The sequence below is a fragment of the Xenopus laevis genome, chromosome 2L (assembly GCF_017654675.1).
Source record: "Xenopus laevis strain J_2021 chromosome 2L, Xenopus_laevis_v10.1, whole genome shotgun sequence".
In the NCBI taxonomy this organism is placed as follows: domain Eukaryota; kingdom Metazoa; phylum Chordata; class Amphibia; order Anura; family Pipidae; genus Xenopus; species Xenopus laevis.
In genome coordinates, this window is record NC_054373.1 from 45,025,502 (window position 1) to 45,077,316 (window position 51,815).

The window sequence follows — 51,815 nt, forward strand, 5'->3', positions numbered from 1 at the left end:
TTCTTAGTTTTCCTGACAGCTTCCAAAGTTTTAATGCCCCTGCTATTATAGATAAATAAAGCCACCGGCTCTTTTGGGCGGCCCCGTCAGTCCAGATCCGCTCCTTGTACTTCCTCCTTAGCTCTCAGACCAGTAAAAGATATGCGCGCGCATGCGGGGCCAAAGTACATACTTAGGTCCAGGAGGTAAGGAGGAAGGGCAGGGAGCATGCAAGAGGGCAGGGAGCAAAAGGTATGTGTATGCATGGGAAGAGGGAGGGGAGGTGGTTTGCCGGAAGATTGACTTTGCGGCTGGGGGGCCCGGAGGACGGTGTCCATTGGAGAACCTTTAACAGCAGGCCAACTCTTCAAACTATTTTTCCTTCTCTGTTCACTCACTTTCTTTGTTTTCTTAATCACTCCTCCTTACATATTAGCATCTATGTTTTCTTCCATTTCTTCTTTGTAAATGTAAATCTGTATGTTCAGTGTACACACCCATTTACTGTGTTGGCGCTTTGCAAATATGTGATGATAATAATAACAACAATTTGTTTTGCATTATAATCCTAATAAACCCTATAATCCATACACTTGTCTTTACATGTATTTATTTATTTGCAAGAAGGTGTTGATTGAAGTGTGTATACAGTATATCTTAGAGTTAGTCCTTTCAGTTTTCTTTGGCCCTTATCTCTGGCTTTTTTCCTTCAGAATCACCAGTCAGTTAAAGTTTGGCTCTCTAAATAATCCTTATTGTGAACACCAAGACTTTATGACCTGCTGCTTCCTTTCTTTTACCCTCTGTGCAGGAATCCCAAAATGTATTAGGCAAAAGGATCCCCCTACCCCCTTTCGATTGTGTTTACCACCGACCTAATAAAAACACAGAGACTTGTTATGGTGGCAAAATCTGTGGAGGTCACATTTTTTATTTAACAATTTTATATTTAAAGGACTAGGTACACCCTGACCACCAGCTGCGGCTCCTATACTCGTGAAGAACATGGGACTGCTGCCCATACCGTAACCAAACGTTTTAAGGGAGCAGGGATCATGGGGCAGAGCGCCCTCTGTTGACCAACGAGTAGCCCATCCTCCTGCTCCCCCATCATGTGCAATACTGGCGCTAACCCAGCCTCTCGCATGACTCAGACAAGACCGTGCAGTCAAAGTCTGCTCCACACTCGTGACTTCCCAAGGATAGGCCTGCACTTCACTGAAAACCATCCATCTTCCTGGAGCCGCAGTTGTGTCATGGGAGTACCTATTTGACCAACACAGATAATGGTACCCCAGAGGAAGGCAAAAAACTCAGGTGCTTTCAGCCAATTAGCAGCCTGATGAAAAAATTCCTTCCTGACCCCCTTCAAGGCGATCGGTTGCGAGAACCCTGGAGCACCGTCTTTCGTATACTTCTTCCTATTGACCTGGGCTGGGAGGGTAGGAGAAAGAAAAAACAAAGTTATCTGTCTTGCTGCCACTTTGCCTCTCCTTAAGAACCCCTTCCTGGCTTACAGCCCCCTGGCCCGGCCCTCCAGCCCGCCCCCTTTTTTCCCGCCGAAAGTCCTGGGCCATTGTTCTACCCCCAGCAGGGGGGGAGGGCTGAGAGGGACCGAAACTACACGTTCTCATCTACAGGGGGGAAGGGACCCTGCCTAACTTCACATCAGCCTTATGCAGGCCTCGTTCCCCTAAGTTGTAGTTGAGCTACAAGGAAGCACACAACATGAGCATACCTCACAATATTTTAACCACGCTTATGTTACCCTTAAATACCACATCCATTTTACATAATTTGGCAGGTTATGGAAAGTCTGAACACATTTCTGGGGGTTTTAAGATGGCCATAAACACAAAGATTCAGTTGCATGAAATGAAGATTCATACAATTTTTTGATCGTGTGTATAGCATCCCGACATTTTTCGTTTCATGGCAATCGGTCGTTTTGTCATTCAACGGGTTAAAAGATTTATATCGGCTACCAATAATATCTTTGCAAGTACTGCCTATCTGATGATATCAATGAGAGTCACAACTATTTGTTGAACATAACTTTCAAACGGTTGCTGTCTGTCAATTAATGGCCAGAACATAGTCTGATTTGCTCTTTGTACAACTTTATTCATCTGAATGGTTAATCTGCTCGTCTATGGCCAGCTTTATGGTCAGTTTTTATGTGTCATTACTGTTTTGCTAATGAAGGTGAATTGCCCTTTAAACTGCAAGTCACAGTTTCCCCTAAAGACCTGCTTATCGTAAATTGTTACAATTGTCCCTTTGCGTATCTTGGATACTTACAAATGCATCTAATGTAGGTGTCAATTATTCCAAGCTCTCTGCCAAAAGGCCTCTTATTTAATTACATTTCAGAAACATTGTATCTTTTCTGGCCATTCAGCGTAGGAGATCAAAGAGAAACTCGGGACATTCAATCATAATCCGGGACTGCGGGCTGAGTTGTCAAAATCGGGACAGTCCCGCGTTTGAGTAATGTATATAGTGCTGTATTTTGATGCAAATCTTAAAAACACGCCACCCACACACTAGTGTGATTGTAAAAAACGTGATGTCACACTCACAGCACATCTGGTGGTGGTGTGTTTTTCCTTGTGTGCCTCCTTTTTTTTCCTTCAGAATGTCTAGTTTTAACCTGATTAGTTATACCCAAACAGAAACTATAGCAATGCACAGGTGCCTATAGTCAAAACAAAAGAAATAACAGAAATCCGTGTTTAACAAACCTGTTTAGCACAACACTGACATTTATCTTTCCAGTGGCTACTCAGACTTATATGAATAAACCACATCACATATCCCTGCTGACTCCCCATATAGGTTTTCATTGCTACATTAAGTTGACATGAGCAAACATCTATTTTTGGAGGACATTTGCACTGTGCTTCCCTCTCATAATATTGTGGTAAGACTAATCAATCAAGTGACTGAAAATGCAGTCATTGTATAAGGCATAAGAAGATGATAGCAATTTTGTTATGTTACAGTATCAACGGTATTTAATATACAGGTATGGGACCCATCATCTGGAAAACGTTATTCAGGCCATCTCCCATAAATTCCATTATACACTTTTTCTCTGTAATAATAAAACAGTACCTCATACTTGATCCACACTAAGATATAATTAATCCTTACTGGAGACAAAACTATCCTATTGAGTTTATTTAATGTTTAAATGATTTCTTATTAACTTAAAGTATAGGGATCCAAATTATGGAAAGACCTCTAATGCCAAAATCCCAGGTCTCGAGCATTCTGGATAACAGGTCCCATAACTGTACTTTGAATACTATATGCGTAGTTTAGGTGAAGAGTAAGTAGGTTTGATCCTTTTTCTAAATCACTTGCTTTCACTGGCAGCAGCAGCAGTAAGAAATATCCTATCAGAGAAGCCTTACTTGTTTACTGCAAACATGGATAGTAGGTACAACACCCTCAGGGAGTTTTACTTATGGAAACTAGGATGCGCTCAGAGCACCATGAGTCCTATGACACAGCATAAGCAGAGTTGTAACGAAACACCTTCTACCTACCACATATTCACATAAGTGTCTCTGAGCCATATGTCCTTTGAATTATTTCATTACCTCTGCTCTAAAACTGGAAAATGTGTGAGAGATAAGGATTTGTTTTTTACTTATAAGTTGCAGTATTTTTATTTTTGTATTAAAAACGAAAGTGCATTAGTACAGATTGTACTGTGTCACTGTAGATAGCTACAGATTTCTTGGGTAGATTGGTACTGCATTTTTAAAAGAAGATATAAATAACCACAAAAAAGTAACATTATGACAATTTCGGGTAAGTAATGTATGCATGTAGTGAAACAAGTATAACTGAAATAATATACTGTAATTACTACCCTGCACACGAAAATGCATCAAACAAACAATTATATTAAATATTGTTCCACAAAAGAAAGCACTGACAACCATCAGAGTCTGCTTATATGCATGTTGCCAGAAGAACTCAGTGGGATCTCATTGTCGTTTCTCAGGCCTAGGGTTTGCACTCTCATGGCTCAACTACAGTGTTGAGCATACACTTACCACTGACTGGGGCTCATTTATCAACACTGGGCAAATTTGCCCATGGGCAGTTACCCATAGCAACCAATCAGTGAATAGCTTTTTAAAGCCAGCTGCAAGTAGAACAATGAATGCAGCAATTTGATTGGTTGCCATGGGTTACTGCCCATGGGCAAATTTGCCCAGTGTTGATAAATGACCCCCAGTGTGTTCAAAAGGCTGATAAAGGCACAGATTTCAGTATATTATAGTCATGTATAGCCAAATGTGGTGTCTAAAATCAAGACTGGCTTTGCAACTGGTGTATCACATTTATGCAAAGAATAGAGATTGATATAGACAAGGCTTATACTGACAAGCAAGGAGTTCATTTTCTGAAGCCTTTATGAGTTATCAAGGTGTTTATAAGCACAACCTATTGCATATTGCTGCAATAGGTGCAAATGCACTAAATCATAGTTGGTGGTACCATTGATGGTACTATGCAGCAGATTTATAATCGTGTGAAATGAGACCTCGCTAGAATAAAATTGCACCACTCTCTATTAATTTCTAAGGTATTATTAGTGGTGTATTTATCAAACAGTGAACGCTAACTTTCACCCATTGATAAATACATCTCTCTTTAAAAGTCCTACAGAAATGAATAGAAAATGGTGGAATTTTACTGTGGTGAGCTCTCATTTCACACTATTATAAATCTGCCCATATATGTCATAGTGAGGTAAGACTGTGGGGCAAATTCACAAACAGGTGAAAATTCGCCAGCAACGGCTACGCCAGCATTAGTCACTTCGCCCTTTAGTAAATTTACCCCTGTATTTTTTAATATGTTAATAAATGATATTTATTATAAGTTATTACACTAGTTACTAATACCACAATACCACATACAGTACCACATCTCTCATCCACTTAATTCTGATTTTGCCCACTCCCATACCTATGTCTTATTCCCTTCCTTTTAGATTGCAAGCCCTCTTGCACAGGACCTTCCTCACCTTTTGTACCTGTTTTGTTTGTGATGTATTTAACTTCATAAGTTCTACGTATGTGATTTAGCTGTATAAACACATTTACTTTATAGTGCTGCGAAATATGTTGGGGCTCTATAAATACATGTTAATAATAATAGTATAAGGATCAAATACTGGTGAGATGAGGTGATATTTACAAAAGACCATAAGGGATTGATGCTCTTTTTGACCATTGCTACAATGCATTTTAAAATGTGGTTGACGTGACGTTAAGGCACTACTACTGCTCCAGTGGTAAATTAGGAAAGCAACTGCAGCCATTCTTCATACCCTTAAAATTACAGGAGAGCTCAGCTGATGCAGAATTATATGCCGTTACGGAGTTCCATTATATATACACCGTGCAATAGTTAAATCGTTTTCATATTGATAGCTGGAGCTGAATGACATTTTTTTCATCTATATTGTAATAGAGTTATTTCCACACCAGACAGCAAACATTTATCACAGAATAACATTTATAAATTGTGTCAGATATGTCTGGCTAGATATAAAAGAGGGCTCTGTTGTAAAGTGCAAAGGCTGGGGTCCTAAAGGTGGCATTATATAAAGGTGATGGGCAAACTGTTTTTCTCAGCATTCTACTGGCACCTATTTGCACTTTAACAATAGATGGAGGACTGCAGGTTGCCGGTTGGGCATCCTTTAATGGGGTGGTTCAAATGTTATAGAGTTGCTAATTTTAAGCAACTTTTCAATTGGTCTTCATTTTTTATTTATTTTTTCTAATTATTTGTCTTTTTCTTCTGACTCGTTTTAGCTTTCAAATGGGGGTCATATCTATCTATCTATCTATCTATCTATCTATCTATCTATCTATCTATCTATCTATCTATCTATCTATCTATCTATCTATCTATATATAGTAACATTTTGCAACCTCTATTATGCAGTGTACAACCTTTGTGCCGGTATCTACTTCCCTCCACACTTGAGTTTACTATGAGGCAAAAATACCCTGATTTCAAGCGCTGTAATAAACCTAATGTTATGTTAATAACTCAATGGCCCTTTGGGCGCCCTAATCTCCATTGGTTCCTTCCCCATCAGTCGCAGTCACAGAGTCTGCATCCTCTATAGCTAATGTTGTTATTAGCAGGTAGATGGCAAACTGTTGCTAGATTCCAGCACATATCAGAATTTATTCTTTATTAACCATAAATAATACAAGACTTGCAAAATACATCCGCTTTCTTACAAACGGATACAGTAGCAGTCACTTGTATTTATATTAGGCTGAGGCTGGCTTAGCCTGAACATTCTCTTCCGCCAGTAACAAACATGGAAGAATGCGGTTTTCGCTGACAGCCAATAAGAGAAGCATTCTGATAGGTACTATGTCCGGAAACGTCCCATGTGGAACAAACACATAGATCAGGAGGATACCGGGAGTTATTCGTTCCGCTGCTATAGAATTTGAATATTCTCAATGGCTCTGCTTCTGGTTCTTCCGCAATGATTCCGATATCGCTGGTTGTGGTGGTTCTCGGGGGATGGTGCGCAATTTACTTGGCTGACACCTTTCTGACGGTGAGGCATTTAAAGGCCGGACTGTTCCACGTATAATGAGAGGCGGGGAGGTATTCATGGTGTCACACGCGGGTTTATCAACTTTAGGGTGACAACAGTGCAAAAGGCTAAATACCTCCTCCTCATGGACAATTGTCATCACCGAAATGTGCTTCCTTGGGGGCAGACTGGCAGTTGACCCCATGAAGTCTATGGACAAGTATATAGTCTATGGACAAGTATATAATCAAGTATATAGTATATGGACAAGTATATAGTCAAGTGTATAGTCTATGGACAAGTATATAATCAAGTATATAGTTTATGGACAAGTATATAGTCAATTGTATAGTCTATGTACAAGTATATAGTCAAGTATGGACAAGTATATAATTAAGTATATAGTCTATGGACAAGTATATAGTCTATGAACAAGTATATAGTCTATGGACAAGTATATAATCAAGTAGATAGTTTATGGACAAGTATATAATCAAGTAGATAGTCTATGGACAAGTATATAATCAAGTATATAGTTTATGGACAAGTATATAGTCAAGTGTATAGTCTATGGACAAGTATATAGTCTATGAACAAGTATATAGTTTATGGACAAGTATATAGTCAAGTGTATAGTCTATGGACAAGTATATAATCAAGTATATAGTTTATGGACAAGTATATAATCAAGTATATAGTCTATGGACAAGTATATAGTCTATGGACAAGTGTTTCATGAACCTGCTGGCTGTTATTTTCCTACATCTGACTTATTTGGAAAATCTGGTAGTTGCAGTTTAGCAACATTAGGCAACTTCATTCTAGGGGACTGTACCTCACTCCTTCATATCCAAACACACATCGTGGCTATGGTGGGCCCCTGGCACTGGCAGAGATGGCTTTTATGTACTGACCTCATGCCATTAGGGTGATCATTTTTAACTTTAAAATGACAGTGTCCAGTTTAGGTCTTGCTTATTAGAACATGTGTACCTGAACCTTATCCATTCTGGTCCCTCCCAGTAATAAGGCCTTAGTTGTTGGGGCTGCATGTGTGCTCATACCTCCTCCATGATCTTTCAGGCCTCCTCCTGCGTGCATTCTTCCCCTTACACTAATGCTCTCTCTGAACCCAACTTTAAAAGTGCAATCTTATGGTAAGTGATCCGGGTAATGGTGGATGATGAAGACTAGGTGACAGATAATGGAGTAAGGAGCATGGAGGTCAGAGAAGTGCTGACAACTGATGCCTAAAACTAGGGAAGCACCAAATCCAGGATTCGGTTCAGGATTCGGCCTTTTTCAGCAGTGACTTTTTGTCACAAAACAAGGAAGTAAAATTGTTTTGCCCTTCCCACTCCTAATTTGCATATGCAAATTAGGGTTTGGATTCGGTTCGGTATTGGCCGAATCTTTCACAAAGAATTCAGGGGTTCGGCAAAATCCAAAATAGTGGATTCGGTGCATCCCTACCTAAAACAGAAGCAGAATGGATCGCAATGTATGCATAAAATCATAACTATTAACTACAGAGGAAGCAGACCGTGTCGCTGCAGGGGATTAAAATAAAGCCAGGATCATTATCACCATTATGGGGAGCCATAGGACACTGTATAAAATAAGCCAGGATCATTATCACCATTATGAATAGGACATGGGGGTTAGTTGACATCTCTCTGAGTTCCAGCAGCCTCCCCCACCCCTCAAAATTGTAGCAGTTCTGTTCAAACCTCACTTAATACACATTTTATTTTTGATGACTGTCTGCCAGGAATCTATTACATGAAATTTACGTTTTATGATTGGTTCTCTCTCTTTAGGATTTTTTTTGTTACATAATGTAGTTTGTCATATTTTCAGGTAATGTTTTAGCATATGTAACCCATTTTGTCCATTCCACTGTCCTTGTCCACCCTGTTGGGGGTATAATTCAGGGTGTCCTGCAATAAATATGGGAGGGGTGACAGGTCTGTAATTCATTGGATTTATCTTTTATTTGCATTGTATGTACATTTTATAGCACTGTCAATGTACAAACTCTAGTTGGACTGCATGCTCTTTGTGCTCAAGGTTAATAATGCAGAGCTCTGAGTAAGTATTTTTTTTCTAAAAAGGTAATATGATAGAGATTTTCCAGTTGATTGAAATAAGGGTTTGCTGTATCTGAACGAAGTTTATGATGATGGACCTGGGCAAATGTTCATTAATCAAAGCAGCCCTGGATGTCTTTAAAAAAATTCAGTAAAGCTCATTGCCAATTAATGTGGCTGCATTCTGCAGATTACTCTATTTCTTGGAATCCAAGCAGAATGTGTACTAAGCCATTCAGCGATGGATTATATAGTTAGGCCCATAAATATTTGGACAGAGACAACTTTTTTCTAATTTTGGTTCTGTACATTACCACAATGAATTTTCAATGAAACAACTCAGATGCAGTTGAACTGCAGACTTTCAGCTTTAATTCAGTGGGATGAACAAAAAGATTGCATAAAAATGGGAGGAACTAAAGCCTAAAGTTTCAGCTTGTCAATAGCAGCAATGATCCAGGACTTCAAACTTGTCACAGGGGGTCACAATCTTGGAAAGTGTCTGTGACACTCACATGTTCAGTGGGCTCTGAGCAGCTGTTGAGAAGCTAAGCTTAGGGGTCATCACAAATTATCCAGCAGAAAATTATGTTTGACTGTAATATAAGATGATTCTACAGGGCTGATTATTAAATTCTGATGCTAATTGCACTGGTGACGTAATAATTATCTGTATTCATTACTAATCAGCCTTATATGGTGACATTTATATTCTATGTGTACTGTATATTGTCCCTAAGCTCAGTAAGTGACAGCAGCACAGAGCATGTGCAGTGAGTCAGCAGAAAGAAGATGGGGAGCTACTGGGGCATCTTCAGAGGCACAAATCTTTACTACTAAAGGGTTCTGGTAGCCTTGGGCTGGTACAGAAGCCCAAAACATAATGTACAACATTTCTAGCTTCTTTAGTTAGGCTTTAGTTCTCCTTTAAACATTGGACAATGCACAGCACTACTTGTATGCAAAACATTAATATTTTAATAGTTAAATAACATAGCAGCTGTGTTTTTTATGTTTATGACACCTATAATAGCAGTAAAAATGCACTAACATCCTAGTCCTTTGTCTTTCAGTCATCTCAGTCACTGAAGAACTCCTATGAAGAATGGCTGGCGTCTCACGGGCTCAGTATTTTGCCATTTCATATACGCTGGCAAACCACACTTTTTAATCGCCTCTTCTATAAGTGGGGCCGTTGGAAGCCTAATTTCCTCTATATATGGTATGTTTTAATTCTGTTTTTGTGGAAAATATTTCCAGTTAAGTTGTGATTTTTGCAATGTAGAGGGCAGAAAATTTACAACTTTACAAATTTTATTATAAAAAAAATCATTTAATGCCTCTCCTAGCTACATGATTTAGTAGAACGGTATTTTCTTTACCCTGTATCTAAAAGTAAATTAAAGGTTTTCTTTAAATCAGGTGACCAGTAAATGCTACCTTCACTCTCCCTTTCTACTTGATCTGGTGCATACAATGTCACTTTTATCGCACTTTTTTGGATCATCAGTCCAAGCATACCCCAACAAAATGTATATTTTCTTTGTATGCGCTCCTTGAGCTATTCTATCTTTGATTTTCTACATGCAGAATTCTTTGTAAGCTAAATATAAATCTGCAGCTTTTCCTGAATACAAATCCCAGCATGTCTGAGCGCACTTAAAGGTGCAACCACCAAAAAAAAAAAAAACTGGAGCAAAGCATAAGGGCAATTGTAGTTGAATGTTAAATGCCTGTCTTGAAGCTTATCCGTCTCTACCCCCCCTCCATTTGACAAATTATGGAGGGGGGGTATAACTTTTTTAAATGATGTAGTATGTACGTCATTGAAGAAGTCTGCTAAATTTACACACTATAATCCCCATTATAAATCATGAAATATAAATCTGCAACTTCTAAATAGAATTATAAAGCAAATGGTTTGGGTGTATATAAATGTGCAATCACCAATTACCCCTAAAAAAAAGCAGTGCATAATGGCAATTCCAAATGAGAATTTGAAGGGGGAACCTCTTAGGGGGTTATTTAACAAAGTCTGAATTTATCTCACAATTTGCTTCGCGAGAAAAAATCAGATTTTCATGAATATTTCGACTTTTTCACAGTTTTTCATAATTTTCACCCGAAAACTCAGAAAACTAGGGAGGTTTTGCCCAAAACCCAGCGTACATCAAAAAATCACTGAGACTTCTCCCATTGACTTATATGCAACCTTGACAGGTATGAGATGCCGGATTTTCAGATAAAGACTTTTCCATCCTCTGGGTTTAATAAATTCTGAAAACATTTTAAAAAGTCTGATTTTTTTTTTATAAAAAAAAAATAACGAATTTTTTCGGGATTTTTGCATTCAGAATTTAGTAAATAACCCCCTTAGTGTACACCTTTCAGTTTATCAGTCCTTGTGATATACCCCTACAAAGAATATTAAATAATAAAAAAACTTACCTTCTAGTGATGCGCAGGTTAACTGTTTTTTTTAAACTGCACCCAAACCTAAACCACCAGCTCCCAACCTGTGCCCAACCTGACCCAGTGGATCAGCTGTTTCTATAAACCCGCTCACAACCAGCCCATCTGTGATGGCAATGGGTGGGAGTGTGACTATAAATACAGGCTAATGGAAGTGGAATTGGGTCATTGTAGGGTCTCGGGTGGAAGAAAACGTACAAAATACAGGGTATAACTGAAAATTTATGGGATGGTTCTGGATATTCTGCATGCAGTTTTTCTAACTAAGATACTTTTACCCCAAGACACCCCACAAAAACATACATTTTCAGGTTTTCATTTTGAGCTATCCTTTTTTTCTATATGCAGATTTCTGGACACAAGTCTTTGCAGAAGTATTTTGTGCAAATCCACACACTAAGCAGTCTAAAATACATAATGTAAATGTAATAAAAACATAATCAAAAAGGGGCCAAAATACCTGTTCCACTAATAACTTACATTGATTTTTTTAAAGGCAAGAACACATACTTAACAACACAAAGCAAAAAGGATAAGTAAACCTTTAAATTAAGTGACTGTAAAATTGATGATTGTGCTATTCTAAGCACTTTTGTAATGTACATTCATTATTTATTTTGTTTTTATACCAAGATATTAAGGGATATGTGTACTGTTAAAATTAATGAATTTTGTTACAAAAGTGCCACCTGCTGGTCAGTTTCCAACCATTCTGACCACCAAGTAGTCAAGGAAGTTGTCAGGAGAAAGAGGCTGCTCTGGTGTCCTTCTGCTTAGGAAATACAAATTAGAAACCTTTCTCACCTGTTTCTTAAGCAGAAGAACATTAGAGCAGCCTCTTTCTTTCTTCTGACAACTTTCTTGACTACTTGGTGGTCAGAATGGTCAGAAATCAACCAGCAGATGGTGTTATTGTAACTTAATTCATTATTTTGAAGGTTAACTTATCCCAGAATATCTGGCAGAGCTGAAAAAAGTATGTATTTTGTGCGTAAAAACAGGCAGATGGCCAGCAGGTTCAGGCAAGGCAAACAAGAACCATAGAAGCATTAGCAACTTAGGACTGTGCCTTTCTGTGCTTGCTGCTTATAGGGTTGCATACAGTTTTCTGTGTCTGTCATTTTATAATCTACTGCACTGCCACCATGGTGCTAGGCTCTTTGTGCCAGACTATTTTATGATCTATATTGTCCTGTTTATTTTCAGGTTTACATTAGGTATGGTGTTTGGAATCATCGCAATGTTTGGTTCCATGTTTCTTCTGGGTAAAACACTCGTGCAGACTCTGAATCAGATGATGGCTGAGAGCCCAGCCACCCAGAATGATCGCATGCTGCAAGTTGTGGTGAGACATTATACCTAATTAAAATTATTACGTTTGCCCAGTAGCAGTAACCCACAGCAACCAATATGATGCTTGCTTTTAAACAGATGACTAGTATATTCTACCCATTGATTGGGTGCTATGGGTTACTGCTCCTGGGCAAACTCTGTTTCAGAGCACAGAGACCTGCTACTAACCCACTAAATAGAGAGCTGCACTCTGTCTTAGATGAAGCGGGGGAGGCACATAGGCATCCACCTCCCATCCGCTAACTATCTCCATCAGTTAAGATGTGCAATTAGAAAGGTGCAGGCCTCAATGGGGCTATGTCTTTACTGCCTGCCCTAGGGACACTGGGGGGGTGCCTGTCATTATCACCCTTCAGTGATTACAACTCACGTTCTTCTTTGAGGGGTAATGTATTCTGGTAGGCTCAAGGGAGATCTGAATAATTGTCATTTTGCCTGTAGTAAATATCAAGAAAACGTTTCATTTTTTTTCCAGTGAAGACAAATCCCAGATAGTCCCTATACTGAAAATGGTTCCCGATAAGAAAACATAAGCAGTATATTGAATAGGTAGAGAAAGAGATGGCCTTGCCTAGACGGTCAAGCTCATATTACCTTACAGCTGGTGCCCAGGTTGATATATTGCATTTGTTGAGTAGTGTCTCTGATCCTGTATTTGGTTCTGTTGTCATGCCTACTGAAACAGGTGCCTGGTGTAAATCTGCCCATCAGCCAGCTGTCATATTTCTTCTCTGCGATCTTCATCAGTGGAGTTCTACATGAAATGGGACATGGAGTAGCAGCCGTAAGGTAACTGGATACTATTTTATTCAGTTCATTCTGTATCCACCAGTACTCAAACAGTGCTCTTTGTTTACATCAGTATTTAAGAATGTAAATGCTCCCTATATGTTTGTCTAATGGAAATAATTATGTATCAAAATGTATATTATCAATTTACTTTATTTCCATTAAGCTTCTATGAAAGTATCTCTGTCTCAGCTTCCAATTTTAGCTTTATCACTCACAGCAGACAAGCCACAAGCTAATTATCAGCTAAGTATAAATCACTAGTGTATTTGTTATCCCATTATGAGGGTAAAACTGATGGTCCAAATAGAGGTACAATGTCCCCGGTACATGGCTAATGTAACAGGGCATTCTACTCGGTAGTATTAAGAGGTAGTAGTGTTATAACATACATCCCAAGTGCAATGGACTGATAAAGTTTATCAAAACACTCATTTGTTACGCAATATCCGTTAACACAAATCATGTGGAGTATGTTCATCTTCCAATTGTAGCAGACACAATACACAAATCATCCAACACACAATATTAATATTTACACTGTTGCCAATACAGTGCAACATATATTAAGACCGCATCATGCAGACTCACCTATAACCTTATCAATTAAAAAAGCTAGCAAAGGTAGTGCCTTCTCTTTAGGTTAAAAGTACAGGTATGGGTTACGTTATCTGGAAACCCAGTATCCAGAAAGCGCTGAATAATGAAAAGCCTATCTCCCATAGACTCCATTTTATCCATATAATCTGAATTTTTAAAAATAAATTTTCTCTGAAAAAATAAAACAGTACCTTGTAATTGACCCAAACTAAGATATAATAAATCCTTATTGGAAACAAAACCAGCCTATTGGGTTTATTTAATGTTTACATGGTTTTCTTGTAGGCTTAGGGTATGAAGACCAAATTATAGAAAGATCTATCCGGAAAACCCCAGGTCCCAAGCATTCTGGATAACAGGTCCCATACCTGTACCTTCATAATAAACTTCAGGCATCTTTTCTTTGTGATAAGTGAGCTGGTCTGTTCTACCCAACTAGAGGTCAAGCAATCCAGAGGCACACAGAACTGATGCAAGCAAGGAACACCTTGCACATTTATTGCGATATAGCAGTGCAACGTTTAGGGGTCAGGCCCCTTTATCAAGTTGCCGGATTTGGGGTTGCCGGACCTCTACCATTGTGCACCAGACAGCACTAATATTATCTCACACAAGGGTGTGAGAGAGACAGATTTCTTTACCCAACTAGAGGCCCATTAATCACATATCAAACCCAAGGGGCCATGATCTCCATAATCTTTTGTATTATTTCAAAGAATATTATGTGACAGTGTAAGATTCTGTTGTATATTTGATCACTTGCCAACAGTGTTCAAACTGAATCCCAGCTGCCACCTACTTCATATACCTTTTAGGTTCTCTTCCTCCCAGGTTGTCTCTGTCCAGGCCCTCATAGATAGATAAAATAGAGTGGAAGGCCCGATAGCAGGATTAAACGGTAAGTGCTTTTATGTTTCGGACTGTAGTGCAGTTTTTCTGTTGCCTGAAACATTTTGCGTAAGCGATAAAAAAAACTTTTGCTGTTGATTTCTGCAATCGGGTCATCCTCCTCCTCTTTTTCATTTGCAACAGCATGGTTAAATTTGGACCCTAGAAGTAATAATGATTCTCTCATTTAAAATTTGAGGGTGGTATTGGATCTAAAAGTAATCCTGCATTGGTGTATTCTTTGTTACAATGTACTTGGCAATTGATATTCATCTATGTAATTTTCTTTTAAGAGAAACCGTGCGTTTTAATGGCTTTGGCATGTTTATCTTCATCGTGTACCCTGGAGCATTTGTTGATCTTTTCACGACTCACCTACAACTGGTTTCCCCTGTGCAACAGTTGCGGATATTTTGTGCAGGTAGATTATAATTCTCTCTACTTTATTTACTCAATATTTCTTTAAATAACTGATTTATGCATGTCTGAATAATATCCAAGAACCTGTATTCTGGAAATGCTTGAAAGTAAAGATTCCATACTTTAGTTAAGCTATTATTCGCCTCTTCTACGGGCCTTCTCCTCGAAAAGTCTTCCTGCCAGCTAGAATCTAAATCGCCGGCGGCATGGCACTCGGAGCGATTCGTTTTCCGAAGTCGCCCAAAGTTTCCTCGTGAGACGGCTTTGGAAACGAAGCCATCCTGCTGGCGATTTCGATTCTAGCCGACAGGAAGGCTTTTCGGAGAGATTAGCTGCCCTAGGAAGAGGCGATTTGTCGCCAGCGACTAAATCTCCCCGAATCTTAGCGTGTTCCCTAAAGGGCAATTCACCTTCATTAGCAAAACTGTAATAACACATAAAAACCACAGAAATATGTTCAAACTTTCATAACCTGACAAATTTTGTAAAATGAACTTGGTAATTAGGGGTGTGGCCACAAAAATGGGCATGGTCAAAACATCTTTTTGTCCCTCTTTCTATTGGTGTGCGAGTGGCGCTGACCACAACTATACGGAAGTTCAAAAAACACATTTGCCTTTAATGAAAGTGGTTTTATGTGCAGCTGAGACCACAACTGAACTTGTGTACACGTATGAGCCGTTTTATATGTCTTCTTGCATTGGTGTGCTCAAAATGATATACACTTGTATGTGTGTGTTAGTATTTTTGTAGTAAGTCACATACAAATAATGCCACATAAATAAAAATACATATATTTTTGCAGTTTGAGTGTAAATCACCTGTAAGTCACATACAAATAATGCCACATAAATAAAAATACATATATTTTTGTAGTTTGAGTGTAAATCAACTGTAAGTCACTTACAAATAATGCCACATAAATATAAATACATATATTTTTGCAGTTTGAGTGTATTGTCCCTGCAGTTCAAGCATGTATCCATTAGAGGGCAAGCAAGATCTGTTTTCTTACAGTTCAGTGAGATATTTGGAATCGGTCGTTCTATGTAGAGGCATTATTGTTCTTATTATTAAAAAAAATCTTCCCTGAACTGTGAACACAATGCAGGAAGCAGGAAACAGTCAAGAATGTCATTGTACGCTGTAGCATTAAAGTTGGCTTTTAATGGAACCAGGGGCCCTGGCCCAAAACATAGAAACCCTGACCATTCTTCTTCCTACACCAGAATTTACAGTCAGCATTATACATTCAGGCAGACAGCAGTGTGGATAATCAGCATATTAACCCCAGATGTGCCAGTATAATTACTACATTACATAGATAATCAGCATATTAACCCCAGTTGAGCCCTTTTTCATAATACAAAAAAAATTGGAAAATTGGCATATTAACTCCAGATGTGTCAGTATAATGACTACAGAAAATGGACAATGCACATTCTATTCCACAAAGTGCTAGAATAATTACTACAGAAAATTGAAAACGAGCATATTAACTCCAAGATATGCGAGTGTAATCAATGACCAATGAGCACTTCATTAACCCCAGACATGCCAGTAAGATCACTGAAAAATGTCCAATAAGCACTCCATTAACTCCAGACAAGGCAGTATAATTATTGAAGTAATAGCCAATGATCACTCCATTAGCCAGTAAATCAGAAAATAGTAAAAACAGAAGGAGAACCACAATCTGGAATAAAAGTTTTGCTGGATATCTCCTTGCTTTTTTTTTTTACTATTTTCTGATTTATTGGCACTGTGGAGTTGTTGGCACAGAGCAACTTATATGGAAATACAACATACAACTTCGTCGAGCTGTACAGACCAACAAAAACCCTTTTACTTTTGATCACTCTATTAGTTCCAGACATGCCAGTAAGATGAATGTAGAAATGGACAGATTGAAAGCATTACCTCACCTACACTTGCACAAGCAGAATACCAACACCAAAATTCTTCCTCTTGCTGCTCATATGCTGCTTGTCTCTCACTCTCCCTCTGCCTGGCTCCTGTAAAAAAAAAAAAAAAGATGATGAAGTCTTAAGATGGTTGTGCATTCCACAGTGGAACACATGGCCATCTTAGATTTTTTTCTCTAGGTGCAGCCAGGGTGCTGAGAATAACAGAAGATAAATGGAATTAGAGCATTTAAACATCAACCCAGGACAGAGAGTGTGATTTAGTCCCGCCCTGTCTCTGCTCCCAACCTGACTGAATACTGCCCTATGTCTCCTGTGATTACTGCAAGATTTATTAATTTATTTTCCCCCATGGATTTTATTTGATCATGTTTTTTAGATTTACATTTTTCTCATCATACAGTACATAATCAAGTTTGCTACAATTTCAAGTTTATTCAAATGAACAAAAAAACTCTAATATTCACAATTTCGAATTTTGATAAATAGGTCTCCTCGTGTCTCCTTTAATACTGTATTTTGGGATTCTCTCAGCCTCAGAGCTGTTCACGCAAATGTAAAGCGGTTTGTGCTGTTGAGGCAACATTAAAGCAGCATTGAAAGTGTCATGTGACATTATCATGATGATGTCATACTATGAGGAGAGATAACCAGATGGTAGTCCTGGTTCAATTCCAACCTGGGCCCTTTCTGTAAGGAGTTTTTATGTTCTCTCGGTGCTTGTGTGAGTTCCCACTCAGAATCCAATAACAAACAGCTAGGTAGGCTGGTAAGATTAAATAAAATAGGATAAGCATTAGGTTAGGGATGGTAAGGCAGCAGTATAGGATTGTAGGTTGGTTTAGCTAGCATACCCTGCTTGTCTCCCAGAGCCAATAAATGGCCAGCTTGGTTGCTGAGGCACTTCTAATTGTACAAGCTCAGACAGGAGGGTTCCCCATAGGATAGGATAGCTGCAACACAATGTGTCTTGGGTACACTTGGGCAGTCAGTAGCCACTCTGTCCTTGTGGTGCCGATATCCAGTGCTTTTTGTTGAATAATGTCCTAAAATGATAACTGATGTCACATTATTATATGGTAGAAATTCTATGCCTTTACCCCTCACCCTCAATGTGCACTGTATACTGCCTCCTTCTAATCTATGTACTTACAAGATTCATCCTGCAGCCCCATCTAGTGTTCAACTACACCTCTCAATATCCCTAGACAGGCAAAGCCATATAGTGGGTTTTATTTGAATAAAATGGATATTAAAAGGGAAAATTGAAGCTACTCCATGTCTGGTCCTTGCAAGGTAGATAATTAGATTCCAAGTTTCCCCTTTGTTGTCAGTGTTTTCAAAGCAACAGTGTCTTATTCAGGGGAAATGAGCCCTACACTTACCCATGCTTGAGAAAGGGGTTGCGCCCCGAAACGTTGCATCCGCAAATAAACGAGCAAGGTCAAATCCTGCTAGAATTATCCATGTTGTGCTGGTGTGTCTTGTATCTACACCATCTTGCCACTAGCCATAGGCAAAGAAATTCCTTGGCATTTTGTTTATTTATTACTGGCTACAACCAGAGACTCATCATAAAAACTAGAACAGCTTCCGTCACTCATATACCTGCCCCGGATATTCAATTCTAGAGCATTCACTACCAGGGACCTAACTGCCAGCACAATAATTGCTCTTTCTGTGTATATGTGAAATAAGCAGAGAGGTATGCTCAAAGTGTCTGGGTAAGTAAAGGGTTAAATAGTCTCCCCAAACACAAAAATCACCCTTGGCCCATGGAGAATGGCTTTGGAAGCTTATCGTACACATTTCTTTTTGGAATAGGTCATGTTTCACTAATTAGTGAGTGCATAATCATTTCAATGGTTTTAAGTGGATTCAGAGAAGATATAAGCTTAAAGCCTCTGGATATGCTTTATTCTGTTTATTTTCTAGGCCTCGTTCCCATTTGAAATATAACTAATTCTGCATTAATCCAATTCTGGGAGCATTGAAAATGGATCCTCATTTAAAATCCCCTGATTGATCTGATGTCGTTTTCATATGGACGCCAGGGTGATTGCATTGGTCTGAAGCGGCAGCATTTCTGTCCCTTTATATCAGTTTAACTTAATTACAAGATGATTCTAATTATTATCACTGTGATTTTATTTTGCAGGAGTCTGGCACAACTTCGTTCTTGGCATTTTAGGAATCTTAATTCTGTTACCTCTCCCTGCTCTTCTGTTTCCATTCTACTACACAGGAGTTGGTGCTCTTGTCACGGAAGTTGTAGAGGTAAGCAAGCTTTTTTTTTGTTTGAAATAGAACTGAAATTTTAAAATAATTTTGGGGCTTGTCTGCTAAGACTGGGAAAATTTGCACCAGCGAAGTAACCCATGGAGACAAAACATGTACTTTATTATCAACTGACCAAAGCTAATTGCTGATTGGTTACAAAAAGAGAAAATTTCCCAGCGCTCGGTTTGCCTTTAAAACTTACATAATGCATCTCTCTGTTGTGATGGCAAAAAAAATCCTGCCCAACTCAACAGGTTAGGGTTAAAGCACATCAGAGACAATCGTTTGACACAACCGAGTTGTCTTGCCACCAGCACCCCTTGTTCATCTGCAGTTCGCCATACCTAGTTCTATTTGCAGCGGGCTCAATGAGGTGGGAGCAGATGGAAACCATACAAACCCTCCCCCCAAGAACACGCTCCCCCAAGCTGGGTACAAGGCATCTGTCAGCCTCTAGTTCGAGTCCTGAAACATCCATACTTGAATGGAGTATAATTTATTTGTAATTTAACTGTGGGTGCATCTAATAAATGAGAATGGCACATAAACAGGAGGAGAGGACTGATAAAAGCACCATAATAACAAAGAAAACAGATCAATTCTTTAAATATTATAGAAGTGTTTGGAACACGAATATGAATGAAAGAAACCATAAATAATTTGGACACCTAATTTTCTTCTTGCTACATTGTAATTCCAAATGTCTGTGTGCACATCTGGTTAAATAAATATATTGGAATGGCTGCATATTTACAGTATATCTAGGCTCCCACTGTTCCGTTTAAATTTAGGTTTGTCCAGCAGAATGTATATGCCATTAATGCAGTACTATGGATTAAATGCAGCTATACTCCATTGCTGCATTAATCAAACCTTAAATACAGTTTCCCCAATTTAATAAGACTTAAGCTGGCCATAGACGCAAAGATCTGATTGTACGAATCGAGGATTCGTACGATTTTCGGAACGTGTGTGGAGAGTCCCGACATTTTTCGTCCGGCAGAGATCGGTCGTTTGGTCGATCGGACAGGTTAGAAAATTTCAGCTGCCAATAATATCTCTGCGTGTATTGCCGATCGTACGATTTTCAGTGGGAGACTGTCACTAGCTTTGGTTGGACATAGATATCGTACGATTGCTGTCAGGGGCAGAACATTGCTGATCTGTTCTTTTACTAATCTGACTGGTAAGACTTTGATCTGAATGGTTAGTGGCGGGTCGGGAGATGGGAAAGTCCGATCGTACGATGATTCGTACGATCGGATCTTTGCCTCTATGGCCAGCTTTAGAATATATTTATGGACAGCTTCCTAGGCTTCTAACACATGTGTGATGCTTTCCTGCTCTTTGAATGGCCACTTATTGCAAGTCAGGCACTGAGTAGCAGGTAGAAGAGGAAACACAGTAAAAAATTGCCTTTTATAAAATAAAAAATATTTTTTTATTAAAATATAATATTGGGTACAGTCTTAATTTTCAATGAGGAAACTATATTTCAGTTTTAGTTTTTTTTATGCTGTGTCCCCTTTAAGTTTACAGAATTGCACCAGACTTCCAAAGGCCTTGTGTTCTTTGCTCTTGTCTGCTATTATTTCCGTATATAGTATTATTCATTTATTTTCACATATGTATTTCATTTACTTGAATAGTGCCTGAAGGGTTGGCTTATTGACTGTAGAGCCATTCTTTAATAAAGCAGCAAAATCTAGTTTGGTCACATGCACAAATGCAAACACACTGAGATGAAATGTTGTGTGCAAACATTAAGCTGTTCCCTCGTACTTTTGGGAAGATAACTATTAGCGATAGCTATGTTAAAGGGGACCTGTCACCCGAAAAAATTATTCCAACTCCTAATTTGAATCTTGTTTCCTTCAGTCTGGGAATTCAGAATTAAGGAAAGCCTTGCATCATCTCAAAATCTTTCTTGTGTGCCAGAATGGGGAACCTGATGATGTCCATCCCCATGCTCTGGCTACACAATTAAATGGTAACGAGAGAGGGGGAATGTGGGGAGTAGAGTCCTTCAGCGGGTCGGGTACCCGCAAAAAAAGCAGGCACACTGCAGAATGAGGGAAGGATTTTCAGATGCTGCTCGTTGGATTGCTCGTTGGATTGCGGGTCACATCGAAATGTCTTATCTTATGTATTATTGTCTATATTTTACTCCTTTTAAAGTTTTACAAAACAGGTTTCTGCCCCGCCCACTTTTGATGGCATAACATCCGGTTTGCAGCACCATCACTTCCTGTTTGATGGTGGTCAGTGGGTTGCGGGTCAGGTTGCAGATAAGGCCGTTGCAGGTCCAGGTCGGGTAGCGGATCAAAGTGGCTTAATATGTGGATTGCAGTTTGGTCGCGGGCTTCGGGTCCGGGTCTTAGAAATTGGTTCCTCGCTGGACTCTAGTGGGGAGTGTAGTGATATCTAGTAAGTGAATGGAAGTGAAAGTAAGGCATAGAGGAGGGGCTGGAAATATTTGATTGACAGCTGAGATTTTTAAATGTTTTTACAATAGCTATGAATTGTTTAATTTAAAAAGGACTTTTATTATACAGATTTTTATGTCCGGGTGACAGGTTTGCTGAACTGTGCGCTTGTATATGAAGAATGGTCCTGCTTCTCACTGTGCAAGCAAGATCAATATCTGACTCATAAATCTTAGGATTGTAACAAAAAAAGGCTTGAAGATTAATCAAATTATTGCACAGTAACTGGCTCAGTAAGCCAAAGTGAGAAAATATACTCAGGGCCCCCAAAGCTCTTAAAACACAGACAGGACACAAGTTGTTTTGATTGTTATGAAAGGGGCAGAAATATTACAGTGTATAAGCCAGAGTATGATCAGCATTATATAGTGAATAATGTACCATTATTGTAAAATATAATAATATTATAAGTCACTGAGGACTTCCATGAGCATATAAAGGCAAAACTTACTGAAACTTATGTATAATAGTACAGGTATCGGACCTCCAGAATGCTCGGAACCTGCGGTTTTCCAGATAACAGATCTTTCCGTAATTTGTATCTTAAGTCTACTAGAAAATCATGTAAATATTAAATAAACCCAATAGGCTGGTTTTGCTTCCAATAAGGATTAATTCTATCTTAGTTTGGATCATCTACAAGGTACTGTTTTATTATTACAGAGAAAAAGAAAATCTATGGGATACAGCCTTTCCGTAATTCAGAGCTTTATGGATAACGGGTTTCCCTACAGTATAATGGATCCCATACCTTTACTCCCATACCTTTAGTGAGTCATGTGACAAATGACATGGCTTAGCGGCAATTAGAATTGATGGCATCACTAAGCACTGTTTTTAAGGATATAATATACAGGATATTCATGGCTCTTGTATATTATACAGGTATGGGACCTGTTTTCAAGAATGCTCAGGACCTGGGGGTTTCCAGATAAGGGGGCCTTTCTGTAATTTGGGTCTCCATACCTTAAGTCTACAAAACATCATTAAATAAACATAAAATAAATCCAATGAGATTATATACAGTATTTTAGTTTGGATCAAGTACAAGGAACTATTTTATTATTACAGAGAAAAAAAAATCATTTTTAAAAATATCAATATTTGATTAGGAGATAACCTGTCCGTAATTCGGAGATTTCTGGAAAACTGCTTTCAGGATAACGGATCCCATACCTGTAGAAGAATAAAGAAACAAAATTAAAATGATATACAGGTATTTGATCTGTTATCTAGAAACCCATTATCCAGAAATTATGGAAGGGCCATCTACCATAGACTCCATTTTATCCAAATAATCCTGATTTTTAAAAACGATTTTGTAATAATAAAACTACCTTGTACTTGATCCAAACTAAGATATAATTAATCCTGATCGGAAGCAAAACCAGCCTATTGGGTTTATTTGATGTTCACATGATTTTCTAGTAGATTTAAGATCCAAATTACGGAAAGATCTGTTATCCGGAAAACCCCAGATCCCGAGCATTCTGGATAACACATGCCATGTCTGTACGTCTAATAAATAACTTTATATACAATACACATTGACTCTGTTATGTATTTCTCCTCTCTCAGTCTCACACACACAAATATTAGGATGCATGCTTTTATAATTATGGTTTTGTTTGTTTTTTGCTATGTTTTGGGTTCATTTTGTGCAGTATCTGGAAAGCTATTTCAGCAGTATGATATATTCAGCAACCTGTAACAGACAGCTCTTACACTTAATCTATAAACGAGTCAAGGACCCCTAAAAGGCCTGGATTTAAGATTATCCTTCCTTGAACGCAGATGAATTTACCAAAGGTCATGCAGATGGTCAGTCATATTAACTGACTAATCTTTTTTCAACCGCATAATCTTTCATTTCATGCTTGCTAGGGTTACTTTACAGCCTTTTGGGACCTGCTGATGTCTGCTATGACGTTGCTATTCTGTGATGCTTAATATTCTAAAATTGTATGCATAAAACTTTATAGATAAACTGTTCTGAAAACATACATACAGAGAGAAGAATATGCTGTAATATAAAATTGCAGTACTAATGTAAATCCTTTTATGGCTCAAAGTAATGATAGAGTTTGTTGGAGAAGCATTAATCACAAAAATGAATACAACTCTGGGTTCTCACTACAGGGGGGATGGTTCCTAGAAAGATCTGTGGTCCTATACATATTTAACAAGAGCAGGGTACTCCTAATGTAAAAAAAAAAAAGGTAATTTATTTAGCACAGACAGGTTCCAACCATTAAGGGTTTTCTCAGGGGAGGAAGACAAAAGAAAAATAAGCAGCCTTTGGAACAGTGGGGATGGTCTGAGACACAGGGGAAATGCTTCTGTTCTAGATTCTCCTGGGACCCTAGCATAAAGTTTAATTAAGTTCCACACTGGAGGGACATTCTGTCCTAGATATCCATGACTGATACAGTAATCTTTTCATTTGTCTGTAACATATTTATGAGATAAGGAAGGCTAATGTGAACCCAAAAAGTCTGAAAACAGCTACTGTAGAGAAGTTGTTTGCAAACTATGGGGCTGCTCTTCCTAGCAGTGGCGTAACTACCGGGGGAGCAGGACCCGCACCCCCTCAGGGCCCCCCCGGCAGCTCACACGCCACGATTCCCAGGCGGTTCCGGGTGTACGGAGGGGGGCGGGGGGCCCGGCAGCGCGTCCCGCGCCAGGGCCCGCCCCTCTCTAGTTACATCACTGCCTCCTAGGTTGGTCTGGTGTTGGGGCAGCTTAACCTGAAGTCCAGTTAGGGTGAGGTTTGGGGGGGGGAAAGCCTACTTGCTCTACTAAGTACTCCTGAACTCGAAGTTTGAATGTCCATTATTTTTCAATTTCGGATAAAAAAATTATTTTATTCTTTTATTTCTGGAACTATGAGGGGGAATTGTAATTAAAGTCGCAAAGAGCAAAACAATTCGCACCAATAAGAATAAAAATCCACATCTCGCAATGTTATATTGTTCCTTAAACTGTTATTGCATTGCGAATTTTAATTGCGCACAGCGAATTTTAATTGCGCACTCTTAAGAAGTGCTTGAAGGTGTTGTAATCTTTTGGAGCAAACATAACGACTTTTTCAGTAAGAAGTTTTATTACATTTACTGCAAATTGTCGGATGTGGTCGCAAAACAGTTTCCGGGTTCTCAAAAGCTATATTAAATTCACGCAAAGCAGAATTTGTTAGCTTTTTGCATTGCGAATAGTTTTTCTGTTACCGACTTTTATTACATTCCCCCGTATGTCTTAATGGCTGATATAATGCTGTAGATCTGTAATGTTATCATAAGCTAAGGGACAGATTTTGAACCTAAAATGGGGACATAAACTGAAAAGGATTCAGAATAACTGCGCTAGAGAATGATGATTTGTTTGCTTGCAACCTGATACTCTTTTGGTTTTGGATGGGTACAAGCTACCCAAACCTGAATGAGAAAGCTAGCACAATACCATGTATACTAATCTGAAACTGAAAAGAATACAGATCTATATATACATTAATAAGAGTGTAGGGCGGCTGTCAGATTGCCGATACAACTGCTCTCTGTCATGCTAGCATTATGGACACAGCCATAAATCAATATTACAAAACTGAATTTAAAAATATACTACAAAAATACTTTTTTGGGGGTTAATGCTTTAGAACAGAGCTTCTGTGATACCGAGGGCCGGATTTTTTGTGGCCTACGTGGTGGAACGACGATAATGGACTTCAAGTGCCAGAATCGACTCATTAGCCGAGTGCAGTTAGCTCTGCTGGATTGGTTTTGCATATGGCGTTCTAAGGGCTGCAATTTTGTCCTTAAATGAGAAGGAAAGGTATTAAACAACTTGCTATTTAGAGATAGGTCTTATGCTCTGGTCTTGTAGTTTTCTTCACCATCTTCTGCACCTAAACCTCAGTCCGCTCTGATTCTAACGTGGCCTCTATCGTATAGGCGGTGTGCATATAAAACTAATTCTTGTTGTTAATACTACTACAGGTATGGGGTCCCTTATTCGGAAACCCGTTATCCAAAAAAACCTCAAAGTACAGAAATGCCATCCCCCCTAGACTCCATTTTATCAAAATAATACAAATTTTTAAGAATTATTTACTTTTTCTCTGTAATCATAAAACAGTGCCTTGTATGTGATCCAAACTAAGATATATACACATATAAACATATACATATATAAACATATCATAAGCAGCAGGCTATGTATGCAGTAGCACTACCACTCCCATGATGTGAGATAAAACCATACAGTCTGATGACAATGTTTATCTGTAAACACTGCAAGTCGGCCGAATTTACTAAACATTTGTTTTTAGATATCAAAAAACAACAAGAGAGAAGGAGAATCTCTCTCCTGACTGTAAATCCCTGGGGCATTGTTGGTTCTGTTTGTGCGTAATATTCCCTGTCACTTGAGGAACTTGTTATTGTTATGACTGTAGGGCTTTAGGTGTGTTTGCCACTGCCTTAATTGGCAAATACTTGTCACCACTTCCAGTAGTGATTTATGCCTAAAGCAGCCGTAGCAATGACAGGTGGTCCTTCGGTTGGGGGTTTTTGAGCAGTGTTATGAGTGCCACCACTATGTGTGCAACACATCTTTCATTGATATTTTCTGGGAGCAATGACAGACCAGTAGGGGTGTTTTCAGTCTTTGACCTGACGTCTAAAGGCAAGAGATCATTTAGCAAATTGAAATTATACTTGTAGGCAAATCGGGATTTACTGAGAGTTTTTAATGATTTAACTGTTTCTCCTAATACAATGTTATTGATTTAACATCTACGGTATGTCTGTTCCGTGGTGCTGCACAGAATATCTCCTAAGTAGCACATACAGTCGTTTAAAGGCAGAAATTGAGACAAACAGAGGCCACCTTTTTTGGAATTGGATTAACGCACTTACACTTGCAGCCATTATGAAACTGCCCCTGTCCATCAAACCCCAGTGAAATATTCTGGGTTATGACTAGGGGGAGCCCCCAAGAGAGCTGGGATTCGTTATAGAAGTCTTGCGGCAATTGTATGGACAATTTCACTACTGCGAAGGCACCCCGTATGATGTATTTTACAAAGATTGTTATGCTTCCTCTTAAGCTGGTCAGATACAAGCCATTAGCTGCTGATTTGGACCCTTCATAACAAGTCTTATTGGCCTTTTTAAATTACAAAAATGTCAGCCTGGTGCATCAATATCTGCCTTTAGATCTGCTGAATAACTATAGGGCAGGATTAAAAATGCAACAGTAGAGTCAGCCCCTTGTGATTATGATGATAATGGCTTTTTGAGGCCCCTCCATAACAGATATTTTAGGAAATACAGGTATGGGATCTGATATTCGGAAATCTGTTATCCAGAAAGATCCAAATTACGGCAAGGCCACCCCTCCCATAGACTCAATACAGATTTTTAAAAATGATTTACTTTTTCTCTGTAATAATAATAAATCAGTTCCTTTTATTTGATCCAAACTAAGATATAATGAATCCTTATTGGAAGCAAAACCAGCCTATTGGGTTTATTTAATGTTTAAATTATTTTCTAGTAGACTTAAGGTATACAGATCCAAATTACGAAAAGATATGTTATCCGGAAATCCCCAGGCCCGAGCATTCTGGATAACAGGTCCCATACCTGTATATTCATAAACATTATGGAAGATTGTAAATAAAACCAGGATATTAAAACATTTTCTTTTTTTTCCCTTTTCCCTTTTTGTTTTAATCTATATTTAATTAACCAGAGTACCCAGCAACCCCAGGGACATACTTAAAGATTGCTTAGCAACTCCTTGCTAAAGCTCTCCTGTTTATTACAAGAAAGAAAAAAAAGCTACCAGTAATACCTCTGCACAGCACTCAAATCCATTCACCTGCTTCATTTTGTAATACTTATTATGATGTCACCCCATAAAAAGAAAGCATTGCATACATTTTAATTATATTTTACTAATAAAGGGATGGAGCCAATACTATATAATTAGTGACTTACAGGCAGATATTCAGATATATTTATATACAACATCTATACTACATTCTTGACCTGCATGCACACTATTCAATTTGATAACAAGCCAAATAGCCTTCCATTATGAATTTAGGAGACTAAAGCTGGACACCCACCTAAATACAAGGTGGAATGAAGCCAGCAATGATAACCACTGCTACACAATTTAATAAATCACCTGGTTATTGGAGAAAAGTCAGATCTATTTGATGCCATTCCTGCCCATTTTATAAGCATGCAATTGCTCTTTTTATCTATATACCTAGTATGCTCGGATCCCTCAATCACAACATATAGAAAAACACAATTCCCTGGTGCAAAGGTGGGTTTGTAGTTCAACCCAGAAGGTATGAAGGTGCTCTTTTGTACTCTTCTCTATAAATAAGTTACACATAGGACCGAGAGAACGAAACTGCTTTACCTGCACCCCGTGTTTTTATTAGGTGTTCGCAGCCATGATAAAAGTAATAGAACTGATACATTTTGCTGACTAATATAATAGATTTTTATATTACCAGCCAGTGTTGTCTGCCTGGAGGCCTGACTCAGACTGTCCAAGGTCTCCCTAGATATTTGTATGTCTTTATCGGTATGATCCGATAATTCAGCCCCTAAACATTTGATGTCTTGGATATTTAGACTAATTGTTGTCGCCGGGCGGAATCTGAGCTTGTGCCCTGACCCTTATGATACTTTATTGTTATTTATGCACAGGACTCTCCTGCAAGTGGACCAAGAGGACTCTTTGTTGAAGACCTGATCACCCAAGTGCAAGACTGCCAGGTGACTGGTGTGGATGACTGGCATGCATGTCTTACAGAGATCTCACAGATGCCACAGATCGGTTATTGTATAAACACAGTCACCCTTCAGCAACTTCACTTTCCCAGCAGAGGTACAGAATATGTGTATTCAGTGTATGGTTTATCTTTCACAAATGCCCATATCATTCTCTGTTTGCTGGGGTTATATGAAGTGCAGTATGTATGTTATGCAATGATACCATTTTTCATCTTCTAGTGTACAAGCGACTGGATGGTTCCATTGAATGCTGCAGTAACAATAGCCTTTCTGACATATGTTTCTCATATAACAGTAACAGCAATCAACAGCAGGTAAGAGTTGACATTTCTGCCATTGAGACGTATGTTTATTTTAAGTTAAATGGCTTACGAGGCAAATCGGAGAGAAATCAGAAGGGTTTTTTTTTCTTTAAAAAGCGGCTCCTAGTAAATTTAATAGCCTGATTTCCGGTTGTTAAACTCGAAATTCGGCTCTACTAGTACAGAAAGTGCTCTTAAATAAAGTAGTCTGGTTTTGCTTCCAATAATGATTAATTATATCTTAGTTTGGATCAAGTACTAGGTACTGTTTTATCATTACAGAGAAAAAGGAAATACATTTTAAAAATTTGGATTTATTTTGATAAAATAGAGTCGATGGGGTATATTTATCAAAGAGTGAAGTTAATAGTGAAGTTCCGCCACTAGAGTGAAATTCCGCCACTTCCCATTCATTTCTATGGGGTTTTTAAAGGCGTATTTAACAAAGGGTGAAATTTCACTTTCACCCATTGATAAATACGCCTTTTCAAAATCCCATAGAAATGATTGGAGAGCTGCGGAATTTCACTCTAGTGGGGGAACTTCACTCTTTGATAAATTTACCCCTATGGGAGACGGCCTTTCCGTAATTCGGAGCTTACTGGATAATCATTTCTGCATAATGGGTTTCCGGATATGGATACCTGTATAACTCTTAGGGGGTTATTTATCAAAGGTTGTTGTTTTTTCACGAAAAATTTGAGTTTGCGAGAGTATTTTTTGGTCAGAAATAGATTTTTTTGGTAAGAAAACCTTGAATTTTTCAAGATTTATTATACCCCGAACCTGGAAATTGCTTGAATCCAAAAATACACCATCTAAAACCTGTCAAGGTCACGTAGAAGTCAATGGCAGAGGTCCCTTGAACCATTTGAAGATGTTAATAGCCTTCATAATGTTCCAGTTTTTTTACATTTGAGAGATTCAAGTTTTTTTACCTCCGAAAACTCGATCAATTCGAGTATTTGGGTTTTGCCACTTGAATTCACTGATTCAAGTTTTTTTACATTTGAGTTTTTTCTTAAATTAGAAACCATTTGAGTTGTGATTTCATTCGAGGTCTAAAAAAGCTCACAAAGGTCTAAAATTTGACTTTTAGCTCCCCCTTAAAGTCTATATGAGCATATAAAATATCAATAAGAGAGCTACATTCATGATATTCACCAGGGAACATATAGCAACCCATAGCAACTAATCACTCTTGAGCTTTTTTTCAGCTAGCTGCAGCAGGTAGAACTATGAAAGCAAAAATGTGATTGAAAGCTATGGATTGCAGACCAGGTGTAAATGTGCAGTCCCATTTAGGCATTATATGATGAAGGATGCTTGAAGCTATAGCCATACAGGTATGGGACCTGTTATCCAGAATGCTCGGAACCTGGGGTTTTCCGGATAATGGATCTTTCCATAATTTGGGTCTTCATATCATAAGTGTACTAAAATAATCATTTAAACATTTAATAAACCCAATAGGCTGGTTTTGCTTCTTCCAATAAGGATTAATTATATCTTAGTTTGGATCAATTACAATGTACTGTTTAATTATTAATTTGGATTATTTGTATAAAATGGAATCTATGGGAGACAGCCTTTCCATAATTCTGAGCTTTCTGGATAACAAGTTTCCTGATAACAGATCCCATACCTGTATAGCTATCCTAACCGGGTATCTTAGAGTGAATTATTACATGACCCGTTTTGTACTGTACTGGAAGTAATGGAAATAGAATTTCTTGTTTTTCAAGGAATTGCAGTAAGAATGAACTGGCATTAGGCCAGGAGGACAATTTTTTTGTATTTTTTTAAATTATTTAGCTTTTTGTTCAGCAACTCTTCAGTTTGGAATTTCTGGTTGATTTTTTTTTTAAGCTATAGCTTTCCTTTACTTATCTAGTTCCTAGCTCTAGTGAGCATTTGTATTTTTGTGCGTATAGTGCACAGGATGTGTCAGCCCATATTTTGGTCTCTGATGCCTGTATTTTTTTTATAATTTTATAAAATTAAAATGCTCTTGTGACTATACAATATGGAATTACTCATTTTGTTTGTTTGTGTGTGGTTTTCATTGATTTATCTGTCAGATCTAACTGTTGTTTCTACTGCTGTATTGCAAACCATTACCTTGCCTTGATAAATTGCAGGTTTTTTTTATAAAGCTTTGTTGCGTATTTCAAATGCAAAGCACTAATCCTTTCTATCTTACCAACACTTAAATCAGCTCTGTCTGTGTACCGATCTTTTGTGTCCAAGCACCCAGCAAAGTATAGACCAGCAAGAAGTAGGATGGATGCTGCAAAAGCGCTAATGTGCAATTTTATTCCCTCCACACAATTCTTCACTAATCCTCTCTATTGCTTTGTTAATCTTTGCTGAGAAGTCATTATTTGGTTGAGATGCTAGGAAACTTAATTGGTTGGCTTGTTTTTATCAAACGTGGCAGTTTTCCCAGGAGAGACTGTTAACATAACAACATTATTTGTGTCTCACACAAATACTTCAGCTCTAAACAAACAGGAACAAATATATAATGGAGGTTTTGACTCAATATATATATTTATATAGTGAATAAAGTACCCCCTCTTGTAAAATATAAGGATATTATAAGTAACCAAGGAGTTTCATGACTATTTAAAAACACAAAGCAGAAGGCCGAGTGCTTTTATACAGTTCATGGAACTCCGAAGTAACTTCTATTATCCTCATATTTTGCAACTGAGGGTACTTTATTTATTATAATACACAAGTTTCAGTGAGTCATGTGACAGAAATGACATCAGAACTCACCATTTATAACTGATGACATCAGAACTCACCGTCTATAAGGATATAATTTGCAAGATATTCATGTGTATATATATATATATATATATATATATATATATATATATATATATATATATATATATATATATATATATATATATATATATATATATATATATATATATATATATATATATATATATATATAGTAGTTCCCCAAGATTGACGCACTCCAGGGCTTCATAATGCAGTTTAGAAAAGAAAATTTATTGTCAACGTTTTGGTCCCGTTCTGGGCCTTTCTCAAGACATTACTACACACACCCACACCCACACCCATCATCCAGAAAGCTCGGAATTACTGAAATGCCATCTCCCATAGACTCCATTGTAATCAAATATAATCCAGATTTTTCAAATTGATTTCCTTTTTCTCTGTAATAATAAAACAATACCTTGTACTTGATCCAAATTAATCCTTATTGGAAGCAAAACTAGTCTATTGGGTTTATTTACATGATTTTTTAGTAGACTTAAGGTATGAAGATCCAAATTACACACACACACACATATATATATATATATATATATATATATATATATTTTATCAGGCTCAGTTAAAGTAACTGATTTAATTTATTTAATAAAGAGACAAAATAAATTCCAACGTTTCGATCACATCTTTGTCATCTTCCTCAAGAAAAAAAACCCCCACACACTCACTCTCTCTCTCTGTCCCTGGGGAAGATATTCTTTATGGAAAAAATGTGCATATAAATACATGTGTGGAGGTACTACTCCATTATTTTAACTGGGTGTACTAACCTCTTCAATTGACTAAATTTTTAGTCAATTTGAGAAAAACATTTCAAATCAAAAATTCTAATTGAGTCCCTTTTTTTTAAGAATTTAAGTTATTGTAATCACTAGTTTAATTAGGAAGTCTATTAAACGAATGTAGTCATTGAAATGGTAAAAATTGATTGGCCGCTGTGATTCAATTGCAGTTTGCTTGCCTACCAGCAAGAAAGTCTATACACAGCAGCCAAGAATGTCGATCAAATATAGATTGTCAGAAGACCGATGCTGCCAGTGTCTGTGCTGTACCTTCCATTGAGAACCAAACTCGCTTGATCCGAGTGAAACATTCCCCTCAATTAGATATGTTATTCATTGGATACCCTGTGCACTTACAGTATGCAGGTGAGTAAATGCTGTAGGAGTCATGAAAGCAGATTTCTAGCTGTATATACTGTAAGCAGATACAATATTCTAGCTGTACTGAAAAAGATATATTACCCAAAGCCTGCCAGCAGTCTGCCCAAACCTCTCCCAAAGCCAATGACACCCTAAGCAGGTATTTTGTCCCCCATAATGCAGCCCATATGAATCAGGTTACATTGCATGTATGAAGCATTTTAAACTGAATCACTGTTGGCTGACCTGAAAATGTATGTGATATCTAGTTGAATGGAGCTATTCTTCCCCCAGAAATAAAATAGACAAGTTTCTGCACCTTTCTCTCTCTCTTTCATAACATGGTTATATCTAAGGTCAAACTGCAAGTTTTTCTCCTAAAATTAAATATTTCAATAGTGTTGCTGAGCATTCAAAAATAATGGCTGCACTGCACTTTTCCACACCACTTTGGCAGGGCAAATGGGACATAGATGTGCTTGTTTGCCCCCCCCCTCCCAGGCACACAATTGGATCTAAACAGCTTTAATTAAAAGATGGTATGTTTTGATTACTTAATGGTTTAATTTTTCTTTCAACAGTGAGCCTGAGCAGCTTCATTCCACGGCACAACATTTTTGGCATAAGTCTTCCTGTGGTTATTGAGACTTTTTGCAAGTATCCTTTGGTACAGCTACTCTTTTTAGGAAAGCAGAAATATAAAGGCACATTAATACACATAGTTCCTATATGAAACCAGTTCAAGCACCTTTCACAGATTAGTGTATAGAATTAAAGATATCTGGCCAGCTATTCACATACATTTTTGCGGGACAGTCCCGATTTTGACAGCTCAACCCGCAGTCCCGGATTGTTACTGAAACCCGACTTTCTCTTTGATCTCCTGTACCGAACAGCCAGAAAAAGATACAAAGTTTCTAAAACTTAATTGGCTTTTGGCAGAGAGCCCAGAATACGGTTCAGGTGCACTTAGATACTTGTGTAACAATTTTAGATAAGCAAAGAAGCAATTGTAACAATTTAAGATAAGCAGTTCTTGGGCAAACTGACTTGCAGGGACAGGTAAAGTGCCCTTTCCCCATCCCTTTAGGATGCAGGTTAACTGTTACTTTTTTAATTTGCCTTGTCTAGTTGTTACAATTTTAACCTTTTTACCTTGGTTAGTTTGTTGCCATATTTTTTTCTTTTAGATATGCACTTCTAAATTTCACCAATTGCAGCAATACGTGAAGACAAAATAAGGGACAAACAATTATGGACTTTAGTGGGTCTCTGGTTTATTATTGTCCTTTTAAATGGCATTTTGATACAAACTTTTTTCACTGCAAAGCTTTAGTATTGTCTTTTTAAATGGTATTTTGATGCAAACTTTTTTCACTGCAAAGCATATTATGCTTTTAAATGGTATTTTGCTACCGCAACTCCTGTGTGCCAGTGAAATTCTTCTTACCCTTGCAGCTTAAATGGCAATTCACCTTCATTTCATAACACATAAAAACTACAGAAATGTGTTCAAACTTTCATAATCCGCCACATTTTGTAAAATAAACATGGTAATTAGGGGGTTTATTTTACAAAATTTGTCAGATTATGAAAGTTTGAACACATTTCTGTAGTTGAAGGGAGGGTGTACCTCCCCGAAACATTGATATTTGTGGTGTTAGATAATAAAGAAAGGGGTACTTTCTCCGCTGCAGAAATAGTGTGTGTGCGGATCCACGAACTACGATTGTCGTTGCTATGGGACCTCGCCAGGTCTACGGATGACCAGCATCACCATTGCAGTATAAAGTAAATGCAGGATTTGCGGCGTATTTGAACAGAATTAGAGGGCTTGGCCACAAACATGGACTTGGTCCAAATGCAGGTGCAACATGGGGGCAAATTCACTAAGATTCGTAGTTGAGCCAGGCGTAACTTCGCCACACTTCGCCAGGCGTAGTTTCGCCAGCGCTCCGCAAATTCACTAAAATCTGAAGTTGCGCTCAGGGGTAGCGTAAGGTTGCGAAGTTGTGCTAGCGTTGATTCGCTAATCGAAACGAAGTTACGCTAGCGATGGTTAATTTGCATACGGCGCCAAATTCAAATTTCAATGGAGGAATATGTAGCAGCACTACAAATGCCTGGGAAACCTTCAAAACATCAAATAAAATGTTTATTTTACCCTACACATGTGCCCACTGTATAGTTAAGTTGCCATGAGTTAGGAAATGTAGGGGGGAAGGAGGGGAGCCCCGAAAAGAATTTCGATCTTTTTCAGCCTATCATCCATAATATAGAAAAAACGCCAGCGTTTTTTGGGACTTAGAAAAAATTTTAACTTTTTTTGAAGCAATCCCTATCTACTCTATTGCGCTTCGCCTGGTCTGAGGTGGCGAAGGAAGTCTAGCGTAAAAGGTAGCGTTCAGTACAATGCGCGTGTTAGTGAATTTGCGTAGTTACGTCCGTTGCGCAAATTTGCCAGGCGTAAGGGTGCGAAGTAACACTAGCGAATTTACGCCAGCGTTCGTTAGTGAATTTGCGAAGTAACGAAAATGCCCAACGCTAGCGAATTGACGCTAGCGTTAGGCGCTTCGGCGCTTAGTGAATTTGCCCATGGACTTTAGAATTCGTATTCTTGCACTGGATAAAAATTAACCTCTTTAGGACATATCCAAATGTCGGGTTAACAGCACAAATTTGCAAAAATTGTAATCATTATAAAACAGTTGCAGTATAAAGTAAATGCAGGAGTTGCGGTGTATTTGAACAGAATTAGGGGGTTTGGCCACAAACATGGGCTTGGTCCAAAAAAATTCGCCATACTCCGCTCGGCAAATCTTTTTGTCCCTCTTTCTACATCTAAAATGTTGGGAGGTATGTATTCAGGGGGCTATGCTATGTCCATTTGAAATTAAAACCCGATAATCTGTTACAATAGGAAAGTGTTAGGAGCAAAGGTACAGCTTGTATGAATTGATGGGTACATATGAAATGCAGGAGCAACAAGGACTTTAGAATTTGTATTCTTGCACTGGATAAAAATTAACCTCTTTAGGACATATCCAAGTGTCAGGTTAACAGCATTGCTAACTGCACAAATTTGCAAAGATTTTAATCATTATAAAACAGTTATTTAAATAGGAATCTTGTTTGGCAATCTAAGAGCCTACATTGTATAGGGAATAAAGTGAATTCCAATGTTATTATTGTGAAATTGAATTAACCATCAAAGCTGTGGATATTTTAGGTTGTGTGCCTCGCTCTTAGAGACCTCTTGCATGATTACAAATCCTTAAAGGAGAACTAAACCCCCTGCGATGTTAAGTCCCTACTGGCCCCCTCCCTGCTTCCCCCCCTGCACAGTCTTACCCCTCTTGAAATAGTGACGGGGGTCTTCGGGGGTAAGACTTTGCAGAGGGGAGACAGAGAGGGGGGCCAGTGGGGACTTAACATCGCGGGGGGGTTTCGTTCTCCTTCAAAGGGGTTTTTCACCTTTGAGTTAACTTTTAATATGATGTAGGTAGCGATATTCTGAGACAATATCTGATGGGTTTTCCTTTTTAATTATCTGTGGTTTTTGAGTTATTTAGCTTTTTATTCCGCAGCTCTCCAGTTTGCATTTTCAGCAATCAGGTTGCTAGGGTCCTAATTACCCTAGCAACCATGCATTGATTTGAATGAGAGACTGGAATTTGAATATGAGAGGGCCTGAATATATATTAGAACTTATATTAGATGAGTAATATAAAGTAGCAATAACAATAAATGTGTAGCCTTATAAGGCATTTGTTTTTTTAGATGGGGTCAGTGATCCTCATTTGAAAACTGTTAAGATTCAGAAGAAAAAGGCAAATCACTCAAAAACTATTAAAAAGAAAGAAATGAAGACCAATTGAAAAATTGCTTAAAATTCACCATTCTATAATATACTCAAATACTCAAAGTTAACCTGAAGGTGAATCACTCCTTTAATTTCCAGACAAAGTTTGAATCTAATGTTCCTTCAAGGCTCTCTAAAATTATATAGACCGATTTTTTTTTTTTTTTTTTAAAGATGACACAATTTTATAAATTTCGCTCATATTTGAAATGCACATTATTGTTAAGTTCTAAGTCAATAGTAGTGGAGAATTTGTTCTTTGGCTGAATCCAGCAGTGATGGATTCGGTACAGGTAATGGGATTGTGAGACTCAATAAGCCAAGTAAAAGGTGCCTAATTGATAGCAAGAGGGTGTGTGTAGTAATACATGTAGTATATGAATTAAATTAAATATATTCAGTTGAATAATTTTATGCTTCATTTGTAATGTGATGCTTCATTTGTAATGTGTGACTGCTTTCTTTCAGTTGTATTCCTTTATACTTCATCCCAGATATCTCATCTCTCTGTCCGGTGCTCTGGCTGTGATCAACGCTGTCCCTTGTTTTGCACTTGATGGACAATGGATTTTAAACGCTTTCATTGAAGCCACCCTGAGTTCCGTAATAGCCGAAAAACAAAACCGAGAGCTTTTGGCCTTTTTTATCCTCTTAGCAGGCAGTGCACTTCTAACTGCCAATGTAGTACTGGGACTCTGGATGGTTACAGCACGGTAGCTTTTTTTTGTTGTTGTTGTTGTTCCGCAGTCCTGAAACAGCAGAAAATGTAATTCAGTTATTTGTTTTGTACTTTGTTTATTGAAAATTCTGATGCACCAATTACAGTGTAATTCAACAGTGGCTGAAGTAAAGAAGCAGTAATTTATAACAATGAGACTTCCCTAACTGGAATTCTGTTGCACTCTGTCCTTCTGTTGGAAACGCTAAATGGGGGTTTATAATGTCATAAAGGTATATTGAAAGAACAGAAAGCAAATTATATCATGCGCTTCCACTGTCTTGCAAGGAACCATTCTCTAACTGCAAAAGTATTTTTCTTTTATACTATTATATATATGGATCTTCCTAAATTCTAACGTAAACTGTCAAAAACATGATCTTCCCCAATAAAGGCACAAGTCCTGCTGTGGAAGCAGTAGTTAAATGGTTGATTAATCAACTCGGACTTAGTTATAAGAAATGTACATTTATAGTTTGACCTTAAAGGAGAGAAATATTTACTTAAAACCCCTAGCCCCCCACGTAGACCCCCCCTCCCCCCGGGAAATGCCCATAACTTTTTACTTATCCCTTGGTGCAGAGTCACAGCATCAGGAGTTCACCGGAGCCATCTTATGGGTCTTCGTGTCTTCTTCCAGCTCTTCAGCAATTTCCGTCCTTTTCACAGTTGTCGCAAACAGGTAAATTGCTCCAACTGCATAAGCGCCGCTTCACTGGTCTCTGTCTCAGCTAACCGAAGACCCAGAAGATGGCTGCGGTGAACTCCGATGCTGTGACTCTGCACGAGGGGTAAGTAAAAAGTTAGGGGCATTTCCCCGGGGGGCAGCTAGGCTGGGATGGAGGGGGGTCTACGTGGGGTGGGGGGTAGGGGTTTTTTTTTGGTAAAGGGTTTGTTTCTCCTTTAAAGGAACAGTTCAGTGTAAAAATAAAAACTGGTTAAATAAATAGTATGTGCAAAATAAAAAATGTTTCTAATATAGTTATATTAATGTATAAAGAATAATGTAATGTATAAAGGCTGGAGTGACTCGATGTGTAACATAATAGCCAGAACACTACTTCCTGCTTTTCAGCTCTCTAACTTAGATTTAGTCAACGACTTTAAGGGGGGTCACATGGGACATAACTGTTCAATGAGTTTGCAGTTGATCGACAGCATTCAGCTCAGATTCAAAATCATACGGTTGTGACCCATGTGCCGCGCTTCCCCTCAAGTCATTGAATGGTTACTGCCTGGTAACTAATCAGTGGAAACCAAGAGACCTAAGTAATGTTCTGTTATGTTAGACATCCAGTCACTCCAGTCTTTAAACATTACATTTTTGGCTAACTAACTATATTAGAAACATTTTTTATTTTGCACAGCCTAAATAAAGCTCTTCTCCTGCTCTCCCCGCCCTCCACAGTCAAATGCCGGCTTCCAACTTTCGGGTTCTGCTTTTATAGACGCTGCGCCTGCTCGTCTCGCCCCTTTTGTGACGTCATTGGCAGGGCTCGCGGGTCTATAAAAGTGACCGGGGAAATCCCAACCCGCAAATCACTATTCTACAATGTACCTATATTGCTAATGTTTTTTAATCTTTGCTCTTGTCAGACTGTTATTGCTTCATAATCTGAACTAGGCATAGATGAGAGTAGACATATTCAGGTTTTGTGGCATATATTCAGGCATTTAGTAAATAGCTCTGAATTCCGAAAGCATTTGAACTGAAAGAGACCTCAAGTACTTATGAAGGCCAATTATATCCCGCAAAAGGCACCCATTATAGCAATAACACCTGCATACTCTAACTATGAAAATTTGCATCACTGAACTTGATAATTGTGAATTTCATGTGAGTCAGTGGAAAGTAAATATCCTTTTGGTCTTTGAAAGTCTTGTTATCTGAAGATAATAATTTTGGCCACGTTTTTGGAAGGAAACCGAGTACTCAAATAAAACCACAAAAGCATGGGGAGAACATATAAACTCTTTGTAGATAGGGTCCAGACTGTGTTGCCCTTTTACTGCATGCAATATCCATTTTACAGCTTTGCACAATGAGAATATCACATACAGGTATTGGATCAGTTATCCGGAAACCCATTTTCCAGAAAGCTCTGAATTACGGAAAGGCCATCTCCCATAGACTCCATTTTATCCAAATAATCCAGATTTTTAAAAATGATTACTTTTCTCTCTGTAATAATAAAACAGTACCTTGTACATGATCCAAACAGAGTCATAATTAATCCTTATTGGAAGTTAAACCAGCCTACTGGGTTTATTTGATGTTTACATGATTGTATAGTAGACTAAAGATATGACGATCCAAATCACGGAAAGATACATTATCTGGAAATCCCCAGGTCCAGAGCATTCTGCATAATGGGTCCCATAATTGTTCTATAATTTGATATTGAGACGTCTAAAGGCAACATTGTATCCATGACATAACGTAACTTGTAACTTTGATGTAACATACTCTACTATAGTAGAGTTTCTGTTATCAGTGCAGGGCAACAGTACATTAAATTGTCATTCCAATAAAACACTTTCATTTTTTGGTGTTACTGTTCCTTTAATGTAGAAGAATTTTCTCTTTTACACTGGCAGTTACACAGACCAGATATATGAGTGCATTGCCATCTGAACACAACAGTGCCTCCTACCTGTCATAGCTGATAACTGCCCATAATCAACACAAAAGGCAAGACTTGACCTTTACAAGGTATTCACAAGGCAGCAGAAATGTACTCAATATTTCCAAAAAATCCCACAAGCATGCTGTTATGATAGAAAATTCTTTTATTAGATCATTTTAAAATATCAAACAATCCTCACATGGAGCCTAACGCGTTTCATGCTTACCTAGCACTTAGTCATAGGCAATCTCTGATATGTCAAATACTTTCTAATGCTTAAATACCATCTCTGATAGACCCGCCCACAATTAAAAGCCAATCATAGTCCAACACATATTGTATATATCATCAATTAGAGCCTGGGCCATTGGCTCACTTATTTAGAAACACTTAGGGGGTTATTTATCAAGGTCTGAATTTATCTCAATATCGGCTGCTAAAAACTCCGATCTAACTAGCTCGGGTTTTTAACGCCTATTTATTATTACATTTTCCAGAAAATTTGCTTTGTGGGAAAAGCTCAGATTTTCACAATTTTTTCGTGAATTTCCCCCAAAATTTTTCGGAGTTTTTACCCGAAAGCTCCGAAAACATTGTGAAATTTCCCAAGACCCCCAACACAACCAAAAATCAATGGGACTGTTACCGTTGACTTTTACACAACCTCGACAGGTTTGAAATGCGTGTTTTTATATTCGGGCTTTATAGCTAAAAATAAAAACACGGCATCTCAAACCTGTTGAGGTTGCATAAAAGTCCCATTGATTTTTGGTTGTGTTGGGGGTCTCGGGCAATTTCACAATGTTTTCTGAGCTTTCGGGTGAGATTTTGGGGAAAATTCCGCAAAATTTGTGATTTTTTTGTGATTTTATAAAAAAAAATCACAAATTTTTTGGATTTCGGGGAATTCCGGGTATTCGGAGCTTAGTAAATAACCCCCTTAGTAATTGTATAATGTACAATCCATGTGACGAGGTACAAATTGAATATCGATTTAATAAATATAATTATACATGGCACGTGACATCAAAAGTAAAATTTAGTTAGTGATAGAGCAGAGATGTACACTTTGCATTAATGTTCATACTTATGGTTGCTGCAATTATTTCCACCATTAGAGATAAGCATCATGAATTGTGTTTGCAGAGATGTAATCATTACCTTGTGCTTACATACGCAAAATATATGCACTGGGCTGGTTAGTAAAGGGTAACGTTACTCCCAACATGCACATATAGTTGTTCCCTTTCAGACAGGGTATATTGAATTTAGTAGCATTGGAGGAGACACCCAGTTATGTTTCTTATCAGTTCCTCACATTCTGTGCTTTGGCCCAGACACAAACATACAATGTTACTGGTTGCATTCTTTTCATGGGAATTTGAGAGCTATTTAAGCACTAATTTAAATGAAGTAGGACACATGAAGTGAAGAAGGATATTGAGTGTCACAGAGTTTTATTGTGGCTGGGTGGTATTCTAGACAAAAAGAAATAAAAAGCTGTCTGGTCTCGTTTGCAGTGGTGCTGACACATTGCTTGCCAGTTGGAAGCTTTCTATCCGTTAATATTCATAACATTCCAGATATAAAGTTTGCATATGTATTAAGAAGATATGGTGATCATTGTTGCTTTCTGTTGCCCTTTAGGAGTCATGCTTGAAATGTTGGAGTAACTAGGCACCAATAAGGTTTTTTTTTTTTTTTATTGTAAGTTGAAATGAAGTGATCGTGTTAAAAAAAGGCTTTAGTTCTTCACATTTTTATGCAATCTTTTTGTTCAACCCACTGAATTAAAGCTGAAAGTCTGCAGTTCAACTGCATCTGAGTTGTTTCATTTAAAATTCATTGTGGTAATGTACAGAACCGAAATTAGAAAAAAAGTTGTCTGTCCAAATATTTATGGACCTAACTGTATTACAGAAGAGAGATCATTGCCAAGCATTCCTTTATTCAACAAAACTACCTCCAGATGGAACATTTGGGAAATGAGTTAATCTTATTGTAAGTAAAACCACTGGTTAATGAAATGTTGGACATGTCATATTGCTTAGAAATATCTATTTGAATGTCATTTGTGCTTTTCATCATTTGGTGTTGTAAGAATTTTGGTGGTCCAGTGGGGACGCCGTCGCGTTCGTCTCCTTTAGCGAGGTCCGGGTAGGTACTGTTCTTCCGGGTTCGCGTCGCTCGGTTATTTCCGGATTTATTCGGCACATCTGATGTCATCGCACCGGCGTGAAATTCAAATATTTAAAGGCGCAGGTGTCTTTCTGCATTGCCCACTGTAAAGGTCTTTAGTAGTTCCTGGGTGTGATTCTTGTGTTACCCTGCCAGTCCCTGGCCTTGTCTTGCTCACTTGTGTCTAAACATTCCTAAGTACACATTTCTCCATGAGCAACAAACTCCGGAAGTAAGGTCAACCAGACTTAGAAACCTTTATTTGCAGTTGCGTCTTGGAGATGTGCAAGTGCATTAATATTGATGTATTGCGTCAAGTGCAATGAACTTGAACTGCAACAACGCTAGAATTGTGGGGAAAACACTGCATTATGGGAAAAAATTACTTGCACTCAAAAGTCTACTTTGCTCACTTCACTTGCAGTAGTGAATGGTCATTTTGTTTTGTTTATTTGCCCAAAAGTCTTCTCTGTAGTAAAGACATAAGCTTGAGTTCTGTGCGGTTCTGGGTTGACAGACCCACTCCTGACCTGTCAACCCACACTACTACATCATTGCCAGACTTCACGACCCTGTGCCAATCAAGATCAAGATGGAGCTGAATTGTCCCCTGGTGTTCACGAGTGACCCCAAGTGTTGTCACATCATGGTTTGGAGACCATGTTCAAATCCCAACCTTTTTGCAGGTATTCTAGGGGTATTCGATCTACTGCATGACTTTAACATAAAATAAATAATGCAGTGGGATTTGCCCCTAACATTTTCGTTGCAGTGGCAAATTTCTGCATAAAAAATATGTTCAAAATGTTGTAGCTACATGAAATTTTCAAAAATATCTCTAGGATTAAAAAAAGATAGTCATACCCTCATTTTAACAAGAATTTTGCAGAATTAATGACAATAGCAGAAAAGTTTAGAAAATTTACTCTGATGTAATTTATCTGCACATTTTTCTCTACACACTTTTGTGGTGTTATAGTCTTGTGAAGTATTTGACAGATCCACCAGTTTATTTGTGTGTCATGTATATAAATGGCGCCATAATAAGCCTTTTGGGCAATAAATAATCCTCTCTCCATGGATTTCTCATGCATGTAAAAGCTGCTTTATTTCAGCCACTGCTTTGCATGTTCTGGTATGATAATTCTAGAGTGATTTTAAATTCTTATTAGATGTTTGTTCTTATTATAGACTATCATGTGATATTTCCAGTAGAGGGTAAATTATAGAGAATATCACATAATTCTGCTTCTGACTATATCATAATAATAATATCATAATAATTGTGCTTGGCAGTTCTGTAATTAGGATTAAATGTTACAGGACTCAAGCTCTCCACCTGTCGTCCCTCATAGTCACACACTACATCGGAACTTCGCCTTCATCCTCACCTCTCATTATTTATATAGCACCTTTGTCTCCTGCAGACAGTTTCTCAGCATGGGGATACAAACACAAGACATATTGGTTTACGTACATAATGACAATTTACTGAAGCAGGTACACATTGTAACGCATTGCGTATGGGGGAGGCCTTGCTGAGAAGAGCTTACAGTCTAAGCCTATTTACTAACATTTGAATTTTATTTTTTTTCATGAATCAAAATTTTTCTCTAAAACGTAGTGTTTTTTTAAATTTCTCTCTCTAAAAATTTGAGATTTATAAAGTGTAAAAACAACAAAAACAATCGAATCCAAAGCAGTTGAGGTCCTATAGAAGTCAATGGGAGCTGCACTGATCCTATTGGATCTTTTTTTTAACCATTCTGACTGAGATTTTAGGAATTTTTTCACTAGAAAGAAGAACTAAAACTTGTTTTCTTATTTTTTGAGCACACCATTTTTTTTTTGTTTGTACTTTTTATATTTGGATCTTTTAATAAATGACATGAGATTTGTGGTTTAAAGGAGAAGGAAAAGCTGTTTGCACCTGGTGGTGCCAAATGTTAGGCACCTCAAGTGATTGTATTCACTTACCTGAAACCCGGGTCAGTGCTCCTATCGGCAAAAAACTGCACCATCCCGGGGTTTCTAGCGAGCACCACGGAGAGATCTTCTTCCGTCTTCTTCAAATTTTCCCAGGCAAGCACATGTGCAGTAGAACGAAATAGACAACTTTTTAGTTAAAGGAGAAGGAAAGGCTAAAATTAAGTAAGCTTTATCAGAAAGGTCCACCTAAATATACCAGTAAACCCTCAAAGTAATGCTGCTCTGAGTCCTCTGTCAAAAGAAACACTGAATTTCTTTCCTTCTATTGTGTATACTTGGGCTTCTGTATCAGACTTCCTGTTTTCAGCATGAACCTCCTGGACAGGGCTTGAGCATGCGCAGTTTGCTCCTCTCTCCTCCCATCCCTGCTGTCATCTGAGCTCAGAGCTGTAAGTAAGCAGGGAGAGACTCAGGCAGGAAGTGATGTCACACCAAGTTTATATGGCAGCTTTTATCCTAAACAAAAAGAGACAGTGTCTACAGCTGTATGGTAAAGCATTCTGCAGAATAAATATAGCATTCTAGCTTGCACTATTGTGGCTTATCTGTTGCCAATAAACTGTATTGGAGCTTTCCTACTCCTATAAGGGATCATTTTCAACTGTAATAAGTGCAGCATACAAATTGTAATTTTCCATTAAATCACCCTGTTTTTTCTTTTTTTTAACCACAATGCAGCTTTGTAAACTCCAATGTAATTTTGGCCACACAGGGAGTTGTGCCCACCGCTGTAGTACCCAACGTGTCATAATGAATCCAATTGCGTGTGTGTGGTAGCTAGGGTTGCCACCTTTTATAAAAAAAAATACCGGCTGCTGGGGGCGGGGGCCTCAGATGGGCAGCTACATTGCCGGTAAATTTGTAATACCGGCCCCGGCCTTGGCAGGTATTTTACCGGCTAGGCCAGTAAAATACCGGCCGGGTGGCAACCCTAGTGGTAGCAAAGTCTGCTGCACACATGCAACCCATAGTGTGAACCCTGTTATTACCACTGTGCTCAGGGTGCTGGTAGCTGCAGAGTTCCACAGTGCCAATAGGTGCACTTGCCCACAATTCAGCAGAAGAAACGTTATGGAGGTGCAAGGCTTGTTTGGACTCAAGCAACTTTAATAAATGCCATCTGCCCTATCTGCTAGGCAACTCATTTACTTGACAAAAAAAAAATCAAAGCGTATCCTGATATTACCAATACACACACACAACATTTTAACAGTATATAGAGAAACTTCTACCATCTTGGGTCCTTCTCATGGGATCATTCCAAATGAACTGATCATTTATGGGTCATGAGACTTTTTCACAATAGTTCTTATATACTCTCCACTTCTGCAGAAATCCTATGTGTGTACTAGAGCCTTTAGGACGCTTACAAATGGGCATTTAATGCACCTGCATTTGGCACTTGGCTGCACATGTATGGGCACAGCGATAAGGAAGAATGAGCCGTGTTTCAGCCTGCACTCCCTTGTGGTGGAACGCAGGAACAATTCACCGCAGGAGAACACAGGGTGAAAGGCCTGTGTGTAAGGGCCCTTAAAGGGTTTTTTGAGTTATTTAGCTTTTTACTCAGCAGCTCTCCAGTTTGCAATGTCAGTGATCTGGTTACTATGGTCCAAATTACCCAAGCAACCATGCATTGATTTGAATAAGAAACTGGAATATGAATAAGAGAGAGGGCCTAAATAGAAAGACAAGTAATAAAAAGTAGCGATAACAATAAATTTGTAGACTTACAGAGCATTTGTTTTTAGATGGGGTCAGTGACCCTCATTTGAAAGCTGGAACGAATCAAATAATTTAAATACTATAAAAAAGAAAAAATGAAATGAAAAGTTGCTTAAAACTGGCCATTCTATAACATATTGTACTCCTTTGTGTAAGTACTGTATATCCATCATTGCATTTAACATCCTTCTTTGTAACACTTGTTGCAACTCTATCTCCTTGAGAACAAGTTTTAGACTCGTTACGCTTAATAAACGTATTTCTTTGTTTCATTTTTACCTTATTGGATCTTTAAGCAAGGGCGAATGGCCACTGATGCCTCAAGCAGAGTTGTTACTACAACCAAATGCCACAAACTTATTATGAAGCTTTGTTGGTTGGAAACACACTCTCAGGTTTCAAAAACATAATATTATGCATTATCATGCATTCCCAGAGTAAGATGAAGGGATAAGCAGTGAGTTCATGAGCTTGCTAGAGGTGAATGCTGCTGGGCAAGTAAATAACATCAGTCAGTGAAGAAGTTGAGACACAGGTCCTGACAATATTCATAGTCGAGGGGATCAGGGTCATGCAAACCAGAAATTCTAGTTTAAGAATGATTATAAAGGTACTAATCACGTTACACTTATTTTTGCTCATACAAGATTTAAATGATCCTGCTTGACAGTTCTGTAATTAATAAGAAAAGTTACACAGGCAAGTCCTCTTGAATGTGGCCAAGCCAAGTAGTAGAATGTGACTTTACAGCCAATTACAGATTTTGACCTGTTTAAAGGAACAGTAACCGTCAAAAAATAAAAGTGTTTTAACGTAATGAAAATATAATGCAGCGTTACCCTGCACTGGTAAAACTGATGTGTTTGCTTAAGAAACACTACTATTGTTTATATAAATAAGCTGCTGTATAGCAATGGGGGCAGCCACTCAAAGGAGAAAAGGCTCAGGTTACACAGCAGATAGCAAATAAGCTCTGTCTGTCTAATGGTGTTATCTGTTATCCATTAGTTAACCTGTGCCATATAGCCGTTTTTCAATTTCCGCCATTGCTCCACAGCAGCTTGTTTACATGAACTATTGTAGTGTTTCTGAAGCAAACAGATCAGTTTTACCAGTGCCGGGCAACAGTACATGATATTTTCATTACTTTAAAACACTTACATTTTTTGGTGTTACTGTTCCTTTAATGCGAGAAATGCCAAAAACCCATAAATAGTTCCTTATTAAACAAAAAACAATAGGCAACAAGTATGTTCAGCACAAGCCCTACTCATGTTGAAAATGGGAGATGATGCCAGAAAATAGAAGGAATAATGAATGGTGCGAAATAAATGGTGCGAAATACAGGGGAAATAGAGCAAGATAGCTTAGCAGCATACAAACTGAAGTTTAGGGAAAAGTTCATCTTTCACCTATGATCTGGGTGATACCAAACACAAAGATTTGACGAAGAAATGTCCCCAATATGTAGTGTTCTTGATTGATTGACATAATAAACACAGGGGCTTCTCTCCGCTTTACAGCATATCAATGTACCGGCTGTTTATTGTTTCCCAAACACAGAGCTAGTGGTGTTACTACCAGGCGGTGCGATTGCACCCTGACCTGAACCCCCTTGGAGCCAACCGGAGCTGCAATTAAACACTAATGCTGGAGGCAGGGTAAAGGGAGGGAATCTTTTAGGCGTGAGTCGGTGCACTAGTGATGTAACCCAACTGATTAGAATTCAAACTGACCAGTGCTTAAGCATTTATTTATATACCCGTGCCAGACCCAACTCTGATGTCACTGAGTAGCAGCTGTAAATAGACACAATTAGCAATGGAAGTGGGGTACAGTTAGGTTGCGGACCTAAATATTTTGTGCGATTGTCGGCCTGAACGCTCCTTCAGCTTCGAGCCGGCCCACTTATCACTATGGTGCATGATTCAGTAGTGGGGGATTGGGTGTATATTGACTAGTTTGGTGTAGGTTCTGCTGTCCAGCCCCCAATGCGCCCCTTCCTGTGCATGTCTGCCTATCCATTCTTTAGTTTCCTTCCACGACTGGGGGCTGGACTATCAGAGCTATCAAAATCTTCAGAACCCAGGCGCCCATGCTCCAGTACAGAGACAAATGCGGCTGGACGGCATGCCAGTTCTTGCCCTGGCCTTTGTGGTGTTACTAGTCACAAGGGCAATAAAAGGGCTCAAGCCACTTAATGCATAGGAAAGATAATCACATGGGTCCCCAGCCACTACTGGGTCTGTGATTTTAACTACTATGCCTCTGTCTAATACACTTTATCACAAAGATCTTGAGCACCTGACCAGTGCTGTATTTTGGTTCAGTTTGTACCCGTCAGTGCATGCACAGTGCCCTCAGCAGATAAGATGGCACGATACAATGTTACATCACTTCCACTCTTTTGGCACGGTACCCCCTAACCCCCACCTCTGCCACCAGATTTCAAATGAAGTTATCCAGTGGCAGGGGAAGAGGTTTTTTGTGTTCATTTTATCATATATCCCTGCCTGCTACTGCCCTAGATACAGGCTCTCAAATGTAAATACGGCCCTGGACCTGACGGGGACATTTTTTCTAATAAATTATTGTATATCCTGTATATTGGGCTTAGTGATTGGTGTTTTACTTTTTCTTCTAAGACCTGCAGATTTAAAAATAAAATGGCTATAAGAGACAAATGGTGAGTATTTAATTTACAGTTACTGAATTACTTGACTTCTGCTTCCAGCATTCAATATAGTCAATAGGGATGCACCAAATCCACTTTTTTGGATTCGGCCGAATCCCCGAATACTTGGCAAAAGATTCCGCCGAATACTGAATCTGAATCATAATTTTTATATGCAAATTAGGGGTGGGAAGGGGAAAAACTTTTTACTTCCTTGTTTTGTAAAAAAAAAGGCATGCGATTTACCTTCCCGCCCCTAATTTGCATATGCAAATTAGGATTTGGATTCGGTTTGGCCTGGCAGAAGGATTCGGCCGAATCCGAATCCTGCTGAAAAAGGCAGAATCCTGGCCGAATCCCGAACCGAATGCTGGATTTGGTGCATCCCTAATAGTCAATGAACCTAAAGCAGAAAAACTATTGCTATGTAATGCTACAGTTCTATTATCAATATTGATTATTAATTATGCTAATCTAGACCACTTCCTATTCATCTTTTAATTTGACAGGTAAACCACAACCTGGTTGTTAGGTTAATTTGGAAAACTGTTAACAAACAGCTGGAGAAAAATTAAAAATGAACAGCAGCTTATCAATATGTCAAATTGTTAAAAAAAACGCAAATAAAAACGTGAAGATAAATGCTAAATTGTCTTAGAATATGTCTACATCATAGTAAAAATTTAATAGGTGAACAATAGCTTTAGGTAAGAAAATATTGTGTTACTAATAATGCCAAATGTTAGGCACCCCCAAGTGATTTTAATGACTTACCTGAAACCCCAGCCGGTGCTCCTATCGGCAGAAAACTGCACTAGCCCGGGGTTATACCAGTGAGCACCACCGAATAATTTGGCTATTCTGTTCTACTGCTCATGCGTTTACCTGGGGAAATTTGAAGAAAGAAGACGCCGGAAGACGTTTGCTCCGTGCTGCTTGCTAGAAAAACCCCGGGTTTTCAGGTAAATCGGTACAATCACTTGGGCCTAACATTTGGCACCCCCAAGTGCTAACAGACTTTCTTCCTCCTTTAAGGTTCAAGTTGTGTTTTATTACCAAATTTATTACTAAAATTCGAGTTTTCAAGGTCAAAACATTTTTGGGTCTAAAATAAAAACTAGAATTTCTTTGAGATTTATTATAACTCCACCCCTGGAAATAGCTTGAATCCAAAAATACACCATCTAAAACCTATCGAAGTCATGTAGGCAGAGGTCCCTTGAACCATTTGAAGATGTTAATAACCTGTGTGATGTTGGAGGGTTTTTTTTGGATGGTTTTGCCCGAAAACTTGATCAATTTGAGTTTTTGGGTTTGGGAATCAAGTTTTTTCCATTCGGGTTTTTTCTTAATTAACCAACCATTCAAATTATGAGTTCATTTGAGGTATAAAAAACATTTGACCTTTGATAAATAACCACCTACAGGTTAAAGGGGTTGATGAGTTTAAAAATCACTTTGAATATCAGAGCGCTATTCTGAGTTTTTGAACATTGTTTTGAACATCAGACAGTCGTGTCTGATCAACGCTGCGACACCATGTCACAAAGCATTCACTTACCTTATTTCCGTCGCATGCGATTTGTTGCAGGAGTTTTGTCGCATCGCGTCGCCCCAAAATCATCCATGTAGTCCTACCCTTAAACAGGTCAAACCAGGAAACTGAAGCCACTCCATGTTTGGTCCTTGTAAGGTAGATAATAGGATTACCATTATACCCCCATCCTTTCCTATTTGTTGGGGTTGTTTTATTAGCAGGGGTGCATTATGTAGGGGGTTATTTGTGCACTGATAATCTCATTATCTTCCAAAAACATGAAGTAGCTTCAGTTACACTGTTTGGCCTGTTTAGCTCAAGAAATAACAAAATCCTTAGAAACAGGCAAGTCCAGCCAAACCCTGTTGATTAAACCAATGTTGAATGAGGGGTATACTGTCCTAGCGAGGCAATTTCGAGCGACAGTAGAGAAAAGATCGCCGCGTGTGTTTTTACGCTGGCGATTTTTCGCGATTCCCCATAGACGCCAGCGCAAAAGTTTCCCCAGCGATTGCGGCTTAAAAGTCGCGGCGAAAAGTCGCCGCGAGTCAAATCGCGGCGCTATCGCCTAGTGTGGCCTTAGCCTAAAGGTCAAGGAATGCTAGAATAGTAAAGAACTTTCTACTTATATAAATGAAACATGACAAAATGGTCCTGTAGGGTCACATTTAAATAGCAGATAACAGATAAGCTATTTAGAATACTATGACTTAAAGGACCAGTAACATAAATTAGTTTCTTCTAATCGAAAAAAAACACTTTTAACTTTAAATACACTTTAAAGTCTTTATAACTTACCGATTCTCCGCTTGCGCTCCTCTTCAGAAACGGCGACAGGGCAACGATCCATTGTGCGGCACTCGATTTCTCCTCCTTGGCTATCTCCTATAGAAGGCAGTATTGCAATACATGCAGAGTGCTTCATCTCTCTAGCCATGTACAGAAGTTTTCGGTAGGCAGATAAACTGGGCCCCTACACCGAAAGCTAGAGGGTACCTCCTCCAAACATGACCGGCTATCTTATAAGACAATACAACAACAGCATATTTAATGCATTTTATGTGGGTTATAAATAACTATGGGAAATACTGAGCAGGACAGAAAAAACATAATTTTTAATTACACAAAATATGTAAGAAGAAAACGTCAATTATTTTTTGAACAGGCAACAGTACAACAAAATGATATATCCTTGTTTTTTCAAACTGACTAATGACTAAAATTTGTGGATGGTAGTTAGGTTTAGTTTGCTTTATGAAAAAAATAGGAGAAAGTTGAGTTTTAGTAAATAACACCCCTTGTTTATTTCTATATATGAAGGGTAATAGTAACGCAGTTTGTAAAAAACTTCACCACTTGTTGGTTGGTTAACGTACATAAAATAGTCAAGGATATTGTTGATCAGGTTTTAAAAAGAAAGAGATGGGGGGGCTGATCTGATGATGTTTTGGATAGGAAATACATGAGAAAATGTATCAAAAGTTTATAATTTATTTCTTATCAGCCCATTTATTTTGTGCCAATAGCTTCCTGAACAAGGTCCTCAACCAGT

At 38.3% G+C, this 51,815-nt stretch overlaps 1 protein-coding gene across 1 annotated transcript; it reads left to right on the top strand.

The window, feature by feature from the left end:
• Positions 1 to 6,373: 6,373 nt before the first annotated feature.
• On the top strand, positions 6,374 to 37,953 carry mbtps2.L (membrane bound transcription factor peptidase, site 2 L homeolog). The gene is made up of 11 exons (XM_018246260.2): positions 6,374 to 6,595; positions 9,738 to 9,886; positions 12,343 to 12,481; positions 13,175 to 13,278; positions 15,060 to 15,187; positions 19,270 to 19,388; positions 28,606 to 28,786; positions 28,912 to 29,006; positions 32,764 to 32,959; positions 33,535 to 33,610; positions 37,310 to 37,953. Exons 1-11 carry the CDS (start codon positions 6,521 to 6,523, stop codon positions 37,530 to 37,532), a joined length of 1,485 nt encoding a protein of 494 aa, XP_018101749.1. The 5' UTR covers positions 6,374 to 6,520; the 3' UTR covers positions 37,533 to 37,953.
• The last annotated feature ends 13,862 nt before the right edge of the window (positions 37,954 to 51,815 follow it).

Excerpts from the sequence above, each read along its gene's own strand:
- mbtps2.L (XM_018246260.2), top strand. The coding sequence starts at position 6,521 with ATGATTCCGATATCGCTGGTTGTGGTGGTTCTCGGGGGATGGTGCGCA. Across the intron at positions 6,596-9,737 it reads TGGCTGACACCTTTCTGACG|TCATCTCAGTCACTGAAGAA; the intron begins GTGAGGCATTTA and ends TTTGTCTTTCAG. Across the intron at positions 33,611-37,309 it reads GTTATTGAGACTTTTTGCAA|ATATCTCATCTCTCTGTCCG; the intron begins GTATCCTTTGGT and ends ACTTCATCCCAG.